We start from the raw sequence: 72,089 nt of genomic DNA, 5'->3' as shown, positions 1-72,089 counted from the left end.
GGAAATGTGGCCGCCAACAGCTCCCAGGTTTTATGGGCACTGGTTCCACTCTCATCAGGGATTCTTTCCCAGTTCCAGTTCTAAATGTCCTTCTCTGATGGGCTTCAGTTTGCTGGCAGCCAAGAACTCATCCAACATGGCAGCATGGAGGGACGGCCAGGCGAAGACCTGACCCACTCCTCTGGGACCATATGGTTTAGCAGGTCCCAGAAGGAACTTGTTTCTAGAATAAGGGGAGACTCCGACAGCAAAACAATGTGTCTCTTCATCCCCTGAGGCACGTGACAAGCCTGGTGAGAGCCTTTTCCTTATCCATCTCTGCATCTCATAACTCAGCTCCTATCTGTCTCCGGGCTGCTCTCACAAGGAATGTTGAGCGGATTCAACCCCAGAGCACCAAGTGTACAATCTACGATGACAAGCGTTAGCAGCGTGTGTTGATTGAACAATTTCCAGAAAGCCTTGGCCATCTCTTGCGTTAGGAAAAAGAAGTCTTAATCTCACATAGCAAGTCAGAGTGGGAATATGACGCCTTCAAGTGGCAATGCCATTTTCTTCACACATTCCCACCATACACACACACTTACATTTGGTTTTCTGATTTGTAGCAGTAGTGTTTTTAAATTAAATTTGCACCAGGAATACATGTATATATTCTCCTTGTAAGATGCTGAAATTCAAGGGTAACACTGAAGTTCTCATCCACTTCTCCCTCAAACCCAGATCCCTTTCCTTCTTGCCCAGAAAGAACCATTCATTCCTGTTTGTTTTGTATCTTCTTGGACTTTTTCTATGAATTTCTATGCACCTTTTGGAGCTGAAGACGTGAGAGGTGTGTGTTTGTTGTGTGTATCAGTGTAGGTTTATCATGAAAAGTCAATAAACTTAGATAACTTGACAGACTTTTTTATTCAACAATATATCACGGAACTATTTAGTCATCTATATGTGTAGGTTTGCCACATTCTTTTAAACTACATTTTTCTTACTAATGGACATTTTAGTTGTTTCCAGTTTTCCCCTGTTAACCTACGCTGAAATAAATATCTTTGTGTGTGGAAGGGAGAATTTCCCTAGCAGAAATGTCTAAGATGTGGAAGTGGTGCATGCTTTTCAAATACCAATTTACGCTCTTATCAGTGGTATAAAAAGATACCTGTTTCCAACATACTCACCAACACATGATAATAACAGTCCTTTTAACTTTTTATTATCATTTTCTCAAGTGGCATTTTTAAAATTAAATTATTTTTATTTATTTATTTTGGCTGCATTGGGTCTTCGTTGCTGCGTGCGGGCTTTCTCTAGTTGCAGAGAGTGGGGGTTACTCTTCGTTGCAGTGTGCGGGCTTCTCATTGTGGTGGCTTCTCTTGCTGCAGAGCATGGGCTCTAGGCTTGCAGGCTTCAGTAGTTGTGGCATGCGGGCTCAGTAGTTGTGGCTTGTGGGCTCTAGAGCGAAGGCTCATTAGTTGTGGCGCATGGGCTTAGTTGCTCCGTGGCATGTGGGATCTTCCCGAACCAAGGCTCGAACCCGTGTCTCCTGCATTGGCAAGCAGATTATTAACCACTGCGCCACCAGGGAAGTCCCTCAAGTGGCATTTTTAAAACCTGAAATGTGATCCATGAACATTGGGTTTGTACATTATAAGCAGCTGATGAGCACTTACAAAACATGAAGATGATTTGAGGAAAGCATAGCATTTTACCAACAAAAGTTGACTTTTAAAATCAAGTGGTTTAATAGTTGCAGTATTTTAGCCATTCACTCACTTTTACAGTTATTAGTAAAATTGACAGTCTTTGTAAGTGATATACTCGTAGATTCGTAGATGACGTGGTGAAGATTTCCCTCCAGACCCACCCCTGGCACACAACTGTCTTTCCAGGAGTCTGCTCAGGTCTGCCAGGCACCATCTTCCTAAGCATATCTTGTGTCTTCTTCCTCTGGGGTCTTGACCCCTTCACATCAATGCCAGGAGGTCCGTATAGCCCTTGGCCTGTGGAAAAGCCCCTCCATGGTCCTTCCTGCTTCTGAAGTGGATAGTATTGTCCCCAAGTTGTCTCTCCACCCTGGGGTATTAATTTGGGGGCAAACCCAAGAGGTTTCCCAAGGCATTTCTTCTCTCTTCTCCATCACGTCCTGAGATAGTGAATGCAGAGCTGACTTTATGCTGGGGGAGAGCCAGCAGCGCCTAGCTGATGCTCCAAAGGGGACGTTGGGGAGAGATTGGTAAAGGGACCATTGACAAAGGTGGAGGCAAGATTACAGGAGCCAAACAAAATAGGACACCAGCAAGAAAAAAGCCCGAGGCCACCTCAGGTCCTGCAGAGACAGAGACTCTTCCCTACAGGAGTTGAGGGGATCAGTGGATGGACGTAGCCCCCTGGCAGTGACCCTGCCGGGAAAGAGCCAGGGGAACACTTAACCCTCCCTCTTTCCCGCTGCTCTGTCTTCTGCCAGGGTGTCTCATTAGCCAATTCCAACCCTAAGACAACTAAACTTTTGATGCCATTCATGAAATGTAGTCCCCTGAGGCATAGAGCAGTGCAGAAGAATCTAGAAGGACAAATGGGAAATGTCTAGTTCAACAAGCTTCTGCTCTGATCTGCAGTGACAATCGCTAGGGTCTTCTCTGCAGGAAAGAATTTTCGTCACAGTCGATATAACTTCTACACTCAGGGGAACAGACTGAGGAATTCAATCTCTGCACACCCCTGACTGCCACTAGCTAAAAGTTGACCAATGAACAATATATGTGCAGAAAAAATACCAATGTGGTGACAGTCAGAGCTGCCCTCCGTGGTGGAAAGGGGGCAGACACCAAATGCCATCAGAGAGAGCGTGCACAATGTCTGAGGGATGCGCTTCCTATTCACAGGTAGAATCGTATTTAATCATAAGCTGGAGAGAAGAATTTGCTACCTCACATCCCATCCATAAATTATCCCAGGATACTTAAAGAGTCCGGTTCATTGATTTATAATACAGTTCATTTATAAAAACCAAACTTATTTCACAGATGACAGCAGCTGCTTGAAACACTCTTTAAAGTGAAGGTGGCCTACAAATTATCCACTGGTTTCAATTGAAACAAATTATTCATGAGGAATGCAGTGTCAGCAGGAAAGAGGCTACATATTAATCCCGGACAGGGGCGGTGGGGAGACTGTATCTGTTATCTGATCATTATTTCAACACTTCAAGATGGGAAAACAACAATTTGATGGGGAAAGGGAAGTGCCAAGGGAGGTGACAGGTCCACAGTAGCAGAGAAATGTCATGCATAATATATAAAAAAGCGTTTCAGGGTTACTGATTTTCCTCTTTTACAAGAGGTAAGGTGGGTATATCAATAGCTTTGTAACAAGTTATTAGGAATTTCGCACCGAAAAAGAACACGCTGTTATTATCTCACAGTTGCTGTGAGTGAGGCGTGTAAGTGTGGCTACGCTGAGCCCTCTGAGAATGTAATCAGGTGTCGTGTGTGTGTGTGTGTGTGTGTGTGTGTGTGTGTGTGCATGCGTGCGCATTAGGTCTCATCCGACTGCCCGGCAGGGAAGGGTCTGTTTCCAAGCTCACCCTGGGTGTCAGCAGAGGTTCCTCCTGGCTGCCCTGGGCGCCTTACCTTGTGTGCCCCCAACAGAGCCACTTGTTTCCTCAAGCCCACAAGAGGATCCTAGCAAGACGAGTGTTACAATTCTGCATTATATAAACCCGTGCGCCACATCGCTTGGCTGTCTGCTGTCGGTTAAAAGCAGGTTGCAGGCCTTGCTGCACCCCGACACTTGGGGAGGAGGTCACACGAGATGTGAACATCAGGAGGTGTGAGCAGGGGGCCCCCTGAAGAATCTGCCCCAAGGAGAAAGGCGAACAAATTACACTGGGGGAGGAAAAGGAAGCTGAGAAGGGAAAAACAGAGTAATAGAGATAAAAGTTGCAAGAAAGTAGCTCAAAAACATGGGTTACTTCTGGATATCTGAGACTCTGGTACAACATAAAGGAAGAAAACATCACTCTTAACAAATGCCAGGAAGAAAGCCTCAGCCCTTATTTTATTTAGTGTAAAACAGACTGGCACCAAGTGCTAACCAAAGGAGTTCCCAGCCACTTCAGAGGAAAGAGCTTTTATCTTTTTCTCCCCAAGAAAGCCCAGTCAAATATGGTTTCCCTCACTGGTCTGCATTTGCATCTCCGCTCTCTGAGAGGCACACCATCTCCGGGCAAAGAGACCTGCCCCTCCTAATCTCCTGTAACAGCTGACTGACCCTTCCCTAGAGGGGTACTCGGCGGCCTCAGGGTGAGGCTGCTGATGGAAGCATCTGAGCTGTTTTCTGCAGTTCTCATGGAGTTGTCAACAGGGAGGTCCAGCAGCTTGGCGTGGCCCCAGGAGCCCCACAGCGTCGGGCTGGGGACAGAGGAAGAGGAGGTGAAGACATAAAATGATATCCTGAGTGGCCATGGAAAGCCCAGAGGGGACAAAGCGCTGGCAGGGCACAGAGAGCAGGGAATGAAGAAGGCTGGGGCGGGATGACAGAGACCGCGCCAGAGTAGAACCCCAGGCGGGAGCCAGCCCCTCCCCCATCCCAGTCTGAGTTACTGATGCAGTGATTCAGCTCGAAAAAGTCCCAGGCTGACCAGTCCAGCTCTGCAGGGGCACATCCCCCCAGGATGTCACTCACCCAATACAGGGATGCTATTTTCTTTTTTTTCTTTTTAATTTTATTTATTTATCTATTTACTTATTTTTGGCTGTCTTGGGTCTTCGTTGCTGCGCGCGGACTTTCTCTAGTTGCGGCGAGCGGGGGCTACTCTTTGTTGCGGTGCGCGGGCTTCTCATTGCGGTGGCTTCTCTTGTTGAGGGGCACGGGCTCTAGGCGCATGGACTTCAGTAGTTGTGGCACACGGGCTCGGTAGTTGTGGCTTGCGGGCTCAGTTGCACTGCGGCATGTGGGATCTTCCTGGACCAGGGCTTGAACCCGTGTCCCCTGCACTGGCAGGTGGATTCTTAACCACTGCGCCACCAGGGAAAACCCCACTATTTTCTTTTGAGATCCCTTTCCCTTCGTGACCACTGGTGGTTTCTCAAAAGGGCTTCCCAAGAGCTTCCTTTCTCACTGAACCCTGAAAGGAAAATTCGGACGTCACTACCCCAAAGCAGGAGCCATGCACCTTTGAGTCTATGTGAAATGATCATATCACAGAGTGAAAATAGTTCTCCTTTGTAAACCCTCTAATAAATTAAAAGGCTGAAAGGGTAGCTTGGCATCTTGGAGCACACTCAATAGATGGAACTGCAAACCTGGTTTCTGGGTCTCCACTCAGAAATCAGTCATGTTACAAGAGCAGAGAATCCCCCACCTCGTTTCACCAACTTTCTAATCCATTTTAAAAGGTAAAATTTCTTTCATCCTTTGATTCTGGGGGCAACTCGAAAATAAGCATGGAATTCACTACCATGGGTTACGCATGCCCTAGGCAGGGATTTTGGAGCAGGCAAAAAGATTCATGGATCTTCTCTAAGCAATACTGGGAACTGTTGAGTTGGGTGGCTAGGACAGGATATTAACGATTACAAGGCCAGTCTCATACAAGGTAGCTTCTTCGGAGGTCCTATGTCCTATGTCACAAGAGGGCAAGCACTCGAGTGACCCGATATGGCTCAGCCAACGAGGGTAAAACAGCTCAGAGCTGGGCTCCCCACTGAAGGACATCCTTCATCAGGTACAGAGAGCAGCCCACTGGCCATTTCATCTGAGCGAGGGCATAATGGAGATGATGGTCTCCAGTGGTGACCAGGAGGATGACATGAGCTGTCACTGGGGGATAATTTGGTGCCAAGAGGGTGGGTCCTGTAGGCAGAATCAACCCAAGGAACAACATAGGAGCTTCAGAGACCATAGTAAAAAGATGACTTCATATTGCTTGGCTGCATTCAAATTCAAAGTGTCTAAAGTAATGGTCACTACATTTTTTAAACACTGTGAAAGAAACCCATTTTACAATCTTCCCCTGGTATGTCAGCATTGCCCTTCCTGGCCTCCTGTGTTCAGGTGGGTCCAAGTTCAGTTCTGACCAAGCACAAATGCCCGTGGGGACCCTCCAGTCACGGCCACAGTGGGCAGCAGAGTTGACAACACCACTGATAAGAACGCCCAGCATTAATCAGTTTTATTCCCACTGTGATTTTTACCAAATATGGAGGAAGCCAAGCTCCTCCTGTTACTTCCTGGTCTGAATGAGATGCTCAAGTTCAGAGCTTCTCTTGGAAACGAGCCTGCACTGCATTGACTTACAGGAAAATGGGCTGCGATCTATATCCCCACAATAGGAAATTGAACATTAAGGTAATGTCACGGTAGGGGATGCATGGAATAAAATCCATTCAATTATCGCAAGTTCAACTTTAATCTGAGAGAAACTGCTTAATTGCCTTGGCTGGACGACAGGTAATGGAGAGGTTAAATTGGCTTTGGACTTTTATTTTATTTATTGTGAGATAACTGATTTCCAATATAGGACTTCCTTCAGAGGAACAATAAATTACTTTCTGAAATATAGATTATGCCAATAATGGATGAGCTAGATATAAATGGAATTCCAGCATCTTTGGAATGTACCTTGTGTGCATTTTTCTAATAATTGGAAGAAAAGAGGGCACTATTGTGGTGAAATAAAACAGTATCGCTGACATATAATTATACACTCTCTAAAAATGAGTGGCCAGTGCTGACTAAACAGAAACATAGAAGTTGACTATTCTCAAGAAGTTGAAATCCTCAAATGTTAAAAGAATGATGAAAAACATTAACCCTTCTTGTTTATAAAATAACTGAGTACCACCACCGAGAATATTAAAGGTCATTCTTTTCTGGGTCCTTTAAGATTTTGCAGAGCTAGTCAGGGTCCTGAGAACACAGGGGAGGTAAAATCAGTAGTTTCCACAAACAGGCACTCAGCATTCGCCATTTTATTCTATTTTCTGAAGAAGTACAATGAAAACCCAAAAAGAAAATGTTCTCTAAACAAAGCACCCATTGCTGTTCCTATTTGCTCCATGGATGCAGGCAGAATTCATCAGTGGAATGCATTGTTTCTTTATTTGGTTTGAGGGTAACATTTGATGAGTCTTTCTGGACAGAAAAAAAGTGAAGCTCAGATTTTATTCTAGAAATAAGAAATTCTAGAAATAAGAAGTGGATATAGAGGTGCCAAAGTATTTAAAATTTTATTTTCTCCATCCAAAAAAATATTTACTGAGTGCCTACTCTATACGTGGGCACTTCTCCACACACTAGGAAAAAAGCAGTGCATGAAATGGACAAAACTGGCATCCCATGAAGCTTGTCTCCTAATGGTTGGACAGGGCATTAATGAAAAGATGTCATAGTATGTTAAAAGGTGATACATGCTATGTAGAAAAATATGTTGGAAAGGGGGTCAGGAAGAGTTGGGATGAGGGTGGAGGGCTGCAATTTTAGATAAGACGGTCAGGGAAGGTCTTGCTGAGAAGATGACATTCAAGCCAAAATTGTATATGGGTGCAGAAGACCATACAGAAATCTGGGGGTATAGATTTTGCAGATAGATGCAGGTGTTCTCAAACTTGGCACTATTGTGGGGACTGTCCTATGCATCATAGAGATCTAGTAGCATCGCTCTTTTCCATCCACTATATCCCAATAGCATCTCTCCCCCGTTGTGACAAAAATATCTCCAGACATGGTAAAATGTCCCTTGGGAGGCAAAATCACCGTTGGTTGAGAGGCAAGGAAGCATGGGCAATGTTTTCCAAGAGCGACAAGGAGGGTGGTTTTCCCAGAGTAGAGTGAGCAAGAGGGATTCATAGGAGACAAGGTCAACGAGATGATGGAGGGACACCCACCCAAGGTCCCAGGGGCCACACTAAGATGTTGGCTTTTCTTCTGCATGAGAAGAAACGTCACTGGAAGCCTTTTAGTGGAAGGACACCCTGATCTGCATTACATTTTTTTTTTTTTTTTTTGCGGTATGTGGGCCTCTCACTGTTGTGGCCTCTCCCGTTGCGGAGCACAGGCTCCGGACGTGCAGGCTCAGTGGCCATGGCTCACGGGCCCAGCCGCTCCGCGGCATGTGGGATCTTCCCAGACCGGGGCACGAACCCATGTCCCCTGCATCGGCAGGCAGACTCTCAACCACTGCGCCACCAGGGAAGCCCTGCATTACATTTTAACTGTGTCACCCAGGCTGCTGTGGAAGTAAACGGTACAGGAACAAGAGTGAAAACAAGCCCAGTGTGGAGATATGAAAAAAACTCGAGAGAGGAGGTGAAAGTGGCTCGGAGCACAGCGGTTATATGGTGGAGGAGGTGGGAAGTGGGCAACTCTCAGACCTATTTTGAAGAAAGAGCTGATGGGAGTTTTGGATGAATATGAATGTGATGCTGATTTCCTTGTGGAGCCTCCGTATCTTTGAACGATCATTCTGGATCAGAGGAGATTGATCTTTTGGACTCATGGATCAAAGACAGTCCAGAGGGACAAGAGAATGAAAGCTCTCGTGTGTGGGAGCTGATTGGAGCCAACAAAGGCCAGAGGGGCTGTGCGCTGAGGATACATTTACATGCAGGGGCAGCCGATATCACTTCAAAACCTGACCCTTCACTGCCTCCAAGGCAGAGCTGGACTCAGGCTGCCGTTCCCAAGAAGGGCAAGCTCCGCAGGGTCACAGCTCTGAGGTGCCCACCCTTGAACAGTTAGGAACATCTTAGCAATGCCAAGGAAGAGAGAATCACATATCTCATCTCCCCTGTCATGAGCCCAATTGTTTTTATCCTCCCCCGAATATACATTCAAATCCTCACCCCTGGTACCATAAATGTGGCCATATTTGGAAATCTACATTTCAGATGTAATCAAGCTGAGATAAAGTCATACTAGATTAGGGTGGGCCCTCATCCAATGACTATCATCCTTATAAGAGGACATTTGGATACAGAGACACAGACACAGAGGGGAAAGATGGCCATGTGAAGAATTAAGTCTTGAGCAATTACAAGACAAGGAGCGCCAAAGATTACTGGCCACGACTAGAAGCTGGAAAAAGCAAGGAAGCATTCTCCTCTAGAGCCTTCAGAGGGAGCATGGCCCCGCTGACACCTTGATTTTGGATGTCAAGCCTCCAGAACTGTGAGAGAATACATTTCCATTGTTTTAGGCCTCCCAGTTTGTGGTAATTTGTTATGGTAACCCTAGGGCACTAATACATCTCCTTACCCAGAGAAGTCTGGTTTGACAAATTATTGAAGGAAATATGAATTGGCCCCCAGTTAAGTCTCCACCGACACTGCCTTATCTCTCTTCCTTGTTCTTGTACGCACAGATGTGGGGAGAAATCCAGTAACAACAGAATACATGGAAGATTCCAGAAGACATGCTTCAAACAATGCACAATGGAAAAAAAATTTTTAAGCACCTAGGATATTAACGCTAGAAACTTTGAAGGAGGTGAACTTGATTGGATTATCTAAGAAGAAAAGCTAATGTTTAAGGTAGATAAATCTTTTTAGCTGTAGATAGATGAAGCACAGCTGCAGACAAGGGCAGGGATGGACATTCTTCTCCCCACCCTCAAACTCTACCAATAAATAGAGAAAGTTACCAAAATCACAGAAAAATGGATATAAAATTTGGGCTGTGGCAATTACCCAATAGAGATAAAAGTAAGCACCAAACACTTCATTTCCAGAAAATCTATAAAATAAGTGCTCCTTTTCCCCAGGTAGTGGAATAAGAGTGATTTTCATCATTATATTGTGCTTTATATTGTGTGTCTTCCAAAACAATGGACATAGGTTACTTTTATGATCAGAAAAAATGGACACTATAACGTAAGTGGCCCGTCTGCCTCTATTGGGGTACCAGTAGGACTGGGCATCTTGCCCAGCAAGATACTGCCATGAAAGAACCTAAGGGACTTCCAGAGACTCAGAGCACTCACTGTTGCTTCTTCTCTTATGATACTGTGCTGGACATCTTCTCTTTGACCCTCCAGGTCCAAGCTGTACTCTTCTCTGCCTGACACTGTACCCTTACTTATTGCATCAATGGGCTCCCTTGGACTCTGGCTTCCTGTTGGGTTTGGCCAATGGTAGCCAGATGGTTGGGAAGAACGAATCCAAGGCATCTGTGGTTACAGCTCCCTCCTTGCTGTTCACCATGGATTATCTGTTTCCTCTGCCAAAGACCACAGGTCCCATCAGGTGGCCCTCTCTAAAGTCATGCTATTCAGGATCTGGCACCACTTCCTTCCTTTGCCCCTCCAGGTATAGGGATAATAATAGCTCCCCCATGTCAAAGGTCCCAGAGCACCACAGCATCCCATACCCTTATTGGTTTCTCTCCATCTGGGTCTTCTCAATAGTTATTTCATGTGCCTTCTGTTTCCTTCTAGGACCCTGAATAATGCAACGTTCATACGTTAATTTCATGCATTTTCTAAACCTAGGAAAGAATGAAAAGTTGAGCTTACCCTACCCTACAGGGTTTAGTCCAGCTACGAGGACATGGTTTACATCTCCTTCCTGCCTGGATGCGGCTAGCTTCAGAATTGTCTTAAAGAAGCAAACAGAAGCACACAACAAAGAAACACATTTGGCTTTTAAAATAAACGTTGTTAAATAAAAAGACTTCCAACAAATTCTGTAGCTGGAGGCCTTCTGCTGTATTGACAGGCACCAGAAACACCACGGCAGCTGTTTCTGAAGTTTGCAGCCTTTCAAACTTCTACGGGGCTGGTGGCATGACTGACAGCTCGTCTGCAACCTGGGAGACTGCAGAGTGTTTCCATTTTGCGGCTGTGGCATTCCAATGCCAAGGACCATCACCAGCAGACCGACAAAAATGAAAGCAGGAATTAGAGTTGCCTCTTACAGGCAGGTAGTTTGGGATGAGAGATTTAGACTGAAGGTTTGGGAAAGGAATCTAATGGTTTAAAGTCCACAAGGCAAGTATACACCATGCATTTGCTTTTTTTTTTTTTCCCTAACGTACCCAAAATGAGTCATAAGACAGGAGGGAAGCATAGGTAAATATAATAATGATATAAGCATCTTTGAGTCCAGGGGGATGAGGACACGGTAGAATGTGAGAGACTATTGTTCATATCACCTAGTATTTTCTGACCATTAGAAATCTAGACTTCCGTTTCTGGAAAGATGGATTAGATGTACTTTTTCCTATTCCTCTTTCTAAGTACAGCTAAATTGTATGGACATTGCATATGTAACAAACACAAGGAGACTCTGAATGGTCAAGAGAAGAAGGTAGACTTCACATGGACCTCAAGACCAAGGATCAACAGAATGGTCATTTTCCTGGGTTTTCTTTATGTCTTATCCATAGCTTCCAGGGTCAGCAAGGCCAGCCTCCTCACACTGTCAATGGATGAGCAGCAATAATGAGGTAGACCTCTCCTTCCTAGAAAAAATGGTATCATTGGAGGTCTGAATTTCCACCCCCACCCAGCAGTAATGAGGAGCCTTTCCCCTCAGGTGTCAAAGGATGTTGAGTGAGGAATCTAGACAGACATGAGGCAATGCTACTTGCCCCCACCCCACTGGAATTTTGTCAGAGAAATCCTACTAAAACAGAAGATTTAAACAAGATCCAGGGGATTCCCTGGTGATGCAGTGGTTGAGAATCCACCTGCTAATGCAGGGGACACTGGTTTGATCCCTGGTCCGGGAAGATCCCACATTGCCATGGAGCAGCTAATCCCATGTGCCATGACTACTGAGCCTGCACTCTAGAGTCCATGCACCACAACTACTGAGCCTGTGAGCCACAACTGCTGAGTTTGTGTGCCACAACTACTGGAGCCCGCACGCCTAGAGCCCATGCTCTGCAACAAGAGACGCCACCACAATGAGAAGCCTGCACACTGCAATGAAGAGTAGCCCTTGCTCGCTGCAACTAGAGAAAGCCCACATGCAGAAACAAAGACCCAATGCAGCCAAAAATAAATAAATTTATTTAAAAAAACAAGATTCAAAGTCAGGGCATAATACCTAATGTGACCAGATTTCAATAAAAAATCCTTCATCATATAAAGAATTAGGAATACATCAACTTGAATGAGAAAAAACACTCAATAGAGGCCAACGTCTAGATGACACAGGATTTTAGAGCAGCCGTCATAAAAATGCTTCAACAAACAATCACAAATGGACTTAAAACCAAAAGTAGAAAATTTCAGCACATAGGTATAAAGTCTTAGCAAAGAAGTAGAAGATGTAGAGTAGAACCAAATAGAAACTTCAGAACTGGAAACTAAGTGAAATGAAAAAGCTCAGTCAATGGGCTCAACAGCAGAGTGGATGGGACGGAGGAAGGAATCAATTGACTGTAAAATAGAACAATAGAAATCACCTAATTGAAACAGAGAGAATAATAGACTAAAAATAGAGACAGTGGGACTCTAATAAGAGATTTAATATTTGTGTCATTGGAGTTCTAGAGAAGAGAAGAGAGCTGAGGCTGAAAAAGTATTCCAGGAAATGATGGCTGAAAATTCCCCCAATCTGGCAAAAACAAAAACAAAACCAAACAAATGAACATCTGGCCAATCTTTTTAGGGTATCATCACTGAAATGAGTCAGTTCAACTATGTCCCACTCCTGTATCACTCTGCAAAGACTCAGATTGCTGAAAGAGAGCATGATGACACTAGAATGGATTACATGCTCACTGATGGTGAGAGCGACCCTCACACAAGATGACATGCAATAAGGAAGAGCTCATTCTTCAAAAAAGAAATTGGAGTGTGTCTTAGTCCATTAGGGATACTATAACAAAAATATCATAGAATATCATAATGGCTTAAACAACACATCTATTTCTCACAGTTCTGTAGGCTGGAGTCCAAGAGCAAGTCACCGGCAGATCGTGTGCCTGGTGAGGCCGACTTCCTGGTTCATAGATTCCATCTTTTTGCTGTGTCCTCACCTGGTGGAAGTGGTGAGGGAGCTCCTTGGGGTCTCCTTCATAAGAGCACTAATCCCATTCATGAGGGCTTCACCCTCATGATATAATCACCTCCAGAGTTCCCACGTCCCAACACCATCACATTAGACGTTGGGATTCCAACATATGAATTTTGGGGGGATCACAAGCATTCAGCCCATAACAGAGAGCTACTGCTCAAAGAACTGGAATGGATGCTGATAGGCTAAAGTAGGCTGTCCACACAACCCAGGAAACATGTCAGTGTGACCAGTTATCACTATGCTAATGCCCCATTGCAGGTCAACCATAGGTGAGAGAAGAACATCTTCAATAGCTTTACTAGTTGGAAGGACAGGGATTTAATATGAATCAATGACTTTCACAGCTTTGTGTAGCTGTAAGGAAAGACAAGGAGGAAAAAAGGAACATCATAAAAGCAGGATTGCCTTTTTGCCTGGGCAAGAGTTTTCTGGTGACAGTTGTTAAGAATTCAGTTTGTTGTTCCAAATGCAATACCTAATCTCTTCCACTGTTGAAAGCATCACATGAGTCAAAGATGGAGATAGAGATGGTGTTGGAGACAGAGTTGTTCCTACAGAGAGATGGAGAGATCCAGAGGCAGAATGCACATCTATTTGTATCTGTCTGTCCAATTTCCTTCTGGAAACAGGGTTCATGCCCTTGTGGTTGGGATAACCTGAATGAAAAGGCAGTTTGCCCACTGCTGAACCCCCAACAGCCAGAATAGTACCTGGAACTCAAAAAACATTAAAAAAAAATAAGTTTATGATTTATTTATTTATTTTTGGTTGTGTTGGGTCTTTGTTGCTTCACAGGGCTTTCTCCAGTTGCAGCGAGCGAGGGTTACTCTTCATTGTGGTGTGTGGGCTTCTCATTGCGGTGGCTTCTCTTGTTGTGGAGCATGGGCTCTAGGCACGTGTGCTTCAGTAGTTGTGGCACACGGGCTCAGTAGTTGTGGTTCATGGGCTCCAGAGCGAAGACTCAGTAGTTGTGGGGCAAGGGCCTTGTTGCTCCTCAGCATGTGGGATCTTCCCGGACCGGGGATTGAACCCGTGTCCTCTGCATTAGCAGGCAGATTCCCCACGACTTCACTACCAGGGAAGTCCCTCAAAAAACATTTCTTTAATGGTTCCTGAACAAATACCCAGACTGATAACTAGTAGCCTCACATGGATCACTGATTTTTACTTTTATTTCTTTATCTTTTTTTCCATTTATTAGATTCGATTTTTTTAACTTTTTATTTTATATTGGAGTATAGTTGATTAACAATGTTGTGTCAGCTTCAGGTGTACAGCAAACTGATTCAGTTATACATATACATGTATCTATCTTTTTCCAAATTCTTTTCCCATTCAGACTGTTACATAATCATTGATTAGATTCTAACAGGTTCCTTTAAACTGGGTATAATGTTTGCGTGGAAATTGAATCAGTACCGTTTTCCTGTTTAAGAGTGGGAAGAGATCTCTCTTGAACTGCTGGTCTCATATCTTAATAACTCTACATGGCTAGAGATTATGAACATTCTTTCTTCTCTTCCTCTATTTCCTTTCTTCTTACATGACTAATGTTATGATAAAATGTGGATCACTGATTTTTAAATCACTCCTCTTTTGCTGTTTTGATGAACCTTGAACTCTATTATAAGGTTCCCACCTTAGAGCCCATAGAACAAAGATTCTTGCTGCCGTAGTCCTTTCCACAAGTCTTCTGACAGCTCTATTAGGGCTTGGTTCAGAAAATAATTACCCACTGTTCCCATCCCTCAGAAACACAAAGAAGTCAATTTGGCTGGTGTCATGGTCCTATTGGGCTGTGACGCTCACATTGCCTTCTTTCCCCTCTTGAGTGAATCCCTCAATTAGCAAAATGCACCTCTCTGTCGCTGGATTTACATTTATTTCATGAGGTTTGCAGAAGACCTGATGCTGAATCCAGCCTCTGAACAGTGACACTGAATTAAATCTCAGAGACAGAGTTCTGGGTGAAGTAGAAAAGAATAGCTTTATTGCTTCGCCAGGCAAAGGGAGCCACAGTGGGCTAATGCCCTCAAAACAATGCGTTCTGACCTGGAAGGGGTAGTGAGGAGGTTTATAGCAATGGTTCAAAGAGGGCATGGTCAGCTCCTGGACCTTCTTCTGATTGGTTGGTGGTGAGTCGGCATCATCAACCTTCTGGTTCTAAACGGTCTGGGGTCTAGATGCTGGTGGGCAGCAGACAGTTAACTTCTCCCACCTGGAGGGGGTTTCAGTATCTGCAAAACAGCTCAAAGATATTGTTCTGTGTATCCCTTGAGGGAGAACCAGGACCCTGCCCCAAGGCTGCACTCTTGTTTCTTGACTGCTCCCCCCTTGTCTCTGCATCCCCTCCCTCCCCTGATGAGCAACTGTTTGAACCTGTCCTTTGGAACTCAGGGAGGGTCATGGAGGCTGAATAAAGCCTATTTTCTGTAATCAAGAAATGGGGACACACAAAGGCTTTTGTGCCCAGGAGCCCCACAAGGTCCTCCTTGGTTTCAGACCCGCAAAGCTGAACTGGTTTAGTCCCTTCCCAGTTATGCCAAGGGGCTGCCTATCTGGCCCCCTGTGCCCAACAGGCCAGCCTTCCTCTCTTCCTTGGTCTCTGGGTCTAGTGTGTTCTATCATGGCCACAAAGATGGGGTCAAGCCATCAGCTGAAGGTGAGGGAGCCCAATCATCTTCCCAGGTGAGCTGAAATTGAGGTCAGGTCTGCACATGAGATGGAGAATTAGAGTCCCAGCTGCTGCAGAAAACAGCTGCTGGGTTATGCGGTGGCTTGGGGTGTGGGCAGCTCCCCAAGGTATGGAAGGGGCCCTGGAGTCCTGCTGACCACAAACAGCCCAGTTCCATCCCAGCCAACAGCCCCAACCGTCCTAGCAATTCTCCTCCTTAAAGGCAGACTTTTTTTCCTCTCTGTGGTCACTTTGCTCTTTGGAGCGGTTCTGCTTTTGTGATGCAAAATGGTTCTCGGCTGCCAAACCCAGTCCCTGTAAATTCCTTCCAGCTCAACCAATTTAAGAAATGAAATGAGGAGAATCAAAACAAGGGGAGGAAGAAACGTGTCACGGGAGAAGAGAACAAAACATGAGCATCACTTTTCTCCCCCCTCTGTGAATATCCTGGAATTTGCAGAAACGTGTTTCTCTGGCTGTGTGTGAAGTGGGTGAGACACTCCTCTCAGTAATTTGAATCCAAACAGCACCTCGCTTTCAAGCCCATAATAGCCAGAGTCTGATGAGCCACCGCACTGTGTCTGTTACATGAAGGCGCTGGGTGTTTGGGAAGGAAAGCATCTTCACACCACTCACCATCCCTGAAATAATAAAGATGGTTTTGAGAGGAGATTCAAAAGCTGCAAGAAGCTACTGCAGAAGGGGTCAGTAGCAGCAAATGTAGACAAAGCTAAATCACTCTAGAAAGGAAAGGGGCTAGAAAGACAAAGCTTTGTGTGAGATGGTCCGAGTCCAAGATCTTCAAAAGAAGGTAAACAATTGGCTCTAAATTCAAAAGCAATCATGAGCCACAGTGGTTAATTTGCCTGGCACATTCTGTAAGACCCTCTGTGACACTGTGATTTATAAAGAGAAATACATATTTGGTCTCCTTCCCCATTCCTGGCACAGATCTCCTAAAACTGTTGGAATTTCCTGTGATGGGAGCGGTAATGGTGTCTTTTGTTATATTAATGAGGTGACTTTTGGAAAGTCCCTAAAGTGAGGGGGGCAGGGCGGCGGGACTAGTTGCCTGTGGAACTTCCTGTGATTAGAGGGATGGAACTTTCAGTCTCACCCCCTGACCTCTGGGAAGGGAAGAGGGGCTGGAGGCTGCATCAGTATCAATGGCCAATGATTTAATCAATCATGACTATGTAATAAAGCCTCCATAAAACCCCAAAAAGAACCCCAAAGGGGTTCAGAGAGCTTCCAAGTTCTTGAATACCTGTTGATTTGGAGAGAGAGGCGCGCAGAGCTTGGAAACTCCATACCTTTCCCTATGCCTTGCCCTGTGCATCTCTTCAATCTGGCTATTCCTGAGTTATAGCCTTTTAATCTGGCAAGTAAAATGGTTCTCTGAATTCTGTGAGCCGTCCTAACAAACTAATCAAACCCAAGAAGGAGGTCGAGGAAACCTCGAATGGATAACCTGTTGGTGAGAAACACAGGTGACAACCTGGACTTGCGATTGGCATCTGAAGTTGGGGGGAGGGGAGGTGGTTTCCTAGAACTGAGCCCTCAACCTGTGGGTCTGATGCTGTCTCCTAGTGGGTAGTGTCAGAACTGAGTTGGATTGTAGGATACCCAGCTGGTGTCTTGAGAATTTCTCAGTGATGGGGAAAAACCCACACATTGTAATTGATGTCAGAATCAGATCTTCTATTATTAAGAAAAGGACACCTAGGACATTTAAAAGTGGAGTTCCCAGAAGGCAGAATGAAGAATTTCAGTCATTAAAGATTTCCTAGGAATTGCACTTATGAGTTTGGGGATGGTGGGAGGAGGTTCCAAAGGGTCTTAGCTGGAGGATGGGGGTGGGAAGACCAAAAAATATCTCGCCTCATGTCTCATTCTTCTATTTCTCTTTCCTTTGTAGTTTTAAAGAAACCACACTCTGAAGAGAAAGGCAATTCAGAGATAAAAACTCAATTTACATGCATTTCTTTTGGGGGGAGGAAGGTGGAAATCCAAACCCAACTGGAAATCATGCGGGAGACCTTACCTGTCAATATTCTAATAAAAATAACAGACATGGAACTCAAGACAGAAACACATACCAGAGTTTAATGACCAACCAGCTTCTAGTTACTGGAATATTTCCACTCTGGCTGCAGATCCCCTATCCCTCCAAAACACTGAAGATTGAATAAGTAAATAAATATATATTTAAGTTCAAACAAATAAAATTTACTCACATCTTTGATGAGTCTTGTTTCGGTTCGGGTTAATCCCATTTTTATTTCACTAGCACCACCATCTCTCCAATGATTCCTATTCTTCTGTCACATTCAGGATACAGAAAACAGATATTTTTCTCTTCGCATTTTGCCAAATCTCTCATTATTTTGAAAGAACTCCTGAAATAATGATTTCACTTCTCCCACCCAGGTCCCACCTTTCTGAAGGTTGCCTGATTACCAATCATAGAGCAATTTCAAAATCATAATAATGAAACTATCCTTTTATAGTTTTCTTGGCGATTTTCAGTAGGGTCACTTTGAAATTTCACTTGTTTGGACAAAGCAAAACCAAGTATTACACAAAATTTTCCCCCCAAGTACGTGATCACAGTGGAATGTGTTTTTTTTTTTTTGAAAATACTACAGCACATGCAAGTTAATGGCGGGACAAGGGGACTCCAGGAAATCAATGAGCTGAAATACTGTCAGACAAATTGTGTGCAGACGTTAACTACGTACTCCATTATGGATAACACAAACAGCAGCCTCTTCTTGCGGTTATTAGTGACTGTAATGCTACTACCTTTAATTATGCCTCTGCTGTCTATTCCAGAACACTAACTCTTTAGAAAAGGAATGCATGGAAATTCTTTGTTAATCACCAGTGGAAGATGCACTTGCCCAAATAGTGGATGTAGTTCGCTAATGGGTTTACTTCCTAAGTCTTGAAATCTATTAAGAAACCTGCCTACAGGAAAACTGTCTGACAGCTAACACCAAATTCACTCTAATGGTATTGGAAAGTTTAGTGGTTACCAATTACCAAAGGCAGAACCTTGCAAGAAAGGGTGGGGGTGGGGAGGGGAGGGCAGAGGATGTCAAATCCATGAATCCATTGGGGGGAGACTGTCTACTGAATATTTATATAAATGCATGTCGCTGTATCAGCGTCAGGGAACTAACAGTTGCTGGGGAAGGGGAATACAGCCACATTGGGATGCTTTCACACCTGAATTCACATCTAAGACTCTTTCATCACTAGTTACATGGAAGCAGATGGAGGTGAATAAATCAGTGAAGGCTCACCTATTCAGAACTTGGAGGAGATTTATGTGTGTATGAGAGGGGGGAGGGGTGAAACAGCAGAAAGGGGGAGCTTGTGGGAAGACGACTTTATTTCTTCAGAGGAATAAGAAAAATGGTCTTTCCTGAAGAGGTAAAAAGAGAATGAGAAAGATGTGGTGTGACAATTTGATGAGCAAAGCTCCAAGGCATAATTAGGTGCAATGTACAAGATATGGCAGATTGTTTTTTCCAGAGATGGCCTTAAGGATGTTTCCCTCCCACGTGATTGTCTGCGCAAGGTCCTCACCACTTGACACAAGGTGGAGTCTATTTCTTTCCATTTGGATTCAGCTGGACTTCTGATAATACAGCGGAAGTGACACTGAGTTTCACAAAAGGCAACTCAGTTGGAATACTCACATTTGGAGCCCTGAGTCACCATGTAAGAAATCAACTGGCCGCCATGTTGTGAGGAAGACCTGTGTAGGCATGCAGGCAGCCCTCCAAGTCTTCAAGTGTTTCCGACCAGACACCAGACTTGACAGTGAACAAGGCTTCAGACAACTCCAGCTCCTGGCCTAAAAGTCTTCCCATGCGAGGCCCCAGACATCATGGAGCAGAGAAAAGCAATCCGCATGGCACCCTCTCCAAATTCCTGGTGCACAGAACCGATGAACATAACAGTTTTGTCTCAAGCTGCTAAGTTTTGCAATTTGCTGCTCAGAGATAGTAACTGGAACACAGGGAGGGAAGGGCCTGGGGTTGTTTTGGAGAACTTCGTAACATATGCTCACTTCTCAGGCCAGTAGATTATAAACTCAAAATGACAATATTGTAGAGGGAGAGGTAGGAAACATGTTTAAACATTTTTTAACACTTTAAAAGATTCTGAGCGCATTAGCGGAAATTTGAATATGGACTGAATATTAGAAGATATCAAGAAATTAAAATTATTTTGGTAAAGGGTGATAATTTCATGTATTATGTTTATGCTGGACGAAATCCATCATTATTCTTAGGAGATGCCTGTTTAAGGATTAAGAGGTGAAGCAGCCTGCGTCCTGATGTCTGTAGCTTTTACTTTCAAGTGGCTCAACAACGGCAACAAAATTTAGAGAGAAAAGAAAGAGAGAGAGAGAGAGATGAAAAGAGGGAGGGAGAGAGGTGAAAGCAAATATGGTAAAATGTCAACAATCCTTGACTCTAGATGGGGGGTATTTGGGATGAAAATAAAAAGGGGAGGAGAAAAAAAGTGAGAGAGAAGGAAAAATTTCAATTTACCTTTTATAGAATCGTGAGAAGCAAAACAATGAAAAAGATTGTGGAATAGAAGGGAAGACTAAAGACTCATGGAATTCCTGTTCCTGGTCCCATATGCTGATCAGTTTACTTGGAACCAAGATGACAGGCAATTAGTTATATTGATAGCACCAGGAATTTAGCAAAGTAGACAATTAGTTCAATAACAGTGATCAAAACAAGGGCAGGACTTTCTTCTCTCACGATTACACAACTGCAAATTGGAATGTCTACAGGGTCTAGGAAAATACCAAAATTGAGGGAACCCAGAATGCTTGGATAATAATAAATGAAGGCTGATGTTCTGTCTACAGGGGCAGCCTGCACACAGCTCCAGTCCATTGTTGTCACTCAGAGACAGGAGCCGAGTGTGATCTGATCTTCCAATTTTTTTTAGAAGCCAGAGATCGGAATTATTATGAGAGAACTTACAATTTTTTTGACATTACAATACTTTATTGATAAATTGAAAGTAGAGCTAAAGCATGAGTATGGACTCAGCAGATGAAGTTTTTTTTGCCTTCCTAAATATTAAAAAAACTTTTATTGGATTATTGTTGATTTGCAATGTTGTGCTAGTTTCAGGTGTACAGCAGTGATTCAGTTATATATATATATATATATATATATATATATACTCATTATTTTTCAGATTCTTTTCTCATAAAGGTTATCACAGAATATTGTGTAGAGTTCCCTGTGCTATACAGAAGGTCCTTGTTGGTTATTTATTATATATATATACTAGTGTGTATGTTAATCCCAAGCTCCTGACTGAGTTTATGGTTACATTTCTCATTAAGCATTTGTAAATGTACCTTATGAATTATTATTTTTAAAAACAGACACTAGGTTCCATTAAGATAAATACATAGATATTATTTCTCTTCCATGTTTCATTATGGGTGAAGCAGAGGGTGTGGGCAGCCATGTTAGTGAAGGGAGGGTACGGGTGGCCATGTGGTGAGGGGGAGGGTGTGGGCGGCCATGTTGGTGAGGGGGAGGGTGTGGGCGGCCATGTTGGTGAGGGGGAGGGTGTGGGCGGCCATGTTGGTGAGGGGGAGGGTGTGGGCGGCCATGTTGGTGAGGGGACGATTTGGGTTAACATTTGCAATGTCTTAATCACATTGGGCTCACATCTCACTACCTCCTCTGCCCCCTTTCTCCTTTTCTTACTTGAGATGAAGTTGCTGATGTAGCAGTCTTGCAACCACAATATCTTTGCTTTAATCATCCTTTTGAGAGAGGAGCATTTGGAGGGGCCTGTAGGTACCATAGTGAAGGTCGTCCAAATGATGATAAAAAGCTCTACAGAAATCCTAAAGCTCCCGAGGGCACAGGAAGTACCAAGCGCTCTCTTGCTGAAGGGACTAATAAACCAGTAAATGGCTGACCCTGGCCTCATCTCTCCAGCCTATTTGTTGCACAGATAAAGGAGGAGTTTTGATATTTGCAACGACAGATGGCAAACTGCAGCCTAATGGGGCCAGGACAGAGGCTGTGTAGGGTGTCATGGTCTGTGACACTTAGTGGCTCTACCATGCTTCAAGGAGAGAAAGCCAGCAAACAAAGTTTCTTCTGAGACAGGAGTCAGCAAACTTTTTCTGGAAAGGGACAGAAAGTACATGTTTAGGCTTTAAAGGCCATACAGGCTCTGCCACAACTACTCTGGCTGCTGTAGCACAAGGACAGCCATAGGTATTAGGTAAATGTGCATGGCTGGGTTCCAATAAAACTTTATTTACAAATATAGGCAGGGGCCCTGCTGCAGTCTGTTCATAGGTGGCTGATTCCTGTTCTAAGGCACCACTAACTTCAAGATGTTTTAGGGAGGCAAAATGTATATTACGAGGTCTCACCCAGCTGGGCTATATTGGATGAAGGGTAGACAATTATTGTCTTTTTTAAAATATAAATTTATTTATTATTTATTTATTTATTTTGGCTGTGTTCTGTCTTCATTGTTGTGAGCAGGCTTTCTCTAGTTGTGGCGAACGGGGGTTACTCTTGGTTGCAGTGTGTGACCTAATTGCCATGGCTTCTCTTGTTGCAGAGCATGGTCTCTAGGCACGCGGGCTTCAGTAGTGGTGGCTCACAGGCTCAGTAGTTGTGGCTCGCAGGCTCTAGAGCACAGGCTCAGTAGTGGTGGCTCACGGGCTTAGTTGCTCTGCAGCATGTGGGATCTTCCTGGACCAGGGCTCGAATCCGTATCCCCTGCATTGGCAGGTGGATTCTTAACCACTGTGCCACCAGGGAAGTCCCAATTATTTTCCTTTTATATCAATTATTGGCCGCTAATTCCTATTTTGAATGGGCTCATGATGTCGAAGTCTCTAGGGGAAAAAAAAGTTGTAAATTGCTGATTTTCATCACCAGTGCAAAACCAGATGAGGTCCTCAGAATCACAGAGTAGAAAGGTCAGCAATTCAAAAGACTTGAGTCTACGTCCTGGTTGTAGAGGGTGGGAATCTCAGACTTTCCAAGTGTTGTCCAGGTACAAGCTGTCCTCCAAATTTAAATGCCTCCATCCTCCCAGGCAGGGTTGCACCCAGCCTGGATGCTGAAAATAATCTCACTATGACAAACAGGAAATCCTCAGTGGAAGGCAGCCTAGAAGATAGAAGTATAGCTTTTTTGTGTGTTTTCTTCTTATTTTATAAAATTAGTCAGCCATGTGCCTGTGTGTGTCATGCCGTAAGATGGCAATTCATGGGAGAAAAAATGTCACTTTTCATAATTCAGAGGCTAGAATGATTGCACTGCTCCTCCAAAACATGAATATTCCCAACCATTATACAAGCATAATGGTATTTGACAGATGCACGGGAAACACCATGGAACCAAAGAGTCATTTGTCACTGCTGGCATTTCAATTGTCAGAGTCTGGGAGTTCTGCTGGACCTTAACATTTTGCTTCTGATTAGAAACAATAAAATGAAAAGCTCTGTGTTAAAAGAAGTACACGAACCCATAGAAATGTACAAATATTCTACTTTTTCAAATATCTGCAAGGAAAACCCAGATGTGCGTGTAGGATGGTTCCAGTTTGGAGTTTGAATTCTGAAGCCATTTCAAGCATTGTTCTTGGTGAGCACCTGGCTCCTTTTTGGGTTAGGTCAGGAACATTTTAGGCTATGGCCACCAATGAGTCCAGGAAAGACCCCTTTATAGGCAGGAGACTGATCCTGGGACCTAGGGCTGGAAAGAGCCCTAGTATATCCATACAGATACTCGGAAAAAGGAGGATGGGTGCAAGGAGGAGGAGAAGGCAGCATGGTATCACCAAAAGGACCTTTCCATTTACTATTTCTGTGATGCAGAGAAATTCACTGTGTCTTCATTTTCTCACCTTGGAGGCAGAGGATGTGAAAGGGTTTGAAATTTGCAATGGGATAGATGGATCTGTGGGATCAGAATTACCCTCATTGTCTTGTGGGACCTAAGAGGAGTGTGTGGAGTGGGGTGGAGGGGTGTCTGGAGCACTTAGTGATAGTCAGTGTGACACTAGCAACAGGCTGGGAGCTGAGATGCATCATCACCCCCTTCATCATCATCATGATCATCACCTTCTCCATCATTATCACCATCACCATCATCATCATCTCCTTCATCATCATCTCCCTTCTCCTCCTCATCTTCTCCCTTATCATCATTATCACCATCATCTCCATCATCACCATCACCATCATCACCATCATCTCCCTCATCATCATCATCTCCTTCATCATTGTTATCATCATCATCTCCATCATCACCATCTCCATCACCGTCAACTTCATCACCATCACCACCATCACCACCATCATCACCATCTTCATCTTCATCATCATTCTCAAGGGAGAGAAAGGAGAAAATAGTGAAGCCCAATTAGAAAATATTGAAGCCCAACAGGAACCCAAAGACCAGTTGCAGCTCACAAACATTTTATTTGTTCCATGTAATGTGGCCACCTATATTAAAAAAAAAAAATAACGCAACATTTTAAAGCTGGGATTTTTCACATAAAAGCCGTAAGTTCTCTTAAAATGGGAAGACTGAACCACCTTGGGCTCTTCCACTGGGAACAATTGACTACAACTGAGAAGTCACTGCCTTCTTTAGAAGAGACATACTCTTTCTAATGCACCCCTGTCCTCACCACTCTCTATTACCTAAAGACCGTCAGCTTTAGTAATTTATATTACCTGGTCTGTTCTTGCAGGTACATAATTTTGCTGCTCCTACATTTCAAAATTATTTGATTTAGATTTTTTTCCTAATTTGCCAATTTCTCCTTTGAATGGGTGAGTGCTATACATACAAATGGTACTTTTGTACCTGAATATGCTATTCAGGACCACACACGTGCATATCAGGCAGATGTTTGCATCCATGTACATACATTGGGGATTGTCATGGCTTTCCTTTGAACCCACGGGTCCTTGTAGAAGGCAGGCAATATGGGATGGACAAAATCAATTATTCTTCCTGTGAGGATGTTTGTGCCTTTGAACTTTTGGCTACTCCACTGGTTTCACAGATGGAAAAATCTCATCCTGGGGCAACTGAGAAATCCAGATACCAGACCTGGACTCTAGAATTGAGAGCTTTAGCCAAACTGTTGATTATCCATAAGGCATACCAGCTGATTTAACTTGTCTCTTGGTGGAAAGTATTGGATGGTTAGATGCTGTGACATACAGTCTGAGTCTGCACCCAGGGGACAAAAACCAACCAGGCAGCTGTCGCAAAGGCAGGGGGCTGGGAAATGTAAAGGGGTGCATGTACATCTGGTGTTTCCATGACAAAACTCACAAGGAAATATGGGCCAAATCACTTTGTCTCTGCTTATCTGTTAAGTGAAAACATTGTCCCAATCAAAGGTTCTTACCTGAGAATGTACATCAAAATGACCCCTTTTCAAAATCTGATTCCAAGTAGTCACCAGGATGGAGTCACTATGTTTTTGATTTCAAAACACTTCCTCAGGACTTCCCTGGTGGCTCAGTGGTTAAGAATCTGCCTGCCAATGCAGGGGACACGGGTTCGAGCCCTGGCCCGGGAAGATCCCACATGTCGTGGCACAACTAAGCCCACGTGCCACAACTACTGAGCCTGCACTCTACAGCCCGCGAGCTGCAACTACTGAGTCTACGTGCCACAACTACTGAAGCCTGCGTGCCTAGAGCTGATGCTCCAAAACAAGAGAAGCCACCGGAATGAGAAGCCCGCGCACTGCAATGAAGAGTAGCCCCCGCTCGCCGGAACTAGAGAAAACCCGCGCAGAGCAATGAAGACCCAATGCAGCCAAAAATAAATAAATAAATTTAGAAAAACAAACAAACACTTCCTCAGTGATTCTCAGGCACAATCAAGGTTGAGAAAAATTGAACTAGGTGATTGCTCAACCTTCTTCCATCTCTTAGGTTCTTTAACTCTGCTTTTCTTTTTTAATCTACAGGTAGGAAACCACACAGAGAAGACTGATGCTCTGTCACTCCTTTGCCATCAGATTCCCAGAAGATTTCGACACAGGTAATCTTTTGGTTGAAAAACATGGGTAGCCAGCAAATAGACATGTTTATTATTCAAGGGATCTAGATAACTCTAGAACAAGGACATGTTGGAAGCAACAGAGATGCAGCTGTATCTCAGAGAAACTGGAATCAAGGACTTGAACCCTGCAGGGGAGATTTATTTTTTGCTGTTGTTGCTTTTCCTTATCTCTATTTTGCGAGCTATGTGTCAGCTTTCTTTGTCATTCTTTCTGCGTACCCAATTTCTCCACTCTCTGAGTCCCTTTCCTTCATCTACTGAAAGGTAAAATAAAACAACACACATGACTGATGTGTGGATTCAATGTGATAACATATGCACAGAGCCAGGCACACAGCAGATGCTTAATAAATGGAACTTGAATTATAAATCTCTTTAATTTATTTATTATTATGTATTATTATTATTACTATTATTTATTTTGGGGGGGGGCTATGCTGAGCGGCTTGTAGGATCTTAGTTCCCCAACCAGGGATTGGAACCCAGGTCTTCGGCAGTGAAAGCGCAGAGTCCTAACCACCGGACCACCAGGGAATTCCCATATATCTCTTCTTTAAAAATTGAATCATTGTTAGAATTATTTTAGTTACAAGGACTGAAAACAGTTCAAACCTCTTTAGAGGTCAGCTAATTGAAAACTCAGTGGATAGATATATTGGTGTCCAGAGCCACTTGATTTAGGGGCTCCAACAATGTCCCTAGAACTCAGTTTTTCTCCGTATCATAGCTCTCTTCTCCCCATATGGGCTTCATCCTAAGATTCCACATGGCGGCAAGATGGCATCCAGCAGCTCAAAACCAAAGCCATCCAGGTCAAGTCTGGAGAGAAGTGTGTGGGGTGCTGAGGGGTATGAGTGTGTGTTTCTTTTTCAGTAGTACCGAAAATACCTCAAAACCAAAACAAAATAATTTCATTCAGTGCCATAGGTTCTAATTTATGACATTGCTTATCCCTGAACCAGTCGTTATCCTCGGGGGAGTGTGATGTTCTGATTGATCAGATCTGAGTCACATGAGGAGCCCTGGAACAGTGGGTGGGGGTCAACTCAACCCAGTACACGTGTACTGAGTGTGAGAGAAGAAAGGGTGAGTTCCAAAGAGGTAAGTCAAATCCCTCTTCTCTGGAGAAGAGGAATCGGATGGTGGGAAGCCAAACATCTATTATCTGCTATAATCAACCCTCCACAGAACACACCAAAACACACCACAACAGAAAGAGTTATATGGATACACATTTTTGTCTACTTAACAATCCCCTCTTTCTACAAACAGTAACCCCTTTTGGAAAGTTAGCCCCTTTCCTGAAATGTGCTCTTTGCTACCTGCCCTTGCATTTGGCTTCCATGGGAGCTGACGTGTTTTTAATGGAATCCAACAACCATGGGTACCTGGGTGGAGCCATGCCAATAAAGCTCCTCCCACAAACTTTTGATTTTAAAAGGAAGAAAATCCCGTTCCTTTGTCTTGGGATGACTAAAGTTTTAAGTTATTAGTCATAGAAACAGTTGATATCCATGTGGAGAAACTGGGTATTCAGGAAGAATGACAAATAAAGCTGACACATAGCTCACAAAGCAGAGACAGGGAAAAGCAACGACAACAAAAATAAATCTTCCCTGCTGGATTCAAGTCCTTGATTCCAGTTTCTCTGAGACGCAGCTGCATCTCTGTTGCTTCCATCATGTCCTTGTTCTAGAGATGTCTATTTCCCTTAAACAGTAAATGCATGTATTTCCTGGTTATCCATGTTTTTCAACCAAGAGATTACCTGTGTCTAAATGAGAGGTGAGAAGGAGGGATAGAACTAAGATTTTATAGCATAAACACTTCTCCTTCATTACGAACAAATAGAATTTTTATTACTAGCTTCTGCCTTCTGATCAGTGTCCACAAAAAGATCGATAAATGCAGGTCACCATGGATGATTTGGAGGTGGTTTGATTTGAATCTTAACCCAGTTTTGAGTTCATGCCATAAACTTCCACGTCTTTAACTTAACCTGTGGGAAAATATATTCAGCACACTCTTCGCTAAGCTTCTCTTTGTAAAAAAATATTCTCCATTCAGATGGTGGAAATACTTTTAATATATTTTTGCATTTTATTCATTTCAAAATTTAGAGACGGGAGAAATCATGCTCATGGTGTACATTTCTAAGAGTCTGACAAGGGCACACAGTTGAATAACAATCACCAGAAACAAAACACAAGCATTCCATCAACACCATCATTTCCCTCGTGCTGCCCATTTAAAATCAATTCCTCTCCAGCCCCTGGCAAACTCTGATTTTTTTTTTTAATGTGGCTATACATTTTCCTTTCCCAGAAGGTCATATAAATGGAATTCTAAGGACTGTAGCTTTTTTCACCCTGGCACCTTTCACCTGCACAATGCATTTGAAATTTATAGGATTGTTGTGCATATCAGTTCATTCTTTTTATAGCTGAGTAGTATTCCACGGCATAGATGCATCACGGTTAGTTTATCCACCCACTAGCTGAAGGACATGAACGTGGAAATAGGAGGCAGATGGATCATTCTGGGGGGATGCTAGCAGCACAGCATGAGTCTGAGTTTACACGGAACCACGCACCACAGCTGTGGCTGGATTCGGAAGTGGGCTGGGGGTTGTGAAACGGACACCAGCGGCTAGCATGATGCTGGAGCAGACAGTGCTGGTTTCCTACCCTGTATCCATCCCTCTCCCCTTTCTTTCTCCCTGCCAGAGCCTGCCAGATACTCGATGAGAAAGTCAAGTTACTCACGACGTCTCCCATTTACTTGTTTCCCCCGGTTTTGGACCTTAGTTGGCCACCACTTCCCATTCATTTCCTCCACGGCTATTTATTAATTGGAATGTGCATAAAGCATTACTGGGGGAAAAACAGTGACCAAGAGAGGTTGGGGGTCTGCCCGCTCGATCACACAGGCCAGAGCATTAGGGACATGTAACCAAGCAAGAGGTCGCGACGGTGGGCTCTACGGGCTACTACGGGGCATCAGACATCACAGAAGCACCTGGCCTTGCCAGTGACACAGGCACAAGGGAAAGACGTTTAAGCTGAGAACTGCAAAACGAAAATAGAGTTTCCCAGGGAAGAGGGTACGGGCCCTGGGGGCCCCTGGCCCACTGCCTCCAAACATCCTTTGTTTCCAGAGAGAAACCAAAATGCTTTTAAAGGAGGCATTTCGGGAAGTTGGTGGCCCCATGTGCTGTGCTCTTTTGAGAAGCTGAGGAAGCACATTTTATTTCCACGCGAATGATCTGACAACAATCCACCCAACAATTTCTTTCTCTTAAAAACATCGTAACGGAACTGAGCTCAGGTCGTTACGGAAACTCCACTTGAAGTTTTAACACATTCCAGGCAGCAAGACAAGAATCAGAGACTGCCTTTGTCTGGTTCCCAACACAGGATGAGTTGGGAGTGGGTGATGGTACCCATGACCAGAAGGGCAGGTGTGCGGCTCTCCTGGGGCCACACCTGGAGAGAGGCCCCAAGTTGTCCGGAGACCAGCACTCCAGATCTTGAGCCATCAAGAGGGTCTACCAGCTGCTACCATCAAATGTGTGCACTGGCTCTGGGAAAAAAGCCCAGGCTGACTACAACAAAGCCAGACTGGGAGATCATTTTCAGAGGCAATTAGGAAGTGAAAACCAAGTAGCTATGCAAGGGCATCATTTCTAGAGATGCCTTGGGACTGAAACTACTCTCAGGCGTATAAGAATCCAAGATAATGTGTCATCAGCCACCTAACCGGTACCTGGGGAGACTTCACACGTACCCAAGCCTCCTGCATACCCCCTTGTCCCACCTTGCCAGGCTCAGAAACACAGAGCTCCAGATTACACTGCTTTAAAAGCCTTTCTGAGCACGTTCTTCATCCCTGCAGTTTGCTAAGCCCTTTCTGTGGACCATTATCTAAACCTTGGCAGAGATCCTGTGAACTTAGGTCATCACCAGGATGCCCAAACCCCCCTTATTTGCCCCGGGGGGGGGATCCCAAGTTTGCACCTGTTCTCTCAGTGTGATTATTAACAGCACTCCCTTTGCCTCTCAGAAGTGTTCCAGTTTGGAAGATAAATTGTATGTCATTCTAACTATTATCCCATTTTACATAGGAGAATATATGAGAATACAGCGCCCTGGGTTGTATCTAGGAAGCAACGCCCCAAGTGGACAGTGTGCTTTGGGTGGAGAAGTCTTTGGCTCCAGAAATGAGCACTGTCCGCTCAGCATTTCCATCATCCTGGCCACGAGGGTGGCATATAAAGAGGACCGGCCCTGGACTGAAGCCAACCGAGGAAAATGGAGCCAAGAGCATCAGAGGCTTCTGACACCTCTAAACAGCATCGTCTAGGTCATTAACCCCAGATCTTCGTGGTTAGGTGTGCCATTTAACCCGCCCTACCAGCTTGGTTGGATTTCTGCATTCGAAAGTAGAAGAGTCAAGAAAAATTCATTGATGGATACAGAGAGGACCAGGGGTCACATACTCCACCCCAGGCACAAAGAAGCATCCTCTGCAAGCCACCACCTTTCAGCTTCTGGGCTGGGGACACTCGCCAGCTCCAGGTTCCCCCCTGTTGTCCGTCTGGCCCCCACCCCACATTGGTGCACTCGGGCTGCTGACTGGGATTTATTTCTAAGGGGGGAGGAAGCGTGCAGACCCTCTGTGGCAGGAGCTGCAGTCTGAGCATCTCACCCTCCGTCCCCCCCGCCCTCCTGCACACCGGCCTGCAGATAACGTGGCAGCAGCATTTGACTTCCAATGACAGCCCAATCAGATCCCTTTCTTGGGGTAATAATGCTTCATTTTCTCCCCTTTTGTGGGAAGGAGATCATCTCCTACACCCTCTTTCCCAGTCAAACACATCATCAAAATTTAACTTCCTGCATCTGTGTGTGATAAATAGGGCTTTGCAGAAATGGGCTGCAAACCAATATTCATCTCCCCCCACCAAAAAAAGAAAAGGACACCAGCCAATCATTTTCTTTTGAAGGGGAAAAAGGAAAGGTGATGCAAACAAGCCATGGGAAACTCACAGTTGATCTGGACCCTCCAAGTCACAGGAACGGGTGGGGAAAAAAAGGGTGGTCGTGAAGACCAATGATCAAGTGGCGAAGCAAGAGAAAATGAAGACTTTTTTTTCCTGAGCATCATTTAAACGAAGTAGATCACCTCTATAAACTTTATATAATGACTCCATCAGCTCCTAGAACTATAGAAAGCCCCTCCAGCATCATTTCTTTAAATAGATCACCCACTTGATTTGATTTGATTTTTGTTTCTTCTATAAAATCATTTATTTTACAGGATTGAAAACGTATCAATCAGACCCACAGACCTAGAAAAAAAACTTATAGTTACCAAAGAGGAAAGGTGGGGGAGGGATAATTTAGGAGTTTGGGATTAACAGATACACACTACTATATACAAAATAGATAAACAACAAGGACCTACTATATGTAGCACAGGGAACTATCTCAACTATCTGTACATCTGAAACTAACACAACATTGTAAATCAACTATACTTCAATTAAAAACAAAGGTAAAAAAATAGCATATGATATTTGTCTTTCTCCATCTGACTGACTTAGTATGATAATCTCTAGGTCCATCCATGTTGCTGCAAATGTCATTTTCATTCTTTCTTATGGCTGAATAATATTTCACTGTATCAATCAATGTGATACACCATATTAACAAATTGAAGGAGAAAAACCATATGATCATCTCAATAGATGCAGAGAAAGCTTTCGACAAAATTCGACACCCATTTATGATAAAAAACCCCCAGAAAGTAGGCATAGAGGGAACTTTCCTCAACATAATAAAGGCCATATATGACAAACCCACAACCAACATCATCCTCAATGATGAAAAACTGAAACGATTCCCACTAAGATCAGGAACAAGACAAGGTTGTCCACTCTCAACACTATTATTCAACATAGTTTTGGAAGTTTTAGCCACAGCAATCAGAAAATAAAAAGAAATAAAGGAATCCAAATCAGAAAAGAAGGAGTAAAGCTGTCACTGTTTGAAGATGACATAATACTGTACATAGAGAATCCTAAATATGCTACTAGAAAACTACTAGAGCTAATCAACGAATTTGGTAAAGTAGCAGGATACAAAATTAATGCACAGACATCTCTTGCTTTCCTATACACTAATGATGAAAAATCTGAAAGTGAAATTAAGAAAACACTCCCATTTACCACTGCAACAAAAAGAATAAGATATCCAGGAATAAACCTACCTAAGGAGACAAAAGACCTGTATGCAGAAAATTACAAGACACTGATGAAAGAAATTAAAGATGATACAAATAGATGGAGAGATATAACCTGTTCTTGGACTGGAAGAATCAACATTGTGAAAATGACTATACTACCCAATGCAATCTACAGATTCAATGCAATCCCTATCAAACTACCACTGGCATTTTCCACAAAACTAAGACAAAAAATTTCACAATTTGTATGGAAACTCAAAAGACCCCAAATAACCAAAGCAATCTTGACAGGGAAAACCGGAGTTGGAGGAATCAGGCTCCCTGACTTCAGACTATACTACAAAGCTACAGTAATCAAGACAGTATGGTACTGGAACAAAAACAGAAATATAGATCAATGGAACAGAATAGAGAGCCCAGAGATAAACCCACGCACATATGGTCACCTTATCTCTGATAAAGGAGGCAGGAATGTACAGTGAAGAAAGGACAGCCTCTTCAGTAAGTGGTGCTGGGAAAACTGGACAGGTACATGTAAAAGTATGAGATTAGATCACTCCCTAACACCATACACAAAAATAAGCTCAAAATGGATTAAAGACCTAAATGTAAGACCAGAAGCTATCAAACTCTTAGAGGAAAACGTAGGCAGAACACTCCATGACATAAATCACAGCAAGATCCTTTTTGACCCACCTCCTAGAGAAATGGAAATAAAAACAAAAATAAACAAATGGGACCTAATGAAACTTCAAAGCTTTTGCACAGCAAAGGAAACCATAAACAAGACCAAAAGACAACCCTCAGAATGGGAGAAAATATTTGCAAATGAAACAACTGACAAAGGATTAATCTCCAAAATTTATAAGCAGCTCAATAGCAAAAAAACAAACAATCCAATCCAAAAATGGGCAGAGGACCTAAATAGACATTTCTCCACAGAAGATATACAGACTGCCAACAAACACATGAAATAATGCTCAACATCATTAATCATTAGAGAAATGGAAATCAAAACTATAATGAGACATCATCTCACACCAGTCAGAATGGCCATCATCAAAAAATCTAGAAACAATAAATGCTGGAGAGGGTGTGGAGAAAAGGGAACACTCTTGCACTGCTGGTGGGAATGTGAATTGGTACAGCCACTATGGAGAACAGTATGGAGGTTTCTTAAAAAACTACAAATAGAACTACCATATGACCCAGCAATCCCACTACTGGGCATATACCCTGAGAAAACCATAATTCAAAAAGAGTCATGTACCAAAATGTTCATAGCAGCCCTATTTACAATAGCCCGGAGATGGAAACAACCTAAGTGTCCATCATCGGATGAATGGATAAAGAAGATGTGGCACATATATATACAATGGAATATTACTCAGCCATAAAAAGAAACGAAACTGAGCTATTTGTAATGAGGTGGATAGACCTAGAGTCTGTCATACAGAGTGAAGTAAGTCAGAAAGAGAAAGACAAATACCATATGCTAACACATATATATGGAATTTAAGAAGAAAAAAAATGTCATGAAGAACCTAGGGGTAAAACAGGAATAAAGACACAGACCTACTTGAGAATGGACTTGAGGATATGGGGAGGGGGAAGGGTAAGCTGTGACAAAGCAAGAGAGAGGCATGAACATATATACACTACCAAATGTAAGGTAGATAGCTAGTGGGAAGCAGCCGCATAGCACAGGGAGATCAGCTTGGAGTTTTGTGACTGCCTGGAGGGGTGGGATAGGGAGGGTGGGAGGGAGGGAGATGCAAGGGATATGGGAACAGATGTGTATGTATAACCGATTCACTTTGTTATAAAGCAGAAACTAATACACCACTGTGAAGCAATTATACTCCAATAAAGATGTTTAAAAAAAAAAAAGAAAAGAAAAAGAAAGGGCAAGCCCCAAAGTGCAACTACTTTCAAGATTTGGCTTTCATCACCTTGACCAAAGCAAGCCACACAGACAAGCCTAGTCAATATAGCGGAGGATTAACCAAGGGCATGGATACAGAGAGGTGTCGTTTATAATTGGTGATTAATATGACAATATAGCACGGTCCTCCCTCTGGTCCCTGTGATTCCTGTTCCTCTTATAGGCAAAATATACTTACCTCTCCCAAGACACCAAAAACAAAAAAATATTTCACTGTATTATATATGTACCACATCTTCCTTATCCATTCCTCTGTTGATGGACATTTAGGTTGCTTCCATGTCTTGGCTATTGTAAACAGTGCTGCAATGAATATTGGGGAGCATGTATCTTTTCGAATTATGTTTTCTCGAAATATATGCCCAGTAGTGGGATTGCCGGATCATATGGTAGCTCTATTTTTAGCTTTTTAAGGAAACTCCATACTGTTCTCCATAGTGGCTGCACCAATTTACATTCCCATCAACAGTGTAGGAGGGTTCCCTTTTCTCCACACCCTCTCCAGCATTTATTGCTTATAGACTTTTTGAAATACAAATGAACTTATTTACAAAGCAGGAACAGGCTCACAGACCTCTAAAACAAACTTATGGTTATCAAAGGGAGAAGGTTGGGGGAGGGAAAAATTAGGAGTTTGGGATTAACAGATACAAACTACTATATATAATATAGATAATCAACAAGGACCTACTGTATAGCACAGGGAATTCTACTCAATACTCTGTAATAACCTATATGGGAAAAGAATCCAAAAAAAGAATAGATATATGTATATGTATAACTGAATCACTTTGCCATACACCTGAAACTAACACAACATTGTAAATCAAATATACTTCAATATAAAATGTAAAAAAGAAAAGAAAACATATCAACAAAGCATTGATCCAAGAGATGAAAGACGTTACCTCCCAGTTTTCAAAATTGGTGCTCTTTACTTATTGAAGGAATGCTGGTAAAAATTCCAAACAATCCAGAAGCATAGAAAGAAAAAAAAAAAAAAAAAAAAAGGACCCTCCACTCCTCACTTTTGACACCTCCCCCCGTGTCCACCCCCATCTGATTTTTAAGAACTCTTCTATTAGGGAATCTGGCTTCCATGGCAGTGAACACAGTAATGAAAGCTGAGTCTCACTGCAGGCTGTTTGCGGTCGCGGTGTCACGGGAGCTGATTCAGGAAGAGAAATATGATAGCCCTGGGTAGATGGTGAGGCAGAAAGGGCTAGATGTTAAAATCTCTCCTTCCCCTTCCAATATGAGCCCAGCCGGCTACCACTCCTCCCAGCTAGCCTCTGACATCATGGTCTTGCCAGTAAAGTAGGCCAGCATGTCTGGGGACTGTTTCTCTTCCACCTTCCCTCAGGGGCCTGCTGTCCAGGGCCACCCTTGGTCCCGTTGCTGTGCGTTACAAGGCAAACTCCCGCTATGGGAAGCCAGGGGCCTGCTTGTTACAGCAGTGAGTGTGGCCATAGCCCATCAACGTGCTACCTCTTCCCCCACTACACACACCAGTAGTCCAAGCACAAGTGATTTTCCTTCAGTCTCTAACAGTACATGCGCAATTTACTTTTAAAAATTCTAAACTTCTGCAAAAATCTTCTCCATGCAGGTGTGCTTAAAAATGACACATCCTGTTACAAAACCATGAAGGTGTTTCTGCCATAAGCAAGCAAAGTGGTAATGGCTCAAAGCTCTGTGTCCTCAAGCCTCAGGCTTCCCCTTGGGAATGTGACAGTATGCTCGTGTCAGGCAGGGATCTCCAGAGACACAGAACTAATAGGCTATATCTATATAGATACATATACACAGATAAAAACATATATAACATACATGTACATCTGTTACAAATAGAATACCTATATAGACTATATATTACATATGGGATACATAGGCTATAATACATAAATTTTATGTAGGATACAAAAGAGATAGAGATAAAGACCAAAATCTATAAGGCAGGCCAGCAAGAGGGAAACTAAGAATTTCTGTGTTACAGTTTTGAGACAGAGTTTCTTCTTCTCTGGGAAACCTCAGTTTTTGCTCATAAGGCCTTCAACTGACTAGGTGAGGCCCACCCAGAGGACGGAGGGTCATCTCCTTGACTTAAAGTCAACTGCGTAACTGTTAACCACATCTACAAAATACCTGCACATCGAGACTAGCGTTTGACCGAACAACCAGGCACCATAGCCCAGCAAAGTTGACACATCGAAGTAACCATCACAACACGCCTCACGGCATTGTGGGCTCCTTGGAACGGGTGTGATGTGAACCATGTGAAGATTAACCAGCAGAGTGATTGGACTCTTTGCAGTCAGGTCGGGGTGAGGAATGCAAGGCTGGACCATGATTCACAGTGTGAAGTCCTCAACAGAAACCTCAGTCTTCCTTTGCATGGGACTGGGAGGGATACAGGTCATCCGAGCCTTCTAGACCTGGACAAATGGTCTTCGTGTCTTTGGTTCTTCAGAGCCTGAAGTAAGCTGCTTTGGGCTGGGGCTGGGAAGCAGCAGAACTGGGGAAGAAGTGGAGGAGAGAAGGAAGACGATGGTGTCTTGACAAGGTCACTCCAAGGTCAGCTCAAAGTGGAGGAGCTTGGGAAAGAAGGCAGAGGGTGTCAGGTTCATAAACCAGGCACCTGTGAAGGGGTCCGCAGGCCCCGGGAACCCAGAGAGGCAGCAGCTGTGGTGCAATGCTGCCACCCCGTGTCCCTCAAGGGAACTGCTTCCACCAGGTTTTCTGAATTCATCCAGCTTGTTCCTTCACCCATCCATCCAGACATTCTACAAACTAAAAAAAAATGTAATCACTAAATAACCACCCAGGTACCGATAAAGAGACAGCACACCCTGCTACTGTTACATCCAGGATGTCAGCTATCTTTATTGAGCACATAGTTACATGGTTCCAGGCTCTTAGAACAAGTTTCACTTCATCAACACTGTAATCCTGTGATGGTTGAAACAATACCTGTTACAGATGATAAGAGTAGAGCTCAGAGATGTTACACAACGTACCCTAGACCACATACTTAAACTACAATGAACATAGAATCTGAACTCAAGTCAGGCTGTCCCCTTATGCTGGTTCTCTGTTCTCTATCAGCTTTGTCCAGAAGAAATGTAATGTGAGAGACATATGAAATTTTAAATTTTCCAGCAGCAGCTACCTTTAAACAAGAGAAACAGATGAAATTACTCTTCACTTCACATTTTATTTAAGCCAGTATATCCCAGACATTAGGATTTCAACACATAATCAATATACAAAATTATTAGAGACATTTTGCCATCTTTGTTTTTGGACTAAGTCGTCAAAATCTGAGCTTTGGTTTTTGTTCACGGCACATCTCTGTTGGGACCAGGGCTCAGTGGCCACGGGGCTGGTGGCATCTACGTTGGACATGCTGCCCTGTTGATAAAGAGGTATCTGACTCTGATAACACAAAGTTTTCCCTGAGGAAACTTTTGTCTTTGTCTTGTTTTTCAGTCTAACCCGTCGTGGTAACAGTAGTTTTGGCCATGGTGGTAGCTAGCTGATATACGACAGCACCTATGCCATGAAGATGCTGCATGGGCACCTCACAAATGATCCCATCCTGTGCCCCATTCCCTTGAATTGGGCTTTTCATTGGGATTCCATTGAATTTACAGACTAATTTGAGAAGATGATTTGTATCATCTGTCACATGCTGGCCACAGCATCCTAACCAACACGCATCTCTGTAGTTCTTCAAGGGCAGTGCATCTTTGTAATCTCAGCATTTAGCCCAGTGCCTTGTGTATAATTCGCTCTCTATAAATACTTTTGGTCTGAGTTAATTTAGGAGTCTGTGGCCTGAAGCCTAACCTCATCTGATGAGAAGTGGGGATTTCATATCAATCCCTCTACACCTTGGATAACTTATTTCAAGCAGTTTTTGGACTCTAGGTGTCTGTCATTCACAGCCTGAGCCTTGAAAATACATCTTACATTAAATAAGCCATCTGAGAGAAAAATGAATCGGGAGCCCTTTAGGAGATGAAACAGGTAGGGCTGTGGACACTATCATCTTTTATGAAACGCTTCATCTCTGGGACCGGGGTGGGGAGATGTCTAAGTTTAGAAATGCCGGGACAATTCATCAACTCTAGACATCGACGTGAGGTGAAATAATGTCGTTAGCTTGTAAAATAGAGGATTTTGTTTTCCCTACATCTTTCCATCTATTTTATGGTTGGCTCAGCCCTGCAATAAAATGTGAAGGGATTAGAAAGACTGCTGGATTCACTGCTCCTGGAATCCACTTTCTGAAATAATAGACCATGTGATGTGGACGTTAGGTCCCAGTCAACAACTTTTTATGCAGATCGTGCATTCCAATAGCTTTCTAGTTCTTGAGCTTGGCCAAGGGATGCTGCCGGTAGAAGGAATGTGATGACAATTAACATGTGGCCCATTGAGTTATACCTTCAAGCAACCTCATAAATAAGGAGAGAAGTCATGACAAAGTTGTCTGCTTCAGGACCGATTTAAAAAGAGAGAGAGAAGTTACTCATACTAACATGGATTAAGCACAAAACATTATTCTGAGCCCAAGACATCAGACCAACAAGAGAGTACATATTTTATGATTCCACATACATAAAAACCTAGAAAAGGCAAATCTAATCTATAGTGAGAGAAAACCAGTTGGGAGTGGGTGATGGGGAAGGGATGCAAGAGAACTCTTTGGGGTGATGGAAATGTTCTTCCATGTCTTTTTTGTTAGGGTAGTTACTTGAGTGTATTCATTAATCAAAACTCACTGCACATGAAGAGAGGCTCAACGTCACGAATCACCAGGGAAGTGCAAGTCAACACTGCAATGAGATGTCACCTCACACCTGTCAGAATGGTTGTTATCAAAAAGAACACAAATAACAAATGTTGGTGAGGGTGTGGAGAAAAGGGAACCCTTGTACATTGTTAGTGAGAATGTAAGTTGGTGCAGCCACTGTGGAAAACAGTATGGAGGTTTTTCAAAAAACTAAAAATAGAGTTACCATATGATCCAGTGATCTCACTCCTGGGCATATATCTGAAAAATACAAAAACACTAATTCAAAAAGGTACATGTACCCCACTGTTCACAGCAGCATTATTTACAATTGCCAAGACGTGGAAGCAACCTAAGTATCCACCAACATATGAATGGATAAAGAAGATGTGAGATATATACCACTCTGAAACATTTTTTCAGTTGTTCGTTTCGTTACTTGGTTGAGGACCATGGATCAGCAAACACTGACAACACAGGTGAAGGGGCTTCAGGAAATAACCAGAATGTTCGCTAGTCTCAATATTTCCAGTAAGCGTGTGTTTTATTCTTCCTCTAAATTCCTAGTCTCTGCTTGTACACATGGAAGTCTCGATCTCTTAGAGATAAATTTATTAGTCTTGGGAACAACTAACTGGTCACCTGGAAGTCAATATGACCTTCCAGGCAGGAGATCAAGGATGCTGACCATTTATTATTTAATTCATTCACTTATTCATTCACTTGCTCATTATTTCATATTCACTTTGTTCATTATTCCCTGGGTGCCTGCATGGCGTTCAGCAATTTTATTACAGAAAAGTGAATTTAAATCTATTCTAAACACTTTACATGGATTAATTTATTTAATAGTAGCTGTCTAATCTCCACATGCAGAAAAAAAAGGCAGCAGTAGTTACTATTGATCTAATTTTTCCATTTAGGATACAAAATTGCTACTGGAGTAGCAATACTCATATCAGATAAAATAGACTTTAAAATAAAGAATGTTACAAGAGACAAGGAAGGACACTACATAATGATCAAGGGATCAATCCAAGGAGAAGATATAACAATTATAAATGTATATGCACTCAACATAGGAGCACCTCAATACATAAGGCAACTGCTAACAGCTATAAAAGAGGAAATCGACAGTAACACAATAATAGTGGGGGACTTTAACACCCCACTTACACCAATGGACAGATCATCCAAAATGAAAATAAATAAGGAAACAGAAGCTTTAAATGACACAATAGACCAGATAGATTTAATTGATATTTATCGGACATTCCATCCAAAAACAGCAGATTACACTTTCTTCTCAAGTGCACACAGAACATTCTCCAGGATAGATCACATCTTGGGTGACAAATCAAGCCTCAGTAAATTTAAGAAAATTGAAAGCATATCAAGCATCTTTTCTGACCACAACGCTATGAGATTAGAAATGAATTACAGGGAAAAAAATGTAAACAACACAAACACATGGAGGGTAAACAATACGTTACTAAATAACCAAGAGATCACTGAACAAATCAAAGAGGAAATCAAAAAATACCTAGAGACAAATGACAATGAAAACACGACGATCCAAAACCTATGGATGAAGCAAAAGCAGTTCTAAAAGGGAAGTTTATAGCTATACAAGCCTACCTCAAGAAACAAGAAACATCTCAAATAAACAATCTAACATTACACCTAAAGAAACTAGAGAAAGAAGAACAAGCAAAACACAAAGTTAGCAGAAGGAAAGAAATCATAAAGATCAGAGCAGAAATAAATGAAATAGAAACAAAGAAAACAATAGCACAGATCAATAAATCTAAAAGCTGGTTCTTTGAGAAGATAAACAAAATTGATAAACCATTAGCCAGACTCATCAAGAAAAACAGGGAGAGTACTCGAATCAATAAAATTAGAAATGAAAAAGGAGAAGTTACAACAGACATTGCAGAAATACAAAGCATCCTAAGAGACAACTACAAGCAAGTCTATGCCAATAAAATGGACAACCTGGAAGAAATGGACAAACTCTTAGAAAGGTATAACCTTCCAAGACTGAACCAGGAAGAAATAGAAAATATGAACAGACCAATCACAAGTAATGAAATTGAAACTGTGATTAAAAATCTTCTAACAAACAAAAGTCCAGGACCAGATGGCTTCACAGGTGAATTCTATCAAACATTTAGAGAAGAGCTAACACCCATCCTTCTCAAACCCTTCCACAAAATTGCAGAGGAAGGAACATTCCCAAACTCATTCTATGAGGCCACTATCACCCTGATACCAAAACCAGACAAAGATACTACAAAAAAAGAAAATTACAGACCAATATCACTGATGAATATAGACGCAAAAATCCTCAACAAAATACTAGCAAACAGAATCCAGCAGCACATTAAAAGGATCATACACCGTGATCAAGTGGGATTTATCCCAGTGATGCAAGAATTCTTCAATATACACAAATCAATCAATGTGATACACCATATTAACAAATTGAAGAATAAAAATCATATGATTATCTCAATAGATGCAGAAAAAGCTTTTGACAAAATTCAACACCCATTTATGATAAAAACTATGAAAGTGGGCATAGAGGGAGACTACCTCAACATAATAAAGGCCATATATGAAAAACCCAGAGCAAACATCATTCTCAATGGTGAAAAACTGAAAGCATTTCCTCTAAGATCAGGAAAAAGACAAGGATGTCCCCTCTCACCACTATTATTCAACATAGTTTTGGAAGTCCTAGCCATAACAATCAGAGAAGAAAAAGAAATAAAAGGAATACAAATTGGAAAAGAAGTAAAACTGTCACTGTTTGCAGATGACATGATACTATACATAGAGAATCCCAAAGATGCCACCAGAAAACTACTAGAGCTAATCAATGAATTTGGTAAAGTCACAGGATACAAAATTAATGCACAGACATCTCTTGCATTCCTATACACTGATGATGAAAAATCTGAAAGAGAAATTAATGAAACACTCCCATTTACCACTGCAACAAAAAGAATAAAATACCTAGGAATAAACCTACCTAAGGAGACAAAAGACCTGTATGCAGAAAACTGTAAGACACTGATGAAAGAATTTAAAGATGATAGAAATAGATGGAGAGATATACCATGTTCTTGGATTGGAAGAATCAATATTGTGAAAATGAGTATCCTACCCAAAGCAATCTACAGATTCAATGCAATCCCTATCAAATTATCAATGGCATTTTTTACGGAACTAGAACAAAAAATCTTAAAATTTGTGCAGAGAGAGAAGAGAGCCCGAATAGCCAAAGCAGTCTTGAAGGAAAAAAATGCAGCTAGAGGAATCAAACTCCCTGACTTCAGACTATACCACAAAGCTACAGTAATCAAGACAATATGGTACTGGCACAAAAACAGAAACATAGATCAATGGAACAAGATAGAAAGCCCAGAGATAAACCCACGCACCTATGGTCATCTAATCTATGACAAAGGAGGCAAAGATATACAGTGGAGAAAAGACAGTCTCTTCAATAAGTGGTGCTGGGAAAACTGTACAGCTACATGTAAAAGAATGAAATTAGAACACTCCCAACACCATACACAAAAATAAACTCCAAATGGATTAGAGATCTAAATTTAAGACCGGACACTATAAAACTCTTAGAGGAAAACATAGGAAGAACACTCTATGACATAAATCACAGAAAGATTTTTTTGATCCACCTCCTAGAGTAATGGAAATAAAAACAAAAATAAACAAATGGGACCTAATGAAACTTAAAAGCTTTTCCACAGCAAAGGAAACCATAAACAAGACGAAAAGACAACCCTCAGAATGGGAGAAAATATTTGCAAACGAATCAAGGGACAAAGGATTAATCTCCAAAATATATAAACAGCTCATGCAGCTCAATATTAAAAAAACAAACAACCCAATCCAAAAATGGGCAGAAGACCTAAATAGACATTTCTCCAAAGAAGACATACAGATGGCCAGGAAGTGCATGAAAAGCTGCTCAACATTACTAATTATTAGAGAAATGCAAATCAAAACTACCATGAGGTATCACCTCACACCAGTTAGAATGGGCATCATCAGAAAATCTACAAACAACAAATGCTGGAGAGGGTCTGAAGAAAAGGGAACCCTCTTGCACTGTTTTTGGAATGCAAATTGATACAACCACTATGGAGAAAGTAGGGAGGTTCCTTGAAAAAGTGAAAATAGAATTACCATATGACCCAGCAATCCCACTTTTGGGCATATACCCAGAGAAAACCATAATTCAAAAAGGCATATGCACCCCAATGCTCATTGCAGCACTATTTATAGTAGCCAGGACATGGAAGCAACCTAAATGCCCATCGACAGATGAATGGATAAAGAAGATGTGGCACATATATACAATGGAATATTATTCAGCCATAAAAAGGAACAAAGTTTGGTCATTTGTAGAGACGTGGATGGATCTAGAGACTGTCATACAGAGTGAAGTAAGTCAGAAAGAGAAAAACAAATATCGTATATTAACACATATATGTGGAACCTAGAAAAATGGTGCAGATGAATCGGTTTGCAGGGCAGAAATAGAGGCACAGATGTAAAGAAAAAAACGTATGGACACCAAGTGGGGGAAAGCTGTGGCGGGGTGGGGTGATGGTGGGATGAATTGGGAGATTGGGATTGACATGTATACACTGATGTGTATAAAATGGATGACTAATAAGAACCTGCTGTATAAAAAAATAAATAAAATAAAATTCAAAATTTCCAAAAAAAAAGCAATAGAATACAAAGGTTAAAGTAAAAGAAACATTCAATACAGAGTCAGATTTGTCCTTCTTTATTACATCAGGACCTTGGTAACCTCCTGGGTAGGGGGCTACAGGACACAGGCTCCTTTTGATTCTGAGCAGTGCCTGAGAGAGTCGTCCATGTAATATCTGTAACAGGACAAGGTTGTCTGTTATCACTGCTAATGATGAACAGTTTTAGAGATTTTCACTAATGAAATAAAAAAGGGAATGAAATAGTCCATATGAACATTATCAAAGAAGGGAAAATTATCTTTTTGTCAGGCCAGATTGCAAACCTAGTCTCATAGCAAATGATTAAAATTAATAAGTATTAAAATTACCAATAGAATTTTGAAAGGGGGCTATCTATATACAAGATAAATATACAAAAATCAGTAGTTTTTCTCTGTATTAACAAATGGAGAGATTCACTCCACACTCACAGGTGAAACAACTTATTATAAAACTATAACTCCTTCTAAAATTAATATATAAGTTTAATGCCCTTCTAATCAGAATGCCAATATGTGTGTGTTTGTGTGCACATGTGTGTGTGCTTAAATCAGGGTTATATGGTTTTAAAGGTCTACCTTGTTGATTAGGTTGTTTAGATTTCTATGTCTTTGCTCAATTTTTGTCCATTTGATCTGTCTTATATTGAGAATGGCGTGTTAAATTCTCCCTACAGTGTATTTCTCTCCATTTTTCTTTGCTTTTCTACTTTACATAGGAGGAACATTCAGTATCCCCATCCAAGAATAACTGCTATCTTTACTTTTGACACCATAGATTAATAATTTTCCCTGTTCTGTTCTTAAATAAATGGATTCATCTAGCAAAAAAAAAAAAGAGAGAGAGAGAGAGAAAAGAAATCAACCAACATCAAAGCTATGTTGATATGGTTACAATTAGGAACATAGCTAACATTCTTCCTTGAAAATATTGATTTTCAGGGAAAATTAACAAGGGGCTCTAACAGAATGTTTTGAAACACAGTAAACAATGTAGAGGTTCCATGACAAGGTTTTGTTACTAATCCAACAACAATAAACAAGTAAAACAGGACACAGTTGATCAAAGACAGACTCTGGATGATTTTATTAACATCTTAACATCTTACTGTAATCTGACTCGTTAACAGAATTCACTGAAACTAACATGCTTCTTTTTAGCTATGTGATTTTATCATCTTTTCTTGGTTAGTAAATTAGCTAGCATACAAAATTTCCTACTAAATTATAGTATATAATATATTCACTTGACAAAAATGTTTCCTTATTAAAACCCTTCAAAATGGCCTTTAATTATGTATAGTAAAGATGACAATTTTTCCCTAAAAGTATTCCTTGTAGCCCTGGGACCCATCAGAAGTGGCCGGGCTTCTTAGAAAATAAAGCAGATGGCCTGATGCACCTAAGGGTGCCTTGGATTGGTTCTGGGGCTGTATCACACTCACAAGGAGTGTGCAGTCATGCAAACATGCAGCCTTTTGCCCTGATCTCCCTCACAGCCGATTTTCTGAATCTGAGAGGTCAAGGCTTTCTATTATTTTTTGACATTAAAATATATTTAATATTCTCAGAGGGATAAGACAGGATGTTGACTCCATTGAACAAGAATGACCTATTATGGAAAAGAATTAGAAATCATGAATAAAATATTTAATCATCAAAATTTTAAAAAAAATCAAAAGACAGTGAGGAACAGAATAGATACAGATTCAGAGAAAATTACTGAGAGGGAAGATCAGGCAAAGGTATTTCCCCAAAACACAAGAATAAGGACAAAGAGTACTGGCAAAAACAGCATAGGCTGTTAATATCCACTATTAGCAAAGGTTTAGAGAGTCTGGCATTCGCAAATATTTTTAACAGGAGTATAAATTATTAAGTTTTTCTTATGAGGCTTTTTCTAGATTTCTTGCCATGTGAAGGCTTTCTATTAGTTTTATTACATTTTTATCATGCTAGTTCTGACTTGGTGCTCCTGGCCATCAGAAGCTTCTGAATGGTAAGTATATTATTTAAATATCTGCTTTTTCTGGGTCATCCCTAAATCTAATCATCATGCTCCAAGTCTTTGATAGAATGGTTCAACAGAAGTAGACAAGGGCCAGATCATGGTGTTCCTACAGCAAAAACTGCCCTCAGGTGAATCTTCATCTAGTAACAGAGCAGATAAGAATCCATCTCCTAAATGCATCCTCTCACTTGCTAAAGTTCAGATACATAGAGCTGAGGTATTCTCAGATCAAGAAATTCATCTCCAAAAGGAAATAAAATTGGCTTTTGCGGGGGGCTTGCTCTTGGTAAATGTAAAAAGACTTCACTGTTTTCTGTTTGAGGGCTCACAAACCAGGTAACTACTCTTCCTTATTAGTCAAGAATATTTCAGTTATGGATGACAGAGACCCTATAAAAAGGGCTTAAGAAAAAAAGGAAGTTATAGGATTGAAAACTCTAGGGGTAAGTCTAGCTTCAGGCATGGCTAGATCAAGGGGCTCAGAAATAGTGAGCAGGACCCAGTCTCTCCTGAGCTTTCATTTCTGCTTCCACATATGTTGACTTCATTAATAGGCAGTTTCACTCTGTTTGGGAGAAAGATGGCACCCAGGATCTCCAGGATTCGTCATATTAGCTATAATTCCAGTGGGAAAAGAGTCCTAAGAAGACTTGGTGTAGAGGCCCCTTGGCCTGATCACCCGGCTTATATCAGTGGTCGACTCCTGGGCCAATCCCTGTTGCTACCCATGGCAATGACCTGATTGGCCAGGCCTGGGTCAAGTGGCACCTGTACAGCCGAGAGGTGGGGTGAAAACCATGCAGCCCAAAATGAACAGAGATGGAGGTTTCTAAAGAACCTCATGCTGCTGGTTACAGGAAAGACAGACTAGATTCCCAGAATACAATACAGATACTCCTTCCATAATCCATGACTTGAGGGCAAATGCTCAGGTTTATAGGTTTCTGAGCTTCATGAAGGCTGGGGTGATAATTTCTTATGTACTGTCTTCCAGCACCTGTATTTTTTTGATCATCACTCCAACCAATATCCTCCAGCTTTTCTGTGACCACAATTTCCAGTATTGCTAGCACCTTCTGGTCTTCAATTTCTGCTAAGTCCCATTCCCTCTATGTCCCACTTTGAAGCTCCTCTTCAATTTTCTTTATAAATTGTTTGTATATACATCTATACAGTGTAATCCACCTCCCCATAATGCTCCTTTATGAAAGACTTCCTTTAAAAAAGCATAGAAAGTGCTTAGCCAAAGAACTCCCTCAAAATAACATTTTTTTTCTACTTTCATCCCTTTCAATTACATTTTGAAAGAAAACCTGAGAGGACCCACTGACTTCTCAATCTCTCTGGTGGAAATAGTTGCAAAACACTTGGTTCACATCTCTTATGTAACGTTTATCACAACCTCCCTCCCTTATATGTTATGTGTCAGCCGGGTTCCAGCCCCTCTCCCCGTGGACCTCGGGGAGGGCTCATCCTCCCCTGCTTCTGTTTAAATCCTTGTCAGCCCCTAACCCAGCTGCTTTGCACAGCAAGGCATAGCAACCTCATCGCCGGATGAATTAACTGACCATCTTGACAAGCGTCAATGTTGGTCATGCTGATATTCTTCAGTTCAACCAGAGCAGAGCTGCAAACCAATCTTCATCTTCCAGAATTCCCAGATGATTCTTTTTGCAGAATGTGGCTCATTGGCATTCCAAGAAGGTGCCCGCAGCCCCCTGGGAGAACCCACAGCAGGAGGAATAGGATTTTCCCATCAGGTACAGCAGGGAGAGCATCCCTGGCCTCGGCCTCCGGCAGTGTCCCCGGCTCCCCACCAGGTGGCGGCATTTGCACGAGTTACAGGAAGGCTGGCACAGCAGAAACTCCTAAAGTTGAAGCTTGCTGTTTCTCACTCTGCTTCCTTCGTTTCCTGCACAAGACTCTAGAAGCTCACCAGACCCTGGTGCGCCATGCCCCACACTGTGACCCCTGACAAGTTCCTTTAGTCCCTTGTGGATGCATCTGTCTCCGCCCTCAGAGGTCTCCTCCACACTCACATCTCTGCGGAGCTCATTCCAGCCCAAGAATACCCCCCGCCCAACATCTGGCTCCAAAGGAAGACTCGGGGCCTGCTGTCCAGGGTCACCGATGCCAAAAGGAAGCGTCCGCCCAAGGGCCAGACATGGCCAGAAAGTAAGACCTGGAGGGGCGGTTGTTAGGAGATCATGCATGCACACATGCCCCCCCATGTACACACATGTGCACACGAACATGCATGGAGACACATGCGTGCGCACACTCTTACAGGTGCACACACACATAAACACACTTGCACACAATGCACACATGAACACACATATACACACGTTCACACTTTCCAGGTATGCACATGCATATGCATATGCATGTGGACACGTGTACACAACGCACACATGCATGCATATAGGCAAGGGTGCACATGTGCATGCACACACACACATGCACACGACCTCCTAAACAGCAGGCAGCATCTCCAGGGTTGAATAAACATTTGCTGAGCGAGTGAAGACACGCACGGGGTCACTGTGGATGCTCCCTCTCCTTCCCAGGGCCTTTGAACCCACCGTTTCCTGGCTTGTTTACTACCGTCTCACCTGGCAAATTCCACTTAGACCAGCTCTGGCAATGTGGGCTCTGCAGGATGCACTGGCCCACAGATGCGTTTAGTGTGGTCCCCTGCGTGCTAACAATTGTGTGCATTGTCAACAGTTACAAGCTGGGGGATTTCATACACACTCACAAAAGTCTTGTGATCTGGGAGAATCAGAGACCTGGTGAGGTGAGCTGGTGTTTCTACAACTCAGCAGCGGAGCCAGCTGAGCAGAGGCTGTCTCTCGGGACGGGGGGGGGGGGGGGGGGTGGTGTGGGCGGGGGGGTGGGGGTCACCCTTTCCCGCAGGGCAAGTGCCCTTCGTCATACTGGACTTCATCAGTCACCTGCTTGATGCCGGCAGGCTTTTGAATTTGCAGCTCCTGATTTCCACTTTACTTCCTCTTCCAGGAAGACTGTCGTGAACCCCTACTCCAGTGAGCTTTGTTTGTTTGTTTTTCTTCCATGAGAGAGAGAGGATTTGTTTATACAGGCCAACCTCGGAGATACCGCTGCATATTTGTCTCCAGGCCGCTGCATAAAGAGAGTCACACATTTTTTGGTTTCCCTGTGGCTATAAAACTTATGTTTATACTGGACTGTAGTCTATTAACTGTGCAATAGACTTAAGTCTAAAAAGCAACGCACATATCTTAATTTAAAAATCCCTATTGCTAAAAAATGCTAACCATTCTCTGAGCCTTCAAAGAGTCGTAGTAACCACATCACAGATCACCATCATGGAAGTTTAAAATATTTAATCACCAAAATGTGACACAGAGACACAAAGTGAGCAAAAGCTATAGGAAAGACGGCACCAATAAACATTCGATGCAGAGTGGCCACAGATCTTCAGTTTGTAAAAAAAACACGTTATCTGTGAAATGCACTAAAACGAGGTCTGCCTGTATTTCTTCTCATTTTCTATAAAAAGGACTGATGTAGCGAGGTCTACTATAGCGTCAATCCCCTGCCTACCTGTCTTCTGTGTCCCTTCAGGGACCTGGCAAAGTAGAGGGATGGCCTGTTCACAGCAGAGAACATACCCAGAGTGCCTACACTTCCCAGGCTCTGTTCTAAGTTCTTTCCGAATTCCCAGTTTACAGAGAAGGGGACGGGTGCGGAGAGGTTAAGTGACCTGGCAGGGCCAGGGGTCAAACCGAGGCCACATAAGCTCTGAGCCGCTGCCTTATCTTGCTCTATGCCCACCGCAGGTGGACCTGGGGCTACAGGTAGGGGAAGGCAGGTGTAACTTTCATGCAGGGCTCAGATCTACTTAATCATGCTCCGATTTCTCCTGTCTTGAGCAGTCCAGCTCTTCCTGTCCTGAGCGCTTCCTGGGAGCAGGTAACACTTGCCTCCTGACTCTTCTCCAAGGCCTCTGGGTGCATCTTCTACAGGCCACATCATCTGATGGGACGCGATCCCTTGCATTCACCCCACTGGCACAATCCGACACCCCCTGGGGTGCCAAGACCCGGCCTGAATGGGGTGCCCCCTGTGTTTCTCTTTCCAAGGACCCTGCAGGGGCATCACAGGGAGCGAAGCTCACCTGCCCATTGAAAGGGACTCATATTACTAACCCAGGAAGCCATGCCCAGATGGTTCTTCTCTCTGGACCACCTTCCTTCCATCTGCCCTGTGCTGCTCACCCTGCCGTTGACACTGGAATGAAAATTCCAGAAGGGCAGGGGATCTCATCCAGTACTTTGCTGGTGAATATCTAACAAACAGCTCTCTGGGGGAAAAGGTATGTATACATTTAAGTGTCATATAAATCCTACTACTATAATTACAGTTTATAAAGAATAATACCATTTACAGAGAAATTAAATTATATTAATAATTTATTTATGTTTAATAATAGATGAATAACAAATTAAATAACACAATTTACAAAGCACACAATTTACAGAGAATAAGAAAATAGTCCTCTATAATTACAGTTTATAAAGAATAATACCATTTACAGAGAAATTAAATTATATTAATAATTTATTTATATTTAATAATAGATGAATAACAAATTAAATGACACAATTTACAAAGCATACAATTTACAGAGAATAAGAAAATAGTCCTCTTGATTGTAAGCTCCATAGAACAAGCTGGTTTTCACAGAATAACGTAGCCTGTTTTTGCTGAACGCTTGAATCCTTAGCCAACCTGTGTTTGCCACGGATCTAATCCCACGAACGTTGGCTGGTGTTTTCATTGACGTTCAGGAGGAAGAATATAAAGCAACGAAGATGCTGAAACAAAGTTCCGATGTCAGAACTTCAATAGTTTGTCAACAGCAAATCTTTGCTGAATCAGATCACCGTTTTCAAATACGAGAAGAATATTTCCTTGACTTTTTGGTACTCTTCTCAATGTAAATGTATTTGTAAATTTAACCTGCATGATTAACACTTTCCTCTGTTATGTTCTTAAGTATAGACAACCAACAAAACAATGAATGAGACCCAATTCATAGTATTTGCCAATGACTGTGGTGTAAATACTCCCACCAGGGCCAATTTTAGCCTAACCGCTGAGACATCACCGAATGAGAATTAGGAAGAGGCCCTCGATAGCACAGCATTAGTTTTATTTATTTATTTATTTATTTATTTATTTATTTATTTATTTATTTTTGGCTGTGTTGGGTCTTTGTTGCCAGTTGCGGAGAGCGGGGTCTACTCCTCATTGAGGTGCGCGGGCTTCTCATTGCAGTGGCGTCTCTTGTTGCAGAGCACGGGCTGTAGGCGCGTGGGCTTCAGTAGTTGTGGCTCGCAGCCTCAGTAGTTGTGGCACACGGGCTTAGTTGCTCCGCGGCATGTGTGATCTTCCCCGGACCAGGGCTCGAACCTGTGTCCCCTGCATTGTCAGGTGGATTCTTAACCACTGTGCCACCAGGGAAGTCCAGCATCAGTTTTAATTTCACCACATGGATTCAATGGACGGAAATCACCTGGAGAGAGCAGATAATAGGAAAATGTAAGATAGTTAGGAACTAGTAAGTTTGGATGTTGACCCCCTTCACTGAAAATATAATTTATTTAATAGTAAGTTGATACCATTTTTTTTAAAAAAAAAAGTAAGGACTGTGTGTTACAAATGGAGTGCAAAATTCCTGAAAACGTAGCTGTTGGCTCTTGGAACCACTCTGAACTGGCTCCAGTGCCCCCCGGGGTAGGCTTGTGCTGCATCCCTGGCCCCTGACCATCATCTCTTGCATGGTACTCACTCCGTAAAAGCTTGGTCGTTCTGGGCGTCCTGGAACCAGAGCATGCAACGTGAGTCCACATGCCTCAAAACCCGTCCTTCCCTCGAAGCTCAGAGAATGTTACTGCAGGAAGAAGACCCACAAAATAATCTCCTCCTGTACTCAAAAAAAAAGATCCACAGGAAACCAAGGGTGCACTGGAGCTACTGGAGAAGATGAAGAACCCCCATCCCAACTGGGGCAACTTCACTATTGTCCACTTCCTTTACTGGAGTTCTAGGCTGAAAGACACATGCACACATACATGCAGGCATATGCACATGTGTGCACATATGTGCTCACACATATACACACATGCACACAGATGCTCAAATGCACGCACACACACACACACACACACACTACTGATTTGTCCACCAGCTGGGAACACACAGGCTCAGAAGCAGCTAGAGCTCAAGTTTTCATCTTCCCCGGGAACCTGGTCTCTGCCCCACCCTCCCTGTCTCTCTCTCCATAGCTGTGATCTCCACATTCTCTGCATATATGAACCCCCAAATCCCTGACAGCTGATGCTCCCCATTGTTGCTTGAATTTCAACTGCCTGCAGAGCTCACAGTTAATAAGAAACGTGTGGAAATGTGGGGTGGATGTGATTCCAGCTCACATCTGTGATGGGTGGTCTACACACGAGGGCATCTATTGTTGCCAGGGTGGAATGCGGGGGCAGAGAAGGGATGAGGGCCAGGGAAGATGAAGGGACTGGCATCCTTGGGAGAAAAAGAAGTTCTTGAGTATCCCCTAAAGTAACCAGCACAACATTCTTATCAGCGTTTCTGAGTAGTGATGCTGGTAAGGGCACTGGGCACGCATGCCTTTCTGTCTTACCCCTGCCTCGGGCTGAAGCAAGCGATGCAGGAAGGCAGGAATTTCTAAGGCCTGGATCTTCCAGGTAGTGAATGACCCGGACCCTGGAAAGGAGAGAAGTACCGCCCATCAGCCATGTGTCTGTGGGCAGGGATTCGTGGCTGAGGTCTGCGCTCCCATGGAAGGGACAGCCGTGGGTCCAAGGACGGCTCCAGCCTCCCTGGAAGCTGGCAGAGAAGCTTCCAAGGGCTTCGTGAAAAAGGCAGGAAGTTCAATATCCTTTTAATGAGTTTACTCAGCTTTCGGAATATCAAGTATTTGTTTTCCTAAGACTGGAAAGAAAGGGTCAGCAGCCGGCTCCATCACGGGCAGCCCAGCTGGTTTGTCCTCGATTTGCCTGGGCCTCCAAGGAGCTCACAGTCATCAAAGGCCTCTCGCACCTGAGGCCCCATCACCCGCTGCCTGCAACACAGGGCTTGGTAATCCGCTCAAATCCCCAGGCCAAACACTGGCACCGAACAGCCCTGCCCCAATGTCGCTTTGAACTTCCATCCCGGGAGGCGTTCTGGTTTAAGCAGGATGGTCTTTGAAGAGGAAGTCCCTGTCTTCTGTGAGCCGGAGGGGAGGACGGACCTGGGCAGGGCTGAGGTGCGGATTTGCCCAGCCGGCCCTCCATCCTCCGTGGCCTGTCCTGCATGCTCCACGGGCTGCCCACCGGCCTTCCCAGGGCTGCTCTATCCCTTTAAGGTCTTCTGTAAGGTTGACTTTTGACATAGTTTCAGACTTATGGAAAAATTGCAAGAGTAAATAGTACACAGAATTCCTGGATACCCTTTATTCAGATACCCTACATCTTAACATCTTACTATATTTGTTCTCTCTCTCTCTTTCCATATATACACACATGCACACACATATATATATATATATGTATATAATTTTCCCTTTATCTTTCAAAAAACTAATCTCTAATGATACAATTAAACTCATTCTCCTTATAAAAAGCAAACACGCTCCAGGCCCAGGTAACATCCTGCTTGACCACGCCCCCTTCCCACTTGGTCCTCCTGCCATCCTCCACAAAGGATCTTTCCCTCTGCATGCGGGTCATGCACGTGACTGGAATCATGCTGCTCGTCTTCCTGTACCTTGTTTTCCATCAGTCCACACCGTGTTTTTCTATACCCTGTACCGTGCTTTGTTCACTCAACGATTTATCTCAGAGATCTTGCCAAACTCGTACGTAAAGTCTACTTCATTCTTTCTTAACTGGTGCCATTTTTTTTTCTCATCAGATTGGCCAAAGAATTAAAGTTTGATACTATCAAGTATGAGGGAATGTGTTGGGGAGACATTCTCATTGGTGGGAGTGTAAATTAGCAGAGAGGCTTTAGGGCAACTTGGCAAACCTACTGCAATTCAAAATGCATCTGCTGTCTGACCCGCGATTGCAGCTCTCTGGATCTAAGGAGAGATGGGGGCTCAGGCACATAGGGGCACGCAGCAGGGCTCTCCCACAGCCTGGCTGCGCGCCAGCTTAGAAGCTGGGGGATGATGGAGGAGATCACGCCCAAGGTGGTTCTCAGCCCTGGCAGCCCATGAGAACCCCGTGCAGGTGCTTTCACAAACAGCCATGCTCAGGCCACATCCCCAGTGATTCAGTTTCATTTAGGTTTGGGTGGGATTTGGGCATCAATATTATTTAAACCTCCCAGGTGATTCTGCTGTTCACCCAGGATGGGGAACCAGCACTCTGATGATTGTGGTAATGGTGATGATGGTGTTGATGGTGATGATGGTGATGATGGTGATGATGGTGATGGTGATGATGGTGATGATGGTGATGATGGTGATGATGGTGATGGTGATGATGGTGATGATGGTGATGATGGTGATGGTGATGATGGTGATGATGGTGATGATGGTGATGGTGATCCCTCCTGACCTCTGGCTGGTAGCCAGCCAAAGTGGTACCTTCTTTATGTGACTAGACCTAGGGGTGACTTCTGAAACCCACCTTCCTGATGGTGGGAGGGGTGGCAGTCTCCCGGTAGGCCAGCACTGCTGCACTGGGGGAGCCCACCCGCTAGGCCTTCCAATGACTTTGCAAGAACCTAATCCCCTGTGTTCAATCCCTTCCTGCTCAAGATAGCTGGAACAGCTTCCATTTCCTACGACTGAATCTGGACGGATAAGCTTCCTCTCCCACCACCCACCATGTCTCAGCCTTACTGACACAGGTCTCACCCTTTGTGCAGTAACACGGCGTTTGCCCAGTGCAGGCCTATGTTACTCCTTCCTGGAAATCCTATAACAAGAATCTTTGGAGTCACCTTGCCTCTGGCCCTCCACAGTATAATTCCAGCCCCTACGAGGCCTCGAAAATCCCATATGTTCCTCCTCTGGTTGGGTTCACAGCTGCTGAGGAAGAGAACACTCGAAAAGATTTAAACATTTAAAGAGTTGACTTATCGCCAAAACCCACGACTGACGTTTGCTATCACCTGTTGGGCTTCGTCTTAAGAGCTTAAGGTACGTTAATTCATTGTATTGTTCTAAGAACCTTTGGAGGTAGGTACAAGTATGATCCCCACTTCTTATGAGGAGTCTGAGAAACAGAAGTAATAAGTGATGGGACTTCATGTGTATTTAAGGGAGAGGTGGGTCTAGGAGTCAAGATCAGGCCTTGTCACAGCAAAGAAGGGAATTCATTTTATATCATGGTCCACACACATCAAATGAATCAGACATCTCATTAACTGACACACTTAGCATGGATTTTGCACTAGGATATTTTCTGATTGATTCTTTTCTATCTTATTGATTTTGTTCTAGTCCATTTTATCCAGTTCTGTTCTCTTCAGTACAATCTATTCTGTTAATGCGCCATAGACTCCGATGCTGTCTGTTCTCTCCCAACTCTATTCCATCCTCTTCTCAGCTCTTCCCTGCTTTCCTTCTTAACTGGGATTCTAGGCGAAGGAAGCCCTGGCCCCAGCCATCCACTGTACATAAATAATTCACTTCCCCTAGGGACCTCCAAGGGTACTAGTTGTGTTCCATCCTTGAGAGAGTTGAGGAAGTGTTTGCAGATCATTTTCGATGATCAAATAAGAAAGACTGGTTTGGAGTCTAAGGCGATTTCACACCTGCTCCTGGGTCACTCATTCCATCTGTCCTTCAGCCTCTTAGGTGTGTAACAGAGTCACACCCAGGCAGGGCTAACAGGTCAATACACCTCAGGTTTTCGCAGCCCTGTTTGAGCATTTGTTTGCTTTTTTCTTTTTCTTTTTTGCGGTACGCAGGCCTCTCACTGTTGTGGCCTCTCCCGTTGCGGAGCACAGGCTCCGGACGTGCAGGCTCAGCGGCCATGGCTCACAGGCCCAGCCGCTCCGCAGCATGTGGGATCCTCCTGGACTGGGGCACGAACCCGCGTCCCCTGCATCGGCAGGCGGACTCTCAACCACTGCGCCACCAGGGAAGCCCCTGCTTTTTTTTTTTTTTAACATACCCGGAGTTCCCCAAATCAATGGGCCCCCATCTCTGTCGACCTCCAAGATGCCTGACCCCTCCCTCAACATTTTCCATGGCTCCCTGCTTCTTACAGAGTAAAGTGCAGTCTCTGCATTTTGACGTGTAGGATCCTTCATGGCTCAGCTTCTAGCTGCCCCCTGTTGCCACTCCCATTCCTCCTCTCTGTCCCCTGACCACACTGCTGCGTCCTCCAGGCTTCCCTCAGGGACTGCACCTGGCCTTCCATGTCCGGCTCTGGCAGCCCTTGTCTCCACACCCTTTATGCCCCAGGTTACTCCCCAGGGGGAAGGGGTGGCTGTTTGTCTGTCCTTCTGAAGCCATTTAAGCATCATCCCGAGGCCATGTGAGGCAGACCTGGTGCTGGGCACTGAAGATGCTGCAATGAAAAAAAAGGTCCTGGTCTTTATGCTCAGGGAGCTCAGTCTCATTAAAGAATATTCATGATCGATAACATCTTTATGTGGTACTTGTTAGGTGTCAAATATTGCTCACAGCACTTTACATATATGTGCTCACTGATTCCTCAAAACAATCCTGTGAGGCAGGTCTCACTGTAATTCTCATTTTGCAAATGAGGGCAGAGGCACAGAGAGGGTGAGTCATTTGCCAAAGGCCACACAGCTTTTGTGTGGTCAAGCTGCAACTGAACCCCTGCTGTCGAGCTCCACAGCTCATGCTCTGAAACATTTAGTTAAAGACCAGAGTCTGCACACAAAGGAGAAGCACAGGGACAATCCCGGGGTCTTGACATGGTCTGTGTACTCAGGAGAGGATTTTCTCTGTCTGTACTCTGCCCCAGGTGGATTCTGTCCAAATTTATTTACTGATGACTCCAAATTTATTTCTCAGACTCATTTATGCAGCTGCCTCCTTGATATTCCCACTGAGATGCCTAATCGGCCCCTCAAACTTTACCCGTCCCCCCCAAACTCATCTTCCCCACACCAATTCCCCTCCTCCACCCCCATCCTAGAACCAACAGCCTGGTCCTTCCCGTAGCTCGGCCCCTAAGCCCCAGCATCATCCACCTTGCCTCCCTCTCGCGTGCACGTGGGACCCATCAGCAGGATTACACCCAGCATCCCACATATCTGCCTTCTGCCACCACTGGTCCAGGCTCAGGGCCTCTCCCCAGACTCTGCCCAAGTCCTAACCGGGCTCCCAGCTTCCTTTCTCAGTTTCTTTCCAGCACAGCAGCTACAGGCTCCTACTAGGATGCAAATTAGAAAATGCCACTCCTCTGCTCAAAACCCTTCCAGGCTCAAGCAAACACATGCACACGCGTGTTCACAGCATCACTATTCACAGTAGACAAAAGATGGAAACAGCCTGTGTCCCTCTACAGATGAATGAATAAGCAAACTCGGTATATGCCCATGGTGGAATATTATTTGGCCATAAAAAAGGAACAAGTGACTGATTCATTCGACAACATGGATGAACCTCAAAAACATTTTGCTAATGAAAGCACCCAGTCTCAAAGGGCCACCTATTATATGATGCCATTAGTATGAAATGTCCAGAATGGATGAATCCATAGAGACAGATGGCAGGTTGATTATGGTCAGTGTCTGGGGGAAGAGGAATGGAAAAGTGTGAAGGGTTTCCCTTTAAGGTGATGGAAATATTTTGGAACTTGAGAGAGTGGTGGTTGCATGAAATTGTGAATATACTACATATCAATGAATTGTTCACTTTAAAAAGGCTAATTTCATATTATGTGAATCTCACCTCAAAAAATTATTATTTAAAAAACTCTCAATAGCAGAAACTAACACACCATTGTAAAGCAATTATACTCCAGTAAAGATGTTAAAATATATATAAATAAATAAATAGATAGATAGATAAATAAATAAATAAATAAACCACTCAATGGCTCCCCCTATTGACCTCAGAGAAAAGTTCAAGTCCTGACAGTGCTCCCAGGCACTGGACCTCAGCCTCACTGCCCTTACCTCTCGCTCTGGGCCCTTGTCCACTCCTCATCCCTCCACCCCCCTTCTGCCACAGTGGCCTCCACTCCTCCAACAGGCCAGGCATGCTCCCTGCCCAGGGCTTTTCATTTCTCTTCCATTTTTCTGGACTCTCTTGTCTGAGCAACTACTTACGGCTCCTCTCGCCTCCCGTGGGTCTGTACTCATGTCTCACCTTCTCCGACCACTGTATTTAAAATGGCAGCTTCGGGCTTCCCTGGTGGCGCAGTGGTTGAGAGTCTGTCTGCCGATGCAGGGGACACGGGTTCGTGCCCCGGTCCGGGAAGATCCCACATGCCGTGGAGCGGCTGGGCCCGTGAACCATGGCCACTGAGCCTGCGCGTCCGGAGCCTGTGCTCTGCAACGGGAGAGGCCACAACAGTGAGAGGCCCACGTACTGCAAAAAAAAAAAAAAAAAGGCAGCTTCCCACGTGGTGCTTCCGTCTGGTCCCTGCCTTATTCCCCAAAACACTCCTTATCACCAAACACCTCTTTCCTTACCACTCCTGGTGACAGTCTCCTCCACCCGAAGAGTGCTTCTGTGAGGGTAGAGATTTTTGTCTCGGATTTTTGTTTTTGCTTGTTTTCATTGCTGTATTCCCAGCATTCAGTTCAGTGCTGGGCAGGCATTCTCTGTACAGGTTAAGATAATAAATACTTTTGGCGATACAGACCCACATGGTTTCTGCTGCAGTTACTCCATTCTATGGCAGTAGCTCAAAAGCACCCACAGACGGTGTATAAATGAAGGAGCTTGGCTGTGTGCTAATGAAACTTTATTTGTAGACACTGAAATTTGAATTTCATATAATTTTCATACATCATGAAATATTCTTCTTCTTTTGACTTTTTTTCCTAACTAGGTAAAAATGGAAAAATAATTCTTAGCTGGTGGGCCATGTGGAAACATGTAGCCATCTGGATTTGGCCCTCAGGCCATAGTTTGCTGTCCCCTGATCTAAAACAGAGACTGGCACATAGTAGGTGCTCAATAAATATTTGATGAATGAGTGAATGAATGAATGAATGAAGTGACTTTTGGTTTCAGATGTGAGGGATAAGAAGGATGAAGCAGGTAAGGATGAGAGAGAACCAGTGAGATGGAGGGAACAGGATAGGAAAGGTGCTGATACAGAAGGGAAAGCAGCTCATTCCAGAGCTTGAGGAAGCTCAGGGTGGCTGGAGTAGAGAAAGCTGAGTGCCGAGGATGAGGGTAGAGAAGTAGCAGGGCCTTGGCGTCCCTTTGCTCATGGCCGTTGTCACAGTGCGTCTGGGTGGTGATGACGAATGCTGATCCAGGGTTTACCTGTGCCAGGCACACTTATACATTCCTCGACAATCACTTTGTCCTCCCAGCCCTCCGGTGAGGCAGGCACCGTTCTTATCCTCAGTAGACAAATGTAGTAATTGAGGCACAGAGAGGTTAGGTAAAGTGCCCAAGGTCACACAGACTGTAAGCAGCCAGGCTAGGACTCAAAGCCAGGCAGTCTGCCTCCAGAGCCATTCTCCCCAGTGCTGGGGTCTCACAGATGCGTAGGATTGCCACAGTTAACAGATAAAGTATAGGACCCACCGTTAAACACAAATTTCAGGTAAACAAGGAATAATATTTTAGTATAAGTATGTCCCATACACTATCTGGGACATAGTTATGCTAAAATTATTTCCATTGTTTATCTGAAATTCAAATTTAACCATTTGTTGTGTATTTCATCTGGCAATTCTATGGCAGGGCACAGCCAGAGGCAAGCAGAGCTCAGTAAGTGCTGAGGACATGAGGACGGGACTCTCTCTTGTCAATGTGGCCCATTGTGCCCCCAAGAACGCCAGCAGTGGAAAGTGTGGGCATCCAAAGTGGGGGGTGGCAGGATCACACTTAATGACCTGGAAGATGCTTAGTGAAAAGGAGCAAAGCTGGAGATGGGGGACCGTACCGAGAGCCCTCCGATGCCGCATCTACTTGCGGGCACCCTGGCTGAGAGTCAGACACCCTGGTCCCTCTGGAATTCTCCACGATGGGCCACTTCTCGCACTCAGGGTGAGAATCAGAGGCCGCTTGGTGACCTGCACAGAACCGGGCAACAGGACAGAGGGGCACAGCCCACCGCCCTCCAGCTGTCTACCGGGCACAGTAGCTTCCAATTCAGAGGAAAACTCACGCTGGGCAGCTCAGGTCTTCACCAGGGAGACAAGGAAGAATGTTTCTCTGCTGCTTCTTTCTCTCCAGCTACAAAGAGGGCTGAGGGCAGTGGAGCTGCGGTCACTACCCAGAACACTGGCAGGCTGTCCCAGCTCCCCTGGCTTCTGGATTAAAAGTTATGGGGGACAGAGGTGACCTTTGTGAACCTTCAAGGCAACAGACGTCTCTTCCGGGAGCAGAGACTTTGTTAATGAATTTATCAATGCACTCCTTGAATCCACCCTATTCTACTTGCTAATAAGAACAAATTTTGCCCAAACTTACAACTGCTGGACAGTATTGGGGAAAGAGTGTCAGGTGTTGCCTGGGGAAGTGGCAAGCTATCAATTCCAGTGTTTTCCCATCACGAGGACTCTGGTGATAAGTTTGGGCCCTGGGTTTTGAGAGGACTGCTGGGAAGCCAGCTTTTATGTAGACCAAAGTGGCTTAAACCTTGAAAAAGCTGGAAACTATGATGTGTATCTATGGGAACCAGGCAGGTACATGATTCAAGTGGACTTGATGTGTTACAATAGGGATTAGTGAGGTCGGGGGCAAATTGCAGATTGCATGCCCCATCTAAAAGGGGAGGCTGCTACGTAGCTTTGGCTGAATGTTGCCATTGGTGAAAGTATGCCAGATCTTCCAACTTTTCAACTAAAGTCGGAAATCTAGATTTTTTGCAATGTAAATTCTCCTAAATTCTAAATATTGTCAACTATATATATATATATATATATATATGTATATATATATATATATATATTTTTTTTTTTTTTTTGCGGTACGCGGGCCTCTCACTGTTGTGGCCTCTCCCGTTGCGGGGCACAGGCTCCGGACACGCAGACTTAGCGGCCATGGCTCACGGGCCCAGCCGCTCCACGGCATGTGGGATCCTCCCGGACCGGGGCACGAACACGTGTCCCCTGCATTGGCAGGCGGACTCTCAACCACTGCGCCACCAGCGAAGCCCTGTCAGCTATATTTTTAAAGAAAGAAATGTATGGGACTTCCCTGGTGGTCCAGTGGTGAAGACTCCACGTTTCCATTGCAGGGGGCGTGGGTTCGATCCCTGGAGGGGGAACTAATATCCCGCATGCTGCACGGCGTGGCCAAAAAAAAAAAAAAATTTAAAAAGCAATGTAATATCATATGGGAAAACAGAATGCACCTGTGGGCCAGATTTGACCTAGGGACTGCTAGCTTGTGATTTCTTATTAAATTATACTGCTGTCTCTGGGTATAGCAAGAGCCACGACTACAATTCACGGGTGTATAGAGAGATGTGAGAAGCCGTGGATAACAACATGCACACACACACACAGGTGCACACAATGAGAAAAGTTGGGTTGGAGAAATTTTATTCAAAATTGAGCAATCGGAAAATCTAGAAGGAAGGTATTATATTCCAGAGTCCCTGATTAACCCTAACCGCAGGCTAACTTATAATGAGCACTTACTGTGTGCCAGGCTGGACCCTTGAGATTTTATATGTACCCATCCCATCCTCAGGAGCGTCCTGAAAGGTAAGTGCTGTTATCGTCAGCCTCCTTTTGAAGATGGGGAAACTGATTTAGATTTTCACTGGCCAGGCACCTCCATCCACTTCTTAGAAGTGCGGAGGGAGGGAGGAGTTGCTGAGAAACTCACACAGGGGATGTTCTGACCCAAAGGATGCTATTGTCTCCCTCCGTGAAAGACACTGACCCGGCCCAGGGCACCCTGAATGCCAGTGCATGTGACACCCACACCCTCTCCTTCCACGAACTTCTGAAAGCTGGTTGTGTACGTTTCCAAACGTGTTTATGCCAGCTGTATCTGTTGCTGTCAGAACACGATTTAATAAAACGTAATCTCAACTGGTGAAATGTGAATGCAAAATTGCTTCTGTGAAAAATACTTGGCATACTTTGGAAAACTTTAATCAAAGCAGGTCGCCAAAAAAATGGCCTTCAAAGTCAATGTGGACCAGACAACTGAAATATTTGGGTGATAAATCACGAAATGCATAAAAGAATCCTGGGCTTGGATTGTTCCTGAGAAGCCTTTGTGACCTCACTGCACTTTACAGAGACACATGTGCCTTTTGGACATGGTTTTGCAACAAAGAAAGTGGAATGCCTGTCAGAAGGCTCCTGCTCAAGGAACAGAACTCATTCCTGCACTGAACTATTGGCAAATAAATGTACATTTCCTTTCTTTGCTGCGCTGCATGGCTTGCGGGATCTTAGTTTCCTGACCAGGGATCGAACCCACACCCCCTGCAGTGGAAGTGTGGAGTCTTAACCACTGGACCGCCAGGGAAGTCCCACATTCCATAGTTTTAAGTTAAAAGAAAATATTTTTGTCTCTGTGTGTTAACTCATTATCACTGTTCTAAAGTCATTGGTTACTTTCCAAAATTTCCACAACTGAGATAATGTGATTCTGATGTGGGCGACATAAATTATTTTTGAAATTCACACAGTCTACATTCGGGCAGACCTTGTTTTATTGCCCTTCCCAGATACTGAGTGTCTATAAATCGAAGGTTTGTGGCAACCCTGCATCAAGCTTATTGGTGCCTGTTTTCCAACAGCATTTGCATACTTCATGTCTCTGTGTCACATTTTGGCAATTCTCACATTTCAAACTTTTTCATTATTATTATATGTGTTATGGTGATCTGTGATCAGTGATCTTTGATGTGACCATTACAAAAAGATTATGACTTACTGAGGGCGCAGAGTATAGTTAGCATTTTTTTAGCAAAAAAAGATTTTTAAATTAAGGTGTGAACATTTTTTAAGACAATGCTACTACACACTTCACAGACTACACTATAGTGTAAACATAACTTTTATATGCACTAGGACATCAAAAAATTTGTGACTTGTTTTATTGCGGTATTTGCTTTATTGTGGGGGTCTGGAATGGAGCCTGTAATATCTCCAAGGTCTGCCTGTTTAAGCAAAAAGGAGGCTCCTTGAGCTTCTGTCAACAGTGCACAGTGGGAGAATTTACTGCATAACTGGGTTTCTGTTACTGCATCATTTCGTCTCCTGTTCTCCCATGTACCTTTTCACCGCATCGTTTTCATCCTCCCGGTTTCCCCACCTAGCCAGCTCCACCTGCATGCCATTCACCCACCCACCTGCACAGTTGGCTTGTGATCAGGACACAAGATGCATCTCGGCAATACGTACTGATGTGAAGAGCAAACGCTCAGTTTGCAAGGAAAAACCCTCTGCCCCAACTGAATCTCATTAAAAACACAGAAAGGGGCAAGTTGGCTAACGGTTTTCTCAGATATCCTTTGGGGGGAACTGTCTCAAAGAATATTAACTAAATCCACAACTTTTTTTTTTTTTTTTTGCGGTACGCGGGCCTCTCACTGTTGTGGCCTCTCCCGTTGCAGAGCACAGTCTCTGGACGCTCAGGCTCAGCAGCCATGGCTCATGGGCCCAGCCGCTCCGCGGCATGTGGGATCCTCCCGGACCGGGGCACGAACCCGTGTCCCCTGCATCGGCAGGCAGACTCTCAACCACTGCGCCACCAGGGAAGCCCAGGGACCACTGATAAATTGATGACTTCTCAAGGGAGGCCTTGGTACCTAGGAGAATTCTGAAAAGCAGACAGGATTCTGACTCTTTAGGTGAGAGCAAAATCAGATACTTCAAATCTATGTATCTCTCCCAACAACCTCAGACGATGCCTTAGCAGCGAAGTCAACCCCTACCAGGGGCTTTAGCTGTGTTTAGGTAAGAATTCATCCGCCATATACGCCCAGCCTGTTTCACCAGCCAAGTCCCACGACAAATGAGAGAGGAGAAGGTGACCACAGGAACACTGGTCATTTCTACAGCGCCTTTGTGCCAGTTAGGAGAACACACCCCGTCGGGGTTGATTCAGCCACTCTGATGTGAGGGTTAGCTAGCGAACTGTGGTTGGTCTGGATTAGAAGGAAGTACCCTTCTCCAATTTCCTTGACTAGTGCCCTTATGCAGTGTGCAACCTGCCCAGCAGTACAGAGCAGCCCTGAGGAATAAGAATTTCAGCTTCCTCTTCCAGCTCATGGAGCTTTGTGAAATCAGGGTCACCTGAAAGTCCCCTCTTCCCTGATGGCTCCACATCTTCAGAGGTCCCTTAGAGTCGCTGAGATTCAGAATGTCTGGATGGCAGGCCCAGCCCTGCCTGTCCTGATCAGGTTTCACATTGAAGCCACAATTATAAACATGGGACAACACTGGAAGCTCTCCTTTGCTCTGAATTCTCTAGTCTTTTATTTTCAGGGTTTTTTTTTTCTGATTAAAATGTTAAGAAAGAACCCAACATAGGTTCAACTCATCGTTTTATTTCAATCACCAAGTTATTGATCAAAATGAAAAAAAAGCTTTGCACAAAATAAAAGAGTTCGATTAATGCTGTATTTGTGGCAGACAGGATGGAGAGAAAATAAACCAATGTACAGGACTCAGAGGCAGTGGTGTCCTCCAAAGGGCTCACACAAGCTCACAAAAGCCAAATGGTAAATTTTTAGGAATTTTGTGAGCCGGTTGACAGCAAGTTGGCAGCTTGAACTTGGCCACGATCGGAGCATCTACACTGCAGGAGCTGGCAAGTGCTTCAGAGGAGGGTGATGCCAGCACATCCCTGACTCAGGGTCAGAATACAGGCTGAGGGTCAGAATGCCTAGGTCCTGGTTTCGGTTGTGCCATGAAGTAGTCATGGGGCAGCTCTCCTTCTTCATGTTTAAAATCGGAAGAGAAATAATTGACTTTCCCTGCAACACAGAATTGCTGTCAGAAGCCAATCAGAGACAGTGCTTTGTTTGTTCATTTTTTGTTTTAACTAAAAGATGTATAGAAAGGAGGGTGAGGATGTGTTTTGAAAGAGGTGTCCCCAGAAAGTCTGAGAGTGAGCCCCCAAACCCTGGAACAGTGCACTTCTCAAGACAAATCCGATTTCTCTGGCTGCAACACGGCCCGTCTGCACTGCTGCCTGGACATCCAGGCACACCCTGCCCTGCCTTCCTTCTGCTCCCCGCTGAAGCCCCGTCCCTGAGGGGTAATTAAAGCAAAGGTTCTCAGACACTGGCAGCCAAACCGAGTGGTGTCAGCAGCTTGGAAGGAGCCAGGATGGAGGTGACCTTGGCGGATCTCCAACCACAGGGTCCTGGGCTTGGCTCCACCTCCCCAACCTGTTTCTTTATCTTCAAGACAGGGAAGGATGACCTGTGTCAGCATGCCTGTCATCCAGAGCGCGTGGGCGCGTGTCACAGAGTGCACTGCATCCCTGGAGGCTCTGGGATGCGGTCTGGTTTGGAGGAGGGTCTGTTCCATCCGGCTCCTTCATTTCCACTGAAAGCCCTCGGCCGGCATCCTCTGTCTTTTGGTTTTAATTCTGAGAAGTTGGCAGTTTTGAGGCTGGAAAGGAAGCTGAGGAAATGCTACCTTTTATCATCCCAGTGATGGCTCATGGAGCAGAACTTATGGGGACACTGAGGCGTGGGGGGGTGGGTAGATGAGGAGGTGGGGGTAACCCACCACCTGCCTCAGGGAAGGGGCCCACCCACAGGGAGGGGACCTGGCTCAGGGATTCTGACGGCACGCCCGCCTCTTAGAATGATTGAGCTCAATGGTTAGGGTAACTGCACCCCAGAGTCAGCCCCTCACAGGAGCAAACAGAGATGCAAGTTCCCACAAGCCCCCTGGGGGTCCCCTGCAGCCACGCCCCCCCCGAGATGACCACTGTTCTGACTCTGTCACCATTAATCATCCCCACCTGTGAACTTCGCACCAGTGGAAGCACACAGGACATTCTTTTGCTTCTGGCTTCGTTTCCCAGACTTGGTGTGAGTGAGATTTATCCACGCATGTCGGCAGCTGAGGACCTCAGTCTCCCTGCGCTTTGTGCAGACACGCTGCAATTGATCGACCCATTCTAATTCCCTATGGGCATCTGTGTCGTTTCCAGGTGGGGCTCATATGTATACGTTTGTCAGGGCTGCCTAACAAAGAACCACAGGCTGAGTACCTGACAGGGGCAAATATGTGTTTTCTCACAGTTCTGGAGACCAGAAGATCCAGATCAAGCTGTTAGCGGGGTTGATGTCTCCCCAGGATATGAAGGAGAGCCTGACCCTGGCCCCCTCCTTGGCTTGTAGACAGCCGTCTTCTCCCTGTCTCTTACATCATTTCTTCTCTGTGTGTGTCCGTCTCTGCATCCAAATTTCCCCGTATTATGAGGACCCCGGTCATATTGCATTAGCATCCACAGTAAAGACCCCACTTAGCTTGATTCCCTCTGTACAGACCCTGTCTCCAAATCAGATCACATTCCGAGATTCTGAGGGTTGTGATTTCAAGATATAAATTTGGGGGGTGGGGAACACGACAGGTGTCTCACAAATCAGATGGCCACGGGTCCTTGTAGATTTTCTCTGGTGAACATATATGTGCCCTTCTGTTGGGTGATGAGTCTGTTTTGAGTTGAAAATCATGGTTGTTTCCATTTTAAAAGGAGCTTTAAAAGATGTCAGCTCCACCTAGGATGCAAGGCTATACACCTGGGGGCTCAAGGAGAGGCCAAAGCCTTAACCCACAGACGCTGGGTCACACAGATGCTTGGAAAATTCTGGGCTGCAGAGCTTTGCATCTGATTGGGCATGAAATCCTTTTAAAAATAGCTAAAATGTATTGAGTGCTGGCTAGGGGGTAGGCACTGTGCTAAGTGCTTTACACCCAGTAGCTCCTACAATTCTACCAGTTCCCTGCCTGCCTGAGACCGATGAAGACACTGAGGGTCAGAGAGGCTAAGTATCATGCCCGAGGTCACACAGCAAGTGAGCAGCAGAGCAAAGACTTGAACTCGGGTCTGTCTAACTCTAAGCCTGTGCTCTTAACCTGGGCCATGATGTCCTTACTTCCACAGGTAACAGGAAACTGACTGCAAGAAAAAGAACACCCAGCTCAAAAAGGCATAAGTAGTTGGATACTTATTATTTCACATTATAAAAGACCACAAGCAGACTCAGGGTTTGTCATCTCAGTGGAGCAGGAACCACCAGATTTTTGCTTCGTCCTCAGCGTGTTGGCTTCTATCCTCAGATTTGCAAGGTGAGGTTGCAAGATGGCAGCTTCAAGAAGCATCGCCTCAACCAACATCTTCCAAAGTTCTGAAGGGGAGAGGTCCCTCCTGCACCCACAGTGTAGGAACGTGACCCCGTGGTCCGGCGAGTCCATGGCAAGTCCATGGCTTTGAACCCAGGTGGCCTGCATCCAGGGCCACCCTTTCAACACTAATCCTAACATATGGCTCATGTTAACATAGTGTTTCCTTAATCAGTTCTGTTTTCAACCAGAATCATAACATCTCATAGTGATATCATGCACACATTTGTCTAAAATATGGTTTGTGCAATAAGTGATAATTCCACAGAATGACTGGCCCAACTGGCACAAATATGCCCCGTGAAAATCAGACTCTCTGAGTTCAAACCCAGATTTGAAACTCCCTGGCTAGGTGACGTGGGAAAGCCACTGAAGCCGTCTGTATTGTATTTCCCTTATCTCCAAAATGAGCGTAAGCTCACGCACGTCCCGCCAATCTCAGAACTCAGCCAAGAGCCTCAAGCGTGACAATGCACAGGGTCATGCTGGGGAGCTCAGGCCAGCTTTCCAGGGCTGTGGCCACCACAGTGACAAACGCTGCCTTACTTCCAGCAGGCAGGCGTCCCCAGACTCTGTCCCAGGCACACGCTTGTCAATGGAGCTGAGAGCAAGACAGAGCAGAGCCTTCTGGGTGGTGACTTGATGGAAACTCCAGCTTAGTGTTGGGAGATGAATGAAAGCCACACACCGCCCCCCGCCCCCATAAAGGAGAGAATCTGAATTTACTCCACACCACGTTTAGTGACAGCAAATGTTGCACTATAAAGAATGGTTTATTTGGATTAAGTGTTTCTCCTGTCCCAGGCATTGGGACAAATTAACCTTGATTATTTTGTAGTCACCTTTGGAAAGCATGGAGACAATTGGCTGCGTTGTTCAGTTTTGTACGAATAGCAGGCATGTGTAGACACCAGTGACTGTCTGTAGTTTAAAATCTGACAGTAGCTTTGCTCAGATTATAACCATGGCTTAGAAGTCATCTTCTGCTTGTAGGAAGGTCAAACACCGTATTATTTTTGTTATCTTCAAATTTAGCTTTAAAAATAATGTAAAAAATTAACTTCAGCAAAAGAAAGTGCTTAATGAATATTATGTTCTGCAGCTTACCTTCCTTCAAGACCTCTTCCCATCTTCCCAATTCACACTGGCCGGTGTGTGCAAACTTATCATCAGTATCGCGTCATGAACTGCAAGACCCTTGATTTCAGATGGGTCTTGGCCAGCCTGAGAAAACTTCAGAGGGGGTGGAAAGCAGCGAGATGTCCTTCTCAGAGTGGCCACTGGGACCCGTGTCTGACCCTAGAAGATCCGGCTGCAGGTCACAGCTGCAGAAGGTGTGGGAGCCCATGTGGTGTCCAGGAGACACCAGGCTGTGCCGGGTGAGAGAGATGGGCCCTGGTCCCACTGCAGCGTGGGGCACGGCGCCTTCAGGGCTGCAGGAGCACAGCTCCATCTCAGACCTTTCGGTGGAGACCTCAGGGATCTCTGATTGTCAGCACGGTCGTGAGAGTCACCAGCAATGCTTCCCAACAGGGATGGAGGTCTGCCCTGGAAAGAAAGCGATAGACAGTTAATGAACACTTACTTTGTGCCGGGCACTGTGCTGAGAGCTTCAGATGTACTGTTTTATTTACTTTTTAAATTAATTATTGTTGGACTAGAGTTGCTTCACAATGTGTCAGTTTCTGCTGGGCAGCAAAGTGCATCCGTTCTACGTATACATATACCCTCTTCTTTAGATTCCCTTCCCATGTAGGTCACCACAGAGCACCAAGTAGGGTTCCCAGCAGGTTCTCATCAGTTATCTCTTTTATACATAGTAGTCTGTATATGTCGATCCCAATCTCCCAATTCATTCCATCCCCGCCTTTCCTTCTTGGTAACCATAAGTTTGTTCTCTATATCTGTGACTCTATCTCTGCTTGGCAAATAAGTTCTAGAGGTACTATCTTAAAACTATTCCCCATAACAACCCTGTAGAAGTTATTATCCCCATTTTCATGGCAACAGGGCCTCCCAAAGGCAGGGATAGGTGGTGAGTGGGCACACCACAGTAAAGAGTGTCAGAGGGGGCTTCCCCGGTGGCGCAGTGGTTGAGAGTCCGCCTGCCGATGCAGGGGACGCGGGTTCGTGCCCCGGTCCGGGAAGATCCCACGTGCCGCGGAGCGGCTGGGCCCGTGAGCCATGGCCACTGAGCCTGCGCGTCCGGACAGAGGTGTCAGAGAGCAGCTAAGGCTGGGGGTGGTCCCATACATCTAGAGGTGGTATATTGGTTATCCACTGTTTTGGAACAAGTCACCCCAAAACCTAGCAGCTTAAAATAGCAAGCCTGTATCGTTTGTTTCTGTGGTTGAGAAATGTGGGCACCTGGTGCAGGGGTCCCCCAAGGCTGGGCTGCAGTCCTCTGAGGGAGGGCTGGAGGGCCCGTTTCCTAGGCGATGTGCTTGCATGGCTGTTAGAAGGAGGCCTCAGTTCCTTGCCTTGTGGGCTTCTCCAAAGGGCTGCTTACGTGTCCTCATGAAGTGGCATCCGGCCTCTCCTGGAGACAGTGACCTAAGGTACAGCAGGGAGAAAGGCAGAGTGCCTCCGGGCACCTGGTCTCAGGAGACACACACTGTCACTTTTGCTATTTTTTATTCCTTAGAAGTGAACCTCTAAGCCTCTCCCACCCTCAAGGGAGAGGAGTTAGTTTCCACCTCTTGAAAGGTGGAATGTCAAACAGCTTGCGGACCTGGTATAAAACCACCCAAGATCTTTTGAGGGAGTGGTACCCACAGCAGCAAGTGGGCGTGACAGGCTGATGAAACACGAGTAGCCACTCCTGCAGAGACCCCCTTTCACTGGAGTCACATGGGCACACATGTGTCCACACACAGGTGTGGTCGACGCACTGGACACACCACGCCTGACCGTGCACCGTGTTCCCTCCCCTCTTCTTTGCTCTCTGAGTGGCTTCTGATTGTTTTTGCTCAACACACCAGCACTGCTGTGACCACTTGGTAGCGTGAAGACAAACTCAGGATCCATTCAGATGCTCAGACGATGCTCTGACCAGGGGGATGTGATCCAATCACAGCAGCACAAATCTTTCTTATGTCATCGGAGAATCCCAGGACAGAAACAGGCCCACTGAGCTGGGGGTGGGATGCATCCCTCTTCAGTAGGAGAGCTGACGGGGTGTCTCAGAGACCTTTCTCAGGGCCGTTAATTGTCTCTTTTCCATGTCTGCTCTGCAGAAGGTGCCAGACGATGTGTCCACTGAGTAGACTTCTAGAGTCTTCTGGAACAGGTGCCTCTGAGTCAACAGAAAACCTGCTGTGCACCTGTTATGAGCAATGAGAACGAAGGATAAGGGACCAGAAGTAAGCAGTGCCCACGAGTGGCTGAGAGTGCTGCCCTGGATGGGATGGCGGGGAAGGCCTTGGTGGAGGTGATGTGGGTGATGTTTGTGCAAAGGCCCACGTGCAGTCGGCACAGAGCTGTGGGCTAAAGAACCAGGGTGGGGGCAGCAGCGGGAGCAGAGAGGAGCCCGTGGCACAGCTGGGGCCTCAGGGGTGTTGTAAACATGGTGGGAACCCCTGGAGGGGCAGGGGGAGCAAGACTTGCAGGTGGTTTTGGGAGAATCGCTCTAGTCTTGGGTGAAACATCGAGTATGGAGGAAGGATGGGGGAAGGGGTATGAGTGTGGAGTCTGTGGTCCAGGGAGGAGGTGATGGGGGCTGGATGTAGGATTGGGAGCTGATTTAGAGGGAGAGATTCCGGGAGTGGTCCTGACCCACGGATGAGAAGGGGAAGTTCTTGGAAGGCAAAGCAGAGCTGTTTTGTTTATTTATTTTTTTAAATTCAAATTTAAATTAAAAATTTTTTTTGTATTGAAGTATTATTGTTTGTATTATTCTGACTTACAATGATGCAGGTGTACAGCAAAGTGATTCATGTATAATATATGTAGTGCATATATGTATTCTTTTCCACTATAGGTTATTACAAGATATTGAATACAGTTCCCTGTGCTGTACAGTAGGTCCTTGTTGGTTATCTATTTTATCTATTTTATATATAGTAGTGTGTATCTGTTAATCCCCAATTCTCAATTTATCTCCTGACCACCTTTCTCCTTTGGTAACTCTAAGTTTGTTTTTTATGTCTGTGAGTCTGTTTCTGTTTTGTAAATAAGTTCATTTGCATCATTTTCTTTAGATTCCACATATAAGTGATATCACATGATATTTGTCTTTCTCTGTCTGACTTACTTCACTTAGTATCATAATCTCTAGGTTCATCCATGTTGCTGCAAATGACATGATTTCATTCTTTTTCATGGCTGAGTAGTATTCCATTGTGTATATGTACCACATATTCTTTTCAGCAAAAAATAAATAAACTTATTGTCTCCAATAAAGTACAGGGTAGACCTGGTTTTGGGTAAAACTGAATGTAAAATTCAAATCCTTTCTTCAGAGTGTTCTCTCTCTCTCTCTCACACACTGTTTCAAGCATCTTAAGTTATGGGACAGGAAATATGACAAGAGCTGTACCACGCGGCGTCTCGTTCATTCCTCCCCATAACCCTAGGAGCTCTGCCCTGTCATCACGCCCATTTCCCAGATGAGGACACTGAGGCTTAGAGAGGTTACATGACTTGCTCAAGGTGACAAAGTAGGAGGTGGCAGAGCCAAGGTCTCTTAGGGAACAATATGCGAGCTTTAAAAAAAATTAAAAGGTGCACTACCATTCTGCTTATTAACAGAATGTGACAAAATGTGCCTAAAATCGACATAGGTAAAGCAATATTCCTTCTCCACGTATTATGGCATAAATGCAGTATAAACTCCATTTTTCTCATTTTAACACAGTGTTCTAGTAAGACAACATTGTAAATCAACTATACTCCAATAAAATAAGTTAAAAACAAACAAACAAAAAAGCGTCTTACGGTCAGCCAAATAAAAGATGAGA

This window comes from Hyperoodon ampullatus, assembly GCF_949752795.1.
Source record: "Hyperoodon ampullatus genome assembly, chromosome: 13".
Taxonomy (NCBI): domain Eukaryota; kingdom Metazoa; phylum Chordata; class Mammalia; order Artiodactyla; family Ziphiidae; genus Hyperoodon; species Hyperoodon ampullatus.
Note: the sequence above shows the minus strand (reverse complement) of the source record.